The 69,907-nt window shown below is 41.4% G+C and overlaps 6 protein-coding genes across 9 annotated transcripts; 2 read left to right on the top strand and 4 right to left on the bottom strand.

Annotated features, from left to right (window-relative positions):
- Positions 1–16,516: 16,516 nt before the first annotated feature.
- Positions 16,517–22,760, bottom strand: emx2 (empty spiracles homeobox 2). Its single transcript, XM_034225584.1, has 3 exons — positions 20,303–22,760; positions 18,992–19,176; positions 16,517–17,711 (listed from the first exon to the last, which is right to left on the bottom strand). Exons 1-3 carry the CDS (start codon positions 20,691–20,693, stop codon positions 17,541–17,543), a joined length of 747 nt encoding a protein of 248 aa, XP_034081475.1. The 5' UTR covers positions 20,694–22,760; the 3' UTR covers positions 16,517–17,540.
- Positions 22,761–23,039: 279 nt separating this feature from the next.
- Positions 23,040–33,626, bottom strand: eif3s10 (eukaryotic translation initiation factor 3, subunit 10 (theta)). Of its 3 annotated transcripts, none has more exons than XM_034225495.1 (22): positions 33,452–33,626; positions 32,783–32,973; positions 32,559–32,695; positions 32,220–32,383; positions 30,184–30,383; positions 29,793–30,001; positions 29,541–29,712; positions 29,241–29,345; positions 28,986–29,084; positions 28,765–28,881; positions 28,455–28,640; positions 27,972–28,319; positions 27,781–27,885; positions 27,591–27,704; positions 27,371–27,493; positions 26,354–26,507; positions 25,881–26,062; positions 25,357–25,442; positions 24,857–25,248; positions 24,648–24,768; positions 24,076–24,545; positions 23,040–23,831 (listed from the first exon to the last, which is right to left on the bottom strand). In XM_034225495.1, the coding sequence occupies exons 1-22, from the start codon at positions 33,498–33,500 to the stop codon at positions 23,695–23,697; spliced, it is 3,861 nt and encodes a 1,286-aa protein (XP_034081386.1). In that variant the 5' UTR covers positions 33,501–33,626; the 3' UTR covers positions 23,040–23,694. The 3 variants fall into 3 exon arrangements, with proteins under 3 accessions (XP_034081386.1, XP_034081396.1, XP_034081405.1); XM_034225505.1 differs by having other exon boundaries at positions 23,040–23,828; XM_034225514.1 differs by having other exon boundaries at positions 24,881–25,248.
- A 1,380-nt stretch (positions 33,627–35,006) lies between these two features.
- Positions 35,007–42,051, top strand: dennd10 (DENN domain containing 10). Its single transcript, XM_034225541.1, has 10 exons — positions 35,007–35,161; positions 35,246–35,300; positions 36,292–36,488; positions 36,597–36,676; positions 36,767–36,915; positions 38,441–38,552; positions 40,109–40,209; positions 40,329–40,436; positions 40,544–40,638; positions 40,715–42,051. Exons 2-10 carry the CDS (start codon positions 35,255–35,257, stop codon positions 40,880–40,882), a joined length of 1,056 nt encoding a protein of 351 aa, XP_034081432.1. The 5' UTR covers positions 35,007–35,161; positions 35,246–35,254; the 3' UTR covers positions 40,883–42,051.
- A 4-nt stretch (positions 42,052–42,055) lies between these two features.
- On the bottom strand, positions 42,056–47,314 carry sfxn4 (sideroflexin 4). 2 transcript variants are annotated; one of them, XM_034225553.1, is made up of 14 exons: positions 47,143–47,314; positions 46,824–46,889; positions 46,683–46,739; positions 46,574–46,600; positions 46,357–46,411; positions 46,196–46,221; positions 46,050–46,103; positions 45,888–45,950; positions 43,205–43,273; positions 43,010–43,100; positions 42,736–42,851; positions 42,570–42,655; positions 42,376–42,493; positions 42,056–42,301 (listed from the first exon to the last, which is right to left on the bottom strand). In XM_034225553.1, the coding sequence occupies exons 1-14, from the start codon at positions 47,179–47,181 to the stop codon at positions 42,224–42,226; spliced, it is 945 nt and encodes a 314-aa protein (XP_034081444.1). In that variant the 5' UTR covers positions 47,182–47,314; the 3' UTR covers positions 42,056–42,223. The 2 variants fall into 2 exon arrangements, with proteins under 2 accessions (XP_034081444.1, XP_034081452.1); XM_034225561.1 differs by having other exon boundaries at positions 45,888–45,961; positions 46,361–46,411; positions 47,143–47,283.
- A 504-nt stretch (positions 47,315–47,818) lies between these two features.
- prdx3 (peroxiredoxin 3) lies at positions 47,819–55,063 on the top strand. Its single transcript, XM_034225572.1, has 7 exons — positions 47,819–47,952; positions 49,338–49,449; positions 50,069–50,210; positions 51,012–51,147; positions 51,335–51,438; positions 54,576–54,741; positions 54,926–55,063. Exons 1-7 carry the CDS (start codon positions 47,917–47,919, stop codon positions 54,974–54,976), a joined length of 747 nt encoding a protein of 248 aa, XP_034081463.1. The 5' UTR covers positions 47,819–47,916; the 3' UTR covers positions 54,977–55,063.
- A 134-nt stretch (positions 55,064–55,197) lies between these two features.
- On the bottom strand, positions 55,198–69,682 carry tm9sf3 (transmembrane 9 superfamily member 3). Its single transcript, XM_034225528.1, has 15 exons — positions 69,590–69,682; positions 68,402–68,597; positions 68,138–68,260; positions 66,545–66,705; positions 66,303–66,380; positions 65,654–65,785; positions 65,267–65,433; positions 64,709–64,803; positions 64,471–64,601; positions 61,612–61,751; positions 60,298–60,366; positions 60,059–60,205; positions 58,015–58,098; positions 57,837–57,913; positions 55,198–56,778 (listed from the first exon to the last, which is right to left on the bottom strand). The coding sequence occupies exons 1-15, from the start codon at positions 69,680–69,682 to the stop codon at positions 56,711–56,713; spliced, it is 1,761 nt and encodes a 586-aa protein (XP_034081419.1). The 3' UTR covers positions 55,198–56,710.
- Positions 69,683–69,907: the final 225 nt, after the last annotated feature.

Genomic DNA, 69,907 nt, shown 5'->3' with positions numbered 1-69,907 from the left:
GTTTTGGAGGAAGACATGTGGAGCTAGTCATTAATGTCTGTCCCACTTACCAGGCCTGAGGCAGGGCATTCTGGGAGGTGTTTGAACACACCTCTTCTCCTCTGTTCAAAAGCCGTTTAGATCCCAGGAATATTTATGGATCCCTTTTGATATCTTTGCATATACCGTTGTGTGGCGCACACACATGCAGTAGCACACGCTCTTCTTTTACATCCACACTTAAAAGAGAAATCGATGGATTCATTGTGTGTAATGGATCAAAGAGCTATGAGCTGTGTCTGTAAGAGAAAAGGCTGTTCTTGGAAACATTTGCCGTTTCGCTGTGATGATCTTTGTCTTGTCGTTGCGTGAACAGAACAAATCGATCCTAGTCTCCATGTTCACACACATCGCCTGCTGAGTGGTTCGACGCCATCCAGACAGGTGACATCCCAGAATAAGTGAATTATTTGTAACAGAAAAAATTGAAAATAAAAAAATTGCAGATGTTTTCTACAATTATATTAATAGAATATATTGTAAGTGAAGACAATAGTTTAACCATTCCCATCCTAGTTTCCTTAGTTAAGGCTAAATGTGTATTGCACAATGTAGTGGATATGTAATAATGAAACTATCTGTGTTAAGGCTCGTTTGCTATAAGTCTTGCTTTCACTTCTGCCTGCAACCGGGTCTGATCTGCTGGGGAAATAAAGGCTTGGTTTATGCAACAAAGCCATAGAAAACATACTCACTCTTTTCTAACAAAAGTAGCCAGACCTAGCTACCAAAGTCACAAAAATGCATACTTGCATATTGGTGACATCATGGCACATTCATTACAACAGTGTGTTGTTTGAAATAAGTAAGAGACAACCCTGTCCACGGCGCAACATCATTTGTTTGAGCACCATTACAAATAAATAATAGTTCAATATATATATCTTGCCTTTTCTCTGATGGTGTGAATAAGTCGCTCAAAATGTCGCTAGACAAAAACGGACTGCAATCCAGATGCCGTTGCAACCATGGCACCCCCACAAATATTTCTTCCTGCTTCTACAACACCCTGCAACTCACACATAAAACGATCTGATAAACAGCGCTACAGGTAAAAGGAAAAATATGTATATTTGATTTTGGGGGGAACTGTCTCTTTAATAAATACACCACACATCATCAGTGGAAAACCATGAGACAAAAACAGTGTGTCTCACAATAGCCTGCAATTAAACTTTCTTAAAGCTACCAAAGGAAATTTCATGAAGGTCAAAGGTCCTAGACTGGCACCATGGGTGCTGAGGGGCTGCTGGTGGTACAGTATGATGGTGGAGCAGAGCTGTGATAAAGGGCAGCTGCCGGCAATTTAATGAGGGAGCAGGGGATGTGGCCCCCCACCGCAACTCATCGCCACTTAATGGCACCACTAATCCCTACAGAGACGGTGCTGTACACACAATTGGTCTGCCCTCCATGTGGCGAAATACCCCAGCAACACTTTCTCACACCCAGCATCACCAGTTAGCTGTTCACAATGAAACGGTGCCTCTCTCAAAAACATTGACAAAGGAAATGATGAGCTGGCTCTTACAGGTGATTCAGTCTGGAATGTTGTTTCTTGCTAGGATCACTACTTCCTCCAGTTTATAACTAAAGACATTGCAAGCAGGTGTGAAGGACTAGAGGGTGTAAAGATGTGCCCATTATTTTTCACTGCAAGACTCTTGGTGTATGACTGCTGTGGCCACATGCTGCTAAACTGCATGGCAATGAGTGTTCATACTTCCATGGTCTTAGTGTTAAGGGTTCAGACGGATCCATCTCTAACCTTTGGTCGTGTTCAGGGGCTCTTGACGTTCTTTAAAGCAAGCTTAATTGGCCCAGAGCGTGAAATGTGATCTATGAGCTGCTGCTTCACTTGCTTTTCACAACACTATGCCATTATAAGGTGGATAGTCCCTGACCTGTTAGCTTTGCAGGAATTCTGTCCTACATTCACTCTCGCATATATTCAACAAGCGCCTGAGGCCGCTGCTAGCACCTGCGATGAGCATATACAAGCCTCCTTTAGCTCACTTGTCAAACACAATGATTTTGCTTTGTTTATATATGGCACGAGCAATTCTCCTGTCTATATTTGAACAGAGTCTCATTAGAATAGCTGAGAGAAAAAAAATAGAATTTCTGGTACTGCTCACGGCACAGGCACACACACCCTCGAGTTGTTCGTCCATGCAGTTACAAAGCACAGACGGACATGTGGAAATTGATTTGCAAGGGAAATTTGACGGCATGATAATCCAGACCACAGTCCACAAAATATTCCACATATGAGTTTGGTGGTGTCAAGGAGAGGGAGCACTTTGCAGTGTCACAGATCCTAAAAGCTAATGGGTCTAGCAGGAATGTCAAAGCTCACAGGCATGCTTCACTTGTGAAACATCTCAATATGTTAGCATGAGTGCACGTTAACGCTACCCGTTTCAAATCTACGCATGCAGAATGCAATCAGGTTCATTCCCAGCTGGGAGCTCGCCTTGTTTTCAGGAAGAGACGTACTTATTCCCCCTTGTCTGGATAATAATTTACACATTTGCTGTCTCGCAGAATACACTCATTCTTTGAGTTGATGCTTGAGCCTCACAGGGACTCTGGGGCAACGGAAACTACACTTTTATGATTCTTTGCTGCACCATATGTTTTTGTTTATGAGCAGCTATACCTCTCCCTGGGAATTCACCCCGTCATGTCGGGACACAGAGGGCATTTTCCTCATAGTTCAGAGAATATGCCCGTACATGTAGTGCTGCCCACCTGCCCAACACACACACTCACAAGCTCTCCGTCAAACACACACTCTCACAAACACTATCCCTCCCTCGGCCTCAGATCCAGATGTGCTGCGCTCCCGGCGCAGTCTGAGCTGCCAGCTGAGGGGAGAGCATTACCCTGGCAACGAGTAAAAAAGGCCAGATGAAACCGACAGGGGGGGGGGGGGGGGTTAATGCTCTCCTCCCCTCTTTATTGGGAGGCTGCATTTGCAAACACTCACCACAAACAGAGTCCGACCCTTAATGCATTTAGAAACTTGCTAGTTTCTGTCTTAAATAACTGCACCACAACAAAATGTGTCTTGCACATGTCCGCAGAAATGATTGTTTCTAACTTTGAAATGGTTATTGATACAGACAGTGTGTTCATCCTCATTTCAAAGCTCATGACATTCTGCGTTAAATCCTCGCAGCAGTGAATCATTCTTCCTGATATCATAGTTTACGGAGAGACAGAACTGACTTCTCAGTGTTTTATGGTGCAAAAAGCAAGGAGCTTGAATCACCCTGGCTCTTTAAGTTCAACCAAAGCTCTTGATGGCAGAGATGAATCTCACAGTGCATGAGAGGAAGACGCAGGGCCAACGGGTGCAAACCTCTCGGGATGGTTCTTCATATTTCCCTCCAAGAGGATTATGGGGGATTTCGTACACAGACACCTCTCGAAACCAAAAAGGGGCCACGGTGAATCACAAATGGAGCGATGGAGAAATACATTTGCTTAGTTTTTGAGTCTGGTCTGTTGCATTCATTCTGTTGTGATAATTAAACAGTTAAAGGATGGAGTGTGCAGACCTCAATACGACCTCTTTAACAGCTGCTTTACAGACTGACAAAAATATGCAATATATTTGCATTTGGAAAAGATTTAGTGGTAAAAAGACAAATCAATGTAATGGTTATCCCGTGGCTGTGAGTGCGTATGATGAGCCACCAGTGAAAAGAGGAATGGAGTGAAGCCCCCTGCTATTGCCCCCATCACCCCTTGACAAATGGAGCAGCAGTAGAAAGGCCTCTTTGAGTGAGTTGTAACTTTCGGCAGCCCCTCGCAGGTGTGGGTGATCTTTCATCCTCCCTGCCCTCCTCCTCCTCCGCCTCTGCGTCCTATCTCTGGCCTCCATCAAAAGTGAACGTGCTGCCCCAGGTTCAGATTAACTCCACTCTGACAGACCAAAGCCCCCCCCCCCTCCTCCTGCCCCTTTCCACCTCAACTCACACATCTCCTACAACAGGGGAAATTAGGGCTAGTTTAGCAGATCTTACAGGACCACTAAACACCGCCCCAGATCGCTCACTGATTGCCTGGCTCAATCCATTGTGTCCCCCCCCAGCACCACCACCACCACCTCCTCCACTCCCCTACGCTTATCTTTGCCTTTGGCCAAAAGCAGCTTCTCTACTCACCTCCCCTTACTCACTCACTAAGCGACACACATACAATCCTCCCTCCAGAGAAAATATGTAACTAACTTATTGTGTCAGTCTCTCAGCAGAGTCAATAGATAATATCAGTCCAGACTGATTCCATGTCACAATGTTTGCTTTGTGATTTAGCAGAAAAACACACTCAAAAGTTAATGATTCTTTAATTGTGGATTAAAACGGATGGTTTGCTGTTTTGATGTCAAAGCTTTTTCATAGATTCATTTTTCCAGGGTTATCCCAGAGTGGCTGCAGTGGTAACATATTTACCTGAAAAAATTGGTTCCCAACACTCGGTGACAAACAGTGGAAATATACAGAGCTGTGGTAATTACTGAAGGAAAACCGCTCCCATTCTCAAACTAAATATCATGATGATCATTTAAAGACTTTAAGTATTACTCTCGCAGCAATTATGGATGATCAACCTTTGTGGCAATTGGGTGAGACCTATCATTTGTCTCTGTTGTCAGTTTCCTGTTTTCCTGAGCAACTCCCTTGACCTGGCTTACTGGCCCTCCTGCCCTGAAGAGCACTTTCCCTTTCCTCATTCTGCACTGGGCCGGCAGGGAGGGAGGGAGGGAGATGAGAGAGGGGGGGGGGGGGGGCTCACTTAATCTGACCCATTGCTCAGGTCAGTGAGCTGCTTACCGGGTCTATCCAAACATAGGGGCTTGTTTTGCTAAAGCTGTGGAAAGGAGAAGTACCCTCTTAAATCAATGCTTTACTCAGAGCTGTGCACATGCAAGGTTGTTATGCGTGAAACCACAGGAGGCAGAGCTGGCACACAACCAGCTGCCTGCTCCTCTCCTGCGTACTCCCCTCACCATGAAAGAGAAGAGAGCTGTCCTCCGCACACGGCCAAAACACTACACCACAAGCTGTAGTGCTGCATTTTGAAAGTCTGTGCAATAATTTTCCTCCAATTGCCATGGTGCACTCAAACGCAACAGCATTTTCATTTAGGCCTTCCACAGCGTGTGCTCTTCATATGACAAAAGGGAATTGCACTCCAAAATGCATCCAGCTGTGTGTACTTATCTTTTTCTCTTGACATATTTCCCCCAAAACGTCGAGCCCTGATCTAATCGTGACGCTGCAGAGAGCAGGCTGTCCACATGTATGTTTGTTGTGCACAGACTAGAGGAGTTGTACAAGTATCATATGATCTCAAGAGGAATGTAGAAATCAGCCAGATGTATTGTTCCTGTTTGACTGAGTGTTTCCAAAGGCAAAGAGAGAAATGTTTCTTCTAGCTTGAGGAGGCATTTAAGGCATCTTTGAAGTAGCTGTAAGACTTTGCAGGGCACTAAACTGCCTTGCTACAGAGAACAGCACACTACAGAGGTGAATTGTCATTTAGATTGATTTTTTATGAGCGCCCAAAGGCACTTCTCTCAAACTGACTTGAGGTTCTTTGTTTTCAGCGAGGTGGGACTGACTGTGGACAGAAAGGAATTCACATTATCGTGTTTCTCTTGTGAGGTTATACCTTTAACATCTGTGCAAGGTATGTTCCTGGTGACTAAATAAGGCGCATTTAACTTGAACCCAGGTTATACGGGACTTTTAACAAACATGGCCGCTGTTGTTGTGACTGTAAACAAAGCCTCTAATTCCCCATAATGGTTCTATGGGTTCAAAGCTCTGGGAGATGCAATGGCCAGTCTCAGTAGCTTAATTATCTTTCTAATTTGTATTAGCACTGGCTATCCTCTCAGGGATAATTATGTATCTAGTGTGTGAGCGAGCTTAATGAGGTTAACTTAAGTCTTTACATGGAATGAGGGTTCAGTCACCTTATAGAGGGAAAAAAGTCCCACCGCTGCTGATTGCCGTGTTTTTCTCCTACATAGATGATGACCAGGAAGCCTTGTAAATCCCAGTGGAGTGCAGAGGTACAGGGAACCTATTCTCAGTGGTAACACCGAGCAGAGGAAAGAAGTTAGTTATGGTTGAAGAAATGGTTTTAATCGTAGTGCTGTACAATAGCTAAATCCTGCCCATGTTGACCTGTTCTGGATCAAAATCAAAGAATGTTCCTATCAGATCAATATAACGATGCTATCACTCACCGCATTGCCTCAACTGGTGACATTTTCAAGACATTTCAGCACTTCTGGCAGCTGAAAGTCTCTGTGCACTGAAGTGAATCATGTTTAGCAGTTATTGATAAGGCTGATAAGAGTTCTAGCTCGCCTCCTTGATATCATCTGAATGCCCAAAGTCCTGTGATCATGCGCCGTTTCCCTCTCAGTACATGCATGCACGCCACCAGCACAAAAGACTACATATTTTCTCTTATGACTGAGTGTAATCCACAGCTAAAGAGCCCTCATTTATTTGTTGCACCCCTCCCATTTGTGCTTGCTCAATACTTAGCTGTTTTTACTACAGGTTAGGCAGGGAAACCATCTTATCTGTGACTGGAGGGATTTATTAGTGAGAAAAAGATAATTGCTATTCATAGGCCACTGGGGGCTGATTTACAACCACTAATATTTAGGATTCCTTGAGCCGTTCTTCGGCTTTTTTATCTCCAGCCCCGCCTGCAGCGAGGAGGGGAGAGAGGTCAGCTTGGACGATGAGGGATGGGCCGGGCAAAGCCTACACTAGCAATTTGGCTGAAGACTAATGTGTGAGGAAGTAGCCAACATAAAAAGGCCTCATCCACGTAGGTCTGCCTGGAGCTGACAAACACCTGTTCTACTTAACCTGTAATGAGTCTGCAACTCAGATCTGTCTTGTGTCTGTGGGAGCAATGCTAAGAAAACAAGAAATGGCAATAAAAGGGAAACATTACTGCAATCCCCCCCATGTTCTTTATTTTTCTTCCACTCCAATTTACAGTGAAAACATGACTTGTCCTCACAAAGGTCGTGCCGTGGTTATGTTGTTACCTGAAACACAGGTAGCATTTTTTTTATTTTTGTAGTATGGGAAGGGTTGGTTGCAGGCGAAACAGGAAATGAAGAGTTTTGGGCCTGTCTGTCCACGCTGATCCTCCAGCTGACCGGGAGGCAGCAGGGGCTTCAGCGAGAGTACTCAGATGTGAGGTCGCGGGTTCAAAGCCCAGGTGTTGTGCCTCGCAGCAGGACACTTCCCAGTCTAAACAGTGTAAATGATTTCAGAGAATGTAGAGGTTAACCAGAGATCAAAGAGCTCCACCTCTGAAGTGGCTCTTTCTACTGTATCTGTCAAAGACATCAGTTTGGAAACACGCTAATCTGCTCCTTTGTATTATGTGTGTGGTTAGTTAGCTTACCTACCTTAGGGGTGATACTGTTCTGTATTTTAGGCCTATAGTCCATCTGTAAACAGGTATTTAGTCAAATAGTTTTTGTTTACGTCCAATCTGCCGACATAGGCGTGGGTCTGTGTTGCTGTAGTGTTAGATAATGTTGCAGTGATTGCCTAGTCCATTCTGGTAATGGAACATGTAAAAAGCCCTTTAACAAGGACAGCACTATTTTGGCCACATCAACGGCGCACACGTTTACAAGCCAAAAATATTCCTTGTCTACATGTCAACAATGAACATTAAAGAATGAATGAAAATCGTCCTGGATGGACTAAATAAACCCCAAAAAACATGTATTTACCTTAAACGTTCTGCGGACAAAAGGTCCTAACACACTGAAAAATACAAGTTTTTGAAAATACATGTGCAGCTGTGGACTATAGGCCTTAGTGTCTGATCACTCTCAGTGTTTCTCAAACTTTTTCATACCAAGGACCACTTAACCAATAAAAAAACACTCGCGGACCACCTAACTCCACAAATATCCAAAAACACATCGTTTTTTACAAATCGCCTGAAAATTGTACAAACAAGTGGCAACATGTGTGATGAAGGTGCTTATCTGGGCTATATCATGCAATCGAAAGTGAAACTTAAGCTGGTTCCATTGCGGAGATATTCCCGCGAGAGTGCGAACAACTTAAATAAATTTATTTATTTCAAATGTGAAATTGTACCAATATACTCATGGACCACTAGGGGGCGCTCACGGACCACCAGTGGTCCGCGGACCACACTTTGAGAAGCACTGCGTCTAGATGTAAATGTGCATACGCATCGCCGATTGAAGTACAGCTCACTACTGTTCTACCATGTCTTAGTGAACACATGTAATCCTAGATAACTTTAGATAGAGTTAAACAATTACCAAATTGAATTTTTCAATTTGTTGTCCAAATGAAAAGAGCATATCAGTGGATGTAAACTGTGATTTTACAGCAGACTCAAAAAAAGCCCGCTGCTGGAGAATCCCAAGAACACGCAGCTACTTCCTTTTGATTCCCATTTCATTGATTTAATTTCTCATCCTTAAGAGATGTCACTTTGTCTGAAAATGTATTCATCCTGCATGTGCGACTCTTAATAACGCTAATCTTTTTGCCAGAGCAGAAATCTCATAGAGGGATAATCTGAGATAAATATAGTTAATTGAGGCCAGGTGAACTTTCTTTATCAGCAGCACAGTCAACCAATCTGAAGTAAATGTGATAATTAGAACGGAGATGTCTTCACCGAGAACAGAGCCCGCAGCCATTTCCCTCAAATGATATCTGATTTCAGAACACATCAGAAACACAGCGCAAATTAACGGGCTAACATATACAGTAATGTTTCCTATAGACATATGTAAACATAAGCTAGAAATAAATCCTCTACGGATCTACTTGCATGTGTTTCTGATCTTTAATGACACCTAATTACCATACATGTTATAATATAGCTAGAGCATTAACAACAATATGTTCCCTCTGAAAGGAAACAGAGCCTTCCTCTTTCGTTTCCTAGTGAAAGGGTGCTCTCATGCAGCCTGACCACCATTAACACCTCTGAGAGACCACGTCCTAATTACTCATTCAGCCTGACAGAATCTCCTTAATTACAAACTTCATTAGCCTGCAGGACTTTGTTTTTCTCCAGGAAAGGATGGAGCAGGGGACGGCTCGGGCCAAGGTGCAGAGGAGGCGAGGGTAGGGGCTTTAGCACCTTATTCCTCCATGCATTTATTTTTATTTTTTCTTTCAAAGGAGATGTTAAGACCTCAGTCAGAGATCTAATTAGATTCATGGCGAGAATCAGACACCTTTTAACTAGCCTCTGGAGTCCCCCTAAAAGGACAGCGAGATCCAGGGTAAGAGAGAGACAGAGAATTAAATGGACCTACTACTGCCTTTCATGTGTGAAGTGCTCTGATTTGCCATCTCCTCACCTCCAAATACAAAATAACCTGCAGCACTTACACACTCTGCTACCATTATACCTCGCTTATAAACACATAGGACTGCCCGCGGGGGGAGGGGAGGACAAAAGCTACAGCCAGAGCCATGTGCCGTGGCTCTGGCTCTTGCAGTAATTGGACATGAAAAGACAGATATTACCATTACCTCGGCGTCCATACATGCTACACCCTGCGTTGCACCTGTTTCTTCTCACTGATGTTTTATATTCCTGGATCTTTAATCTGAGAAAGTGATGCAGATGATCACACATTATCAAAGTCACCTGCCAGTCATTTCTGTGTGTTACATGCATTTAGAGTTCACACTGCATCCAATTATATGGTAGACAGCACTTGAGCCAGTGAGCATTACCACCAGTTAGAGTCAGGTGTGGCACAGAACACATTTGCTCACTTGCTGCTAATGCATAATGGAGTGCTGCACAAACGGTGATGTTGGAGAGTTCCCAACCATCGGCCCGACTTCAAAGTCCCCTGGTGTACGAGGAGCGCTGCTGCTGCTGCTGCTGCTGCTGCTGGAGGAGGAGTAATTATTTCACCTTAAGCTTACATAAACCCTCCGCAAGAAGTTATGTTTGTTATTAATTAGAAGGTGGCTCTCGGAAACTGCTCTTGAGATGGTTAGACAACGTTAGCATCCCTCTCCTTCAATGGCTAAGCTCTGCAGTGTGGAGGAAGAACATTATGAGTGAATGATTAGCAAGTATAATTTGGGTTAGTTTCTCTGTGGAGGTGTTAAGGTGTTCACTGGCCCATAATAGATGTCACAACCTGAATTACTACGACCAATCATTTACACCGCCTGTCAAGCAATGCTCCAGCTCTCTGAGCAGCCATGTTGCAACCCTGTGTTTACGCTCAGGACAAATAACCCAACCACTTCGCTTCTCTTTCTACATGGCTGTTTAGATGTCAGACACATCAGCACACTGTAGCACATTTTGAACACATGGATGCACAAGCGAAGAAGCAACAAACTTTGTCTCTTTTTCCAACATCATGTTCTGAATATCACTTCCATGCTCTGCTGGAGCCTTCAGTTCTGAGGCTAATGAGACAAAACCACTTTGTGAGAGGTGTTTGTTCTGAACGTACAATCAAAATGTTTGTCCCTACAACCCAGGATGTCCAAATCCCCTGAAACAAACCCACAGAGCGTTTTGTCGAGCAGCATTTTTACGCTAGCAAGAACGGAGAATGCAGAGAAACCCACATGCCTGTCCACAAATGCACAAACACAAGAGATGCCCACACAGCTCCCACAAAAATATTGTTTGTGAATATTAGTCATGTTTAAACCAACTTCCAGCGCCTGTTTATGACATCACCGACCAGAGGATTGGCACTGCTTTGCATCGATGCCACAAATAACTTGAGTGTATTTTGAAAAGCTAATAAGAGTTTGCACAAGAGCCGGGCATTTATAATTACATTACATTACATTACATTTAGCTGACGCTTTTGTCCAAAGCGACTTACAATAAGTACATTCGACCAGGAAGACACAACCTTGAAGAAAACAGAATCATATAAGTACATCAGGTTTCATAGAGCCAAACATTTCAAGTGCTACTCAACTGGCTTTAGATAAGCCAGTCCTTTATTAGTATATAAGTGCTTCGTTAATAGTTCTAACGCTCAAAGTGGAGTCGAAAGAGATGAGTTTTCAGTTTGCGCCGGGAGATGTGCAAGCTATCTGCTGTCCTGATGTCAATGGGGAGCTCATTCCACCATCTTGGAGCCAGGACAGCAAACCCACGTGTTTTTGCCGATGGGAACTTGGGTCCCCCTCGCAGCGAGGGCGCAGCGAGTCGTTTGGCTGATGCAGAGCGTAGTGCACGCGCTGGGGTGTACGGTTTAACCATGTCCTGGATGTACGAAGGGCCAGATCCATTCGCAGCATGGTAAGCAAGTACCAGTGTCTTGAAGTGGATTCTAGCAGTTACCGTTTATATAAAGGCGCTGCATGAAGCAAGAAGAAGCTGAAACTTCATGCCATACCTCTGACTGCTGTCTTTAGAACAGTTCAGGTGTTCTGATCAGTGTAACAGAGAAAACAACAGCACTTTGTTTGTGCAAGTCCTTAATTATGTTTTGAAATAGCTAAATATATAGCCTTAAACATTTATGCAGTAAACTACTTTTTCTTCTGAATTTTATAATGTTTTAGGAATTTGTTTACAGTTTGTTTTTGGTTGATTGTTGTCATTGTTCCGCATTCAGAAAAAAAGTGTTTAATGAGCAAAAGAGGCAAAAATGTGTGTCTGTGCAATAGTTGTGTATTATTTAGTTTGTTGAATTTCTGCCTTTTTTATTTCATTTTAGAATCATCAATTAAGGAGCATTGCAAACTAATTCAAGCTATTACTGCTGCATCGGTCCATAATTGTCTCTATTATAAATATACAGTAAAAATAAACATATATATGCCATGTTAGTGTTTCGCACGAGGTAAATGTTGCTTTAAATGTGTCTAATTGTAATATGGAACACTGCACACTGATGTCGTAGTAATGTTAATAAGTTATACAAAACATTTGTATGATTATCACATTGCATTACTTACACCAAATTGTAGCCATATAACTTTAAAAAACAACGTACGGTAATGCTATAAAAATGAATAGTATTTCCAAGTGAGGGGTTTATTTAAGTTTTACGTTTCACTTAGTCAACACCTGTCTATTATAAAGCACTTCATGAGAAATCCATAGTTCTAATATTACATTTTAAATATGTGTGATAGGCTCAGTTGACTCGTGTTGAAAGCGATGCACCATCCTCTCTCCAAGACGCTGTCCAAGAAGTCCACCACCATGCTGCCTCACTTTCCAGACACTGAGCACTCAACTGCCATCAGACCCAGCCAACAGAAACTTGATATTTCATGTTTTTTGGGGGTAGCTTTTTCTCCCTCCCAGCTACCAAGAGGGGGAGACACAGCGAAGTTCAGAGGGTGAAAGCAGGGACAGAGGAACAGGTGCCCACAGTTTCACCTGTCTGGTCAGTAACACACACACTCACAGCTATATTACATTTCAGCTGTAATTGCAGCCACATTTGCAGCACTTTCTCAGATATGAAACAGCAGTCCACTTTTGGATGTGAGCTGATTTCATTGGACGTGATCATATCCTGACCAAAAACCATGGACAGAAGAACAAGCGTGAAACAATTCAGCTCCAACAAGCCCTTCACCTCCACCATATTTAGCCTGCAGCAGGTACAAACAGGAGCTTCTCAAATCTGCGGTATTATTTTCCAAAGTACCTGCTGGTTGTGCCATGGTATCAGTGCTGATGATGTGGGAGGGGACTCGCAGGTCAAGAGACACAAAATAGCTCAGCAAGCACATGTGATATATTTAGTGAGGCCATTGTTTGTTTTATTTAGGGAGCGAATTGAGGATTTTCCAAACTGCAGGGCCCCTGAGGTATTTTATCAGGTGTACAGTCCGCCATGTGTTACACATTAGGGCGCTGAGGGGAATGTTGCAGATACAACCTATAAAATGTTTGGAGTTCGGACCTTCAGAGGACAGGGGGTCGACAATTGCTCTCTTCAGAGCTGGTGCAGGGAAACACTTATATGCAAATGAAACTGCATCACATTACAGCCCAAATTCCTCCTGTCATTAAAGAAAATAAACCTTAGGAATCCACGGGCTAGCAGCAGGTCATAAGAATATTAATGCTTTGGGAATAAATGTTTACTGTTGCAGCCAATGAAAGTAATAAAGAGGAAAACACAGTTTATGAGACCTTAGACTTTACGAGGCTTCCCAAACTGAGGTGTTGTGGGAGTGAGGCCGAGAAGAAGCCTGACAGACGGAGAGAGAGGCGTCTGTGCAGGTGGAAACAGTTTACAGTTTCAGAATCGCAGCTCAGTATGAATATTTCATAGTAAAAAGGCCATTTGTGACTTGTAGGTCTGCGACATCTCTTGGTCATGTGTTGTCTGTGGTGACCTCAGTGAACAGAGCAGAGCTGGGTCTGTCAGAGAGCTGGTAATGTGGCTCTAGGCTTCATTCATCTATTAACAATTGCATTTTGATGCCAGCCTCTTAGTGTGTGTCTGTAACCCTGCTCTGAATTCATTAATTGTGATGGAGGATAAAAAAGAAAAGGGAAATTTAGCAGGCTAAACAGAGTAGTGAAAGAAAAAATTAATGGGTATTCAAATGTACATATTATATAATTGACATATCACTGCCCAACACCACATTCAATGTATAATTTAAGCAAATTAAATCGAGTTTAGGCATTAACGATGAACGAATGATGTCATTGAACGCAGCAGGCCGGTTTATGCTGCGTTTTAAGATCACCCTGTGAGAAGTAAATTCAAAATCATACCAATGAAAAAACAACATGTTACTAAAATGATTTTCCCGCACTTATGTCGATGCCAGTAAAAAGCCCGTGGACTCAGTCCGAGTCAATAAGTGCTGACTGTGTTCCCGATGGCGAATTGGAAAATTGCTGCACTCGGAATACATAATCATCCGAACACATCATGGCAGCAAACGCCCCTCCCTCGTTATTAATAATAAAGTCAGAAACTGAATCCTAGGCTCCGATGTTTAATTTATTATTATGTAAGCTATTTGAAGGGTGATTGTATAGTAATTGCTCATTAGTCTTGTATATTTATTGCTGCACCTTATGTCAAGGCCAAGGGAATTGTGTGGGCTTCATTCTCTCGTTTCAAGGATCAATTTCAGAAGCAATTTGTGAAACAGGACAGATCAAGTTAGTCCTGACGTCGCGTTGAGACAGCACGGCCTACAGGTGCCACCCCAGGAACGTTTTACCGATGAAATAAATCTTACACATTATGTTGATAAACTAATCCATCCTTTTCAAAAAGCACTTCTCCATTTTAGCTCGATCAATTATTGACTTTCAGCTCTAATACCAAGTCCTGTCTCGCGCCTATCGCCTCCCCGCGCCACTATCCACATTAGTGGTGTCAGCGGACGTAATTATAGCTACTAATTGCAGATTAGAGGTTTTGGGTCAGTGGGGTCACTTGATAGGACCGACTACTCTTTTCAATGGCGGATAATCATTTCACGTTCAGCCTAAATGTTTCATGCGGCGGGGGCTCAGGTCCAAAATGCCCAGCCTGGCTCGGTGGTGAATATTTAAGGAATAATCCAGCAGTTCAGTAGCTGTGATGATGATTTATGGAGAGTTTGGCCCCTGGACGGAGCGGAGCAGCTTAAGTTTAGATAAACGGGTCACCAAAGGTCCCCACAGCTGGCCCTTTACGCACAGCACGAGCGTCTGGAAGAGGGATCTGATATGTGAGGGCCCACTTCAAGTCTTAACATACACTGTTTGAATTATGTCCGAACCGATTACATTTATCTGACCGTACTCTCAATTTGGCTAGATCTTAAGAGAATGGCGCTTTGAATTTTTTTCAACGCAATAAAATATATGTAATTATTAGCCAAGCTTTGTGGTTTGCAAATTATATGCGCAATTTATTTATTATTCGATCATTTTGGAATGTTTGGACCGAGAATAATCTATAGAAAAGTGCACTATAATTTCTAAAATTCTAAATTACAATGTTTTTATAATTTAAATATTGTAATGGGTATTTTAGATTTGTTTGCAATTTAGAATTTAAAGCCAGTCGCTTTTTCCATTTGGCAACATTTTGTTTTACATTTTTAAAACCATATCAGCAGAACACATATTTCCAATAGAATAACTGCTGCTACATTTACATTTTTGTGTAGATAATTCCAGGTTAAAAACAAACGCGTTTACATGAATCAAACTGTGCCAGCTCTAATGAGAAGCTGTCCTGTCTCCTGTGTGTCCATACAGGCGCACAGAGGGGGGGAGAGTGCGCCAAATTTGTTTGCGGCGGATCAAGGCTCACCGCCTCCACTGCACTTTCTTTATCTTAATTCCAACTTGAAAAGATATAATTATCTAGTTTGAACAGGACTGCTATCAAATCCTTCTTTAGAGGCAGGGTAGGGAAAAGCTCGAGTGGATTGTGAAGCTCTGAGCCGCTCGGTGTTGCCCGAGATAGGAGTAATGAAGTTGTGGAGTCCGGAGATACAAAGGGCATTAACCTCATTAGCATGAAACCTTTTCTTCTAACTATTGTGGGACCCTTTCAGTCCTCTAATCCCCCCTATTTCAAAGCTGGGTTTGTAATAAAGCTTTTAGGTTTTTTTTCCAAAGCTAATGGTATTCTCTAAAGATTTTTATTGCTGTTATAATCTATGGGCCGATTAAGAATTCCCTATATGCCCCCCCTCCAAACCCCAACCAAAATCACAAAAACAGCCCCTTTTAGTTAAGGAAACAATTAAACAAACCTCGCAGCAGACAACACTGGAGTTGATATGATTTCACCATAAAGAAAAAAAATCATAATCCAATGTAAATGTGATTTTTTTTTAACGGTGCATTGTTTCCTGGGGGTTTTGTGTGTAAACAGAAAATAATTTCCTGATGTAAATATATATTTTGTTTAGTTAAAGAAATCCTGTTATTTTCCCTTTCAGTCCAAAAACACTAGCAGCTTGCAGCAGGATGGAGCCTACAGGACAAGATGTTAAACAAAGATCCCATTTTGCGGCACATTGCAACCTTCCTTATCGCGTCGTGAGGGGTAGTCAGATTGTACTAAATTATGTCCAACCAAGGCCCCTTGGATCCGTGGATTAAGAGATTAAAGTGGACCACTGGGCAATGCATCCCCTTTCCCCCTCATATTACCCGCATGATAATTGCCCAAACTGATTTGCACTTTCACAAAAGCTTGTGGGGACTCTTTGTAGCTGCAGTGGAGCAGCCCACAAAAAAATCAGACTGAGAAACAAACGCAGAGCATTAAAGGCTGCAGTATTTAGTTTAAAAACCTCACTGTACACTAAATCCAAAACGATTCCGTTTGATGCCACAAAATAAAATAAAGATAATTGCCCTTAAAGCGCCAGAGGCCATATTTCAGCTATAATCAAAAGTCTTTACTTTTACTGCGCGCAACATATTGATAAAACTTTATTGACAAAATATTGACAATTACATACTTCTTGGAAGTATACTTTGTGTTAAAATTGTAGCAAACTTAACACAAACACAAACATTATTTACATTCTGTAAAAGAGGGTTTAACAGAAACATTAACTTTTAGCATTTCTGTACATGGAATACGCTCAGTGCTTGTTTTTTTTAACTCTCAATTCTTGCATTTAGTCCTTCGCGGCAACTTTTCACTGGAGGGACGTCCTGACAGAAGGCTGCGTGGGGCCACAGCGACACATTGGTAAAGCTTTAGGTTAAAGGAAAGCCCTGACACCTTCCATTTAAGTACTTTATCTGTAGTCTGATTCACTCTATTAAAAGTATTTTTTGTTTTAAATCGAAATTCAAATGTTTTGTTCTATTTTCTTTTTTCAAAAAAACACTATAACGCAGCACCGCTACTTCATATGTTTTCACAATCACTTTTACACGAGAATCATTAATTAAAGACTGCACACTTTGTAAAAAGGAAGAAGCACGACATCTCTGTTTGAAAATAGAGTTAAAAACAATATTGATTTTTTTTTCTTGGTTTGAGAAAAAACGTGTCAAATAAAAATAAAAACTACCAGGAGAAGAAAAAAAACTATACCATGCAATTCAAGTTTTACAAAAGCTGTTTGGTGTTTTGGTATCTTGGAGTGGAAATGTTTTTTTGTTTTTTCACAAAAAAAAACCTTCTGAAGTGCAAACGTCCAATATGAATTGGAGAAAAAATGAGGTGGCGGTAGATGGGAGATTGTAGTGGTGGGGGTCGGTGCGTGGAAGTGTTCAGGTGGGGGGACTGAGACACTGTCAGCCACATTTCCTAGGTCACTTGGATTGACAGACCCACGCGGTGACACAGTGCCACATGTCGGGTTTCTCTCACCCTCAGCTGCCGATCCGGAGATCTGAAATGTGACATTGGCTGTGTACCCCCCCACTGTCTCTACACGGCATCCTTTATCCATGTCCTCCATCACTCAGAAGCTAATAAAGTCTCTTTTTTTTTAATCGTCCGAAGTGACATCAATTTCCTCTGGGCTGCTCCCCTGTTTAGTCGCCATTCTCCACCGGTTTATGTGATGCGATCCTTTCTTCTTCTGCTGAGACTCCGAGCCCTCCTCCTCCAACTTCTGTCGCTTAAACTTCGTCCTCCGGTTCTGAAACCACACTTTTACCTGAAGAGGAGAAAAAAACAGAGAGAAAAGAAAAGAAACTTGATCAGTGTCACTAGATAAACCGCGATTGGCCAGTGCGCAAAACCACGCGTAAAAGGGACACATTGTTATTGTAGCAGGGCTTAATGTAAGCAGGCAGCTGTGGAATGAGAATACAAAATAAGGTAAACTGTGATCTGCAGTGGTGATCAGAGAGGACACAACCTCCAGAATAAACATGGGTTAATTATATTGTCAACCATGCATTTAAATCCTCAAATTAAAGCTGATATAATATTACTTTTACGCACAAATACTGCACTTAATATGCCCTTAAAAACAAATGATGTCTGGGAAAAGTTAGGTAAAGTAGGTCAACATTTGTTTCGAAAAAATCGTATTTCTGCCAGCATGTGAACGTTTATAAGAAATAAAGGAGTGACATTTTTAACACACAGTTTCACACAGTCCTCTAAATCGACTGAGCTCTGTTAAACGGTACCTCGGGGAATTAACAACATCTAAATCGATAAATTGTCTGTTCCTGCTTTGTCACTCGGCAGCCCCCTTTTTATCTCTTAAATGGCAACCGAGGTGCATTTAATAAGCCTTCCGTGGGCCAATTAAAGTAGGTGATGGTTCATTTCTCCCTTCAGTCCCTCCAAAGGCCCCGCCGCCCAGAGCAGCCGCGGCGGACAAAAGACAGCGGCTGATGGGCTCAAACAGCATCTTAAATATGGCAGGGGGAATTCACTGAACCCGCCTCGCTCTTTGTATCGCCTATCCCATAAAATGGTTAACTGGTTAATTTGCCCTCCATTTTGAAAGGCAACATTCTCCCCCCAAAACAAAGTAATTCAACCCCTCCTAAAATGAGGTTAGGCCTATACAATGACAGTGGATCGGATCCAACAGAAAGCCTCTGTCTGCCATTGACAACATGCATTTATGGACTCTGGTCTGTAGAAACAATATGCTGATTATTTAAAATTATTGTTTTGCTTGCTAAATGTCTATTCTTTGTTGTCATTAAGATACATATACCAGCTTGATTCAAAATGCATCACGACCCACGTTTAAGACCACAAGTAAAACATATCACATCTAGTCCACCAGCCATAATGTGAGGGATATATATTTTAAATGACTAAATAATAAAGTGCAAATAGGCCAATTCTAATGGCAATAATATGACACAACACACCAAAAAGCAATATATCAATTTCAAAATAAAATGAGCGCACTGCCCAGGTCAAAGAAAACAGCAACATGTTTAATGTTAATAAAATAAAAATTCTTACCTGAGTTTCTGTGAGGCTAAGGGTGTGGGCGAGCTGTTTTCTTTCTGCTCCCACCACGTAATGGTTTTTCTCAAACGCGTGTTCGAGCCGCAGGAGTTGCGAAGGTGAAAAAGCTGTCCGGATTCTTTTGGGCTTTCTTGCCAGCGCGTTGTGCAAAAGGAAGCTCTCTGGACTCGTTTCATTACCTGGAAACGAGCACAAAACGAGGATCAGTCATGACCTTTCTTTTATTCTCTAAGATATTAACATGTCCATAACAAGCAGGCCTGCGCACAGCTAGGAAACAATAGTGTACCTCAGAGGGCAGACTGGAAATACGGCATGATAACAATACATGAGAAGGAGCTGGATATAAGTATTAACTTGAGATCATTTATCCAACACATGCTATTTTAAATTATTTACTATTGTTGACCTTTTTCATTTAAAATGTGTGAGACACAGCATGAAGTAAAGGGATAAAGAAACACAAATCAGGGGTGTAATCCTGGACCTATAATTAAATTATCTCAAAAATAGCATATGTAAACACTATAACAGGTAAAATGGAAACAGCATGAACATTTTCAAATAAACAGCAGGTAAAAACACTTTATAGGCCTACATTAATTTAGAATGCATTTCTTTAAATTGTGTTAATTTTACTTTTATTTGTCAGGAAAAAAAAAATACTTTCGAATATAAATACCATAAAATGAGCGAACAAAATCATTAAATAATAAACACATTTTCCTAGTCTACAAACGCAAGGGGCCAAGTCAACTCAGTTAATAAAATCCAAATTACCCAAAGATCTGACTCATGTCAGCCTGAAATAATTAGCATAGATTAAATAAATAACAACCCTAGTTGTTGCATTTTGTATTTTTATTTAAAATGTGAGTTAAGTCTTTGCATAAACTGCCGAGCATTAGTTTCGTTTTTACGCATGGATAAGATCATATATCCAATGCTAAAAATAACCTCCACTACAGTACAACAAGTCACCATTTCTAGTAATCTTTTTTTAGACTTGAATAGTCTCTCTAAACAGCTTAAGAAGCCACGGCCACATTTCTTTTTACATTTTCCTCGAGATTTCCCTTTATTTAAATGAAGAAATCCACTACACGGTCGTGTTCTTAGCGAAATAATCAGGTAAATACGTGTCATATTTTGGCCTGAAATTTGGACATGACATGCTGAAAAACTGCTCTCTATAGCTTTACATATTTGGATTCCTTATATGCTGTCTGTATTCGATGGAGAGAAGGAAATCAAACCCCTGCCGATCGTGCGTAAAAAGCCAAACGAAGCATTTGGATAACTTACCTTGAAATCTGTGACCCAAGTATCTATATCTGTGTAATAACCAGGGGTAGAAAGTTGAAGGGTCCCTTTGCTGGCTGGCAAAAAGAGGGTGCGGACTGTGTGCGGAGGAAAGCGGGTGAGCGGACATAGCGTGCGGCGGGGCCACCGAATGCATCTGGGCGCCAGAGTTCTGCTGATGAGAGACCGCCTCCGCAAACACCAAGTCCGGGTTCGAGTAGACGCCCCTGCCGCCGGAGTGGAAGCCGTTGAGGAAGGGGTTCATCTGGCCGGAGTTTGCATAGCTGAGTGCCGCTGGCCGGATGGGCTCCTCGGTGCGGGACAGCGGTAGAGGATTATCCTTCGCCACTAAAGACTCTATCGTAAAACACCTCTTGGGTGTAGGCTGAAACATTGTCTGATAGTCCAGGTTCCCCAGTTTAAGGTGAAGCTGTGGTAGGCGCTCTCGCTTTAAAAAATACTCCACACCCAAGGAAGGAAGAAAGTTTTCTGCGCAGTAAATAAGTTTGCAGTGTCGAGAAAGCCACAAAATAAAAAGTGCTCGGCTACTCCCAGACTAATCCATGGATTCTGATCGTTTTCCTCGCCGGGTTCGTGCAGGCAGATTTGTTAGTTCATGAGCCTAATTAGCGCTGCAGTCCCATAAACAGCTTCCTCTGAAGGCTGTAATGGCATGGTGATTGGTCGCTGCCACTGCTGCTCGCCTTAAGGTGGAGAAGGGGAAGACGCTTAAAAAGTGCGTCAATGGGAAGCAGGGGCGCGGAGAGGCGGACTCGAACGCGCAACACGGAACGGATTCGTCCAGAGGAGCCCCCCACACGCGCGCACACACTTACTCACGCGCAGATATCTCCAGGACATTTAACACACTCATCTGGACCAGTAAAGCTCAAGGTAGCCTGCTTATTTGCATTTAATGGCTATGACAGCTTCAAACAGATTTTTTTAAGGGTGGGTGTGCGTGTAGTGTTAGTATTAGCAAGTGATTACTTTTAATTATGCACAACAATGTTGCGCAAACATCAAATCAACTCTATTAAAGTCTATTATAGTCGATGCTGCTGGCTCGGATAATACTCAACAGCAGCTGTTTAATTGGCCTTCATTTATTTCTCCATTTTTAACAATTTCTGTATTTAATTCTTGTTTGGTCCTAGCTCCTTTTAATTTTCTTCAGATACTATTAGTACGATTCAAATTAAAGAATGCACTTAATTTCTGCTGGGTGGGATCACTGGTAGACTTTATATTTCGAGCTTTTGTCAATAAAACAGGATAGTGTCAGTCTTCAAATGTCAGTTACACCTTCCCACTCATGAGTCGCTGGTTGCCATTCAGTGTTTTTGAATGAAAACGCTCAGGTGTTTTTTGGAGGGGCTACCTGTGACTGCAGCTGTCCCCCTGAGAGCAGCACGAGGCTGCAGCCATGGCCGCGCGCCGAGGGCCTCACAAAGACATGAAAAACATTAATAACACGCACAGTTAAGGCTGCTCATATAAAACCAAAAAACACTAATTAAAAGATGCAGCCATAACAATGAAAAAAAAAACGTATTGTGATTAACATTGTATTAATTTATTTTTGAATACATATTCTTTCAGTTTGTATAGCTTGGTTGCATGTTTCTTGAGTGTTGGTGGGGATCTTGAAATGCATTTAGAACGACTTCAGATGCAAGAAAATTGAAGTCGCAGTCAAAGTAAACATGTTATTTAAGTATGGCATTATTATTGTTGTTATGACTAGAATATAGGACACAATTGTTCATACAGCTTATGGAGCAGTCGGTTTATTTGTGCGGCCAGGTTAAAGGTCTGTGTAGAATACAATAGGCTGTGAACTAAAGCCTCAACAGTTGTAGGCCTGCATCACATAATACAACTGAATGGACATTGTTAAAATGTGTCATATTCAATTGTAATGATCAGGAATCGTTAGCAGTTTGGATGTTTTATTTTCTTTAGTGAATTTATAAAGGTGCCTTTTTTTATATATAAAAATCGTACCAAATAAATGTCAATGTCTTACACATGAAACGCATTTTTATCCTGATGATTATAGTAACATTATTCTATACAACGCTTTAAAATGGGGCAGGTCCACATTCAAAGCCATTTGTTGTGACGGAATATTTAGTTTTAGTTCAGTATGGTTGAAGTTTTTTTTAAACAACTCTTACATGATGTTATTGGTTTTCTAAGTGGCTGACTGACCGCTGCATGCATGTTCATATTGAGTTTTCCTGAGTTAGCTGCTGATCGTGGACATGAACCAGAGCAGCTCTGACAGGGAGACGCGTGTCCTCTGCACGGAGCTTTACCGACCTCTAGTGGTCAGTTACATAATGGTGTATACGATGGAACCAAAACTGGGCTTGAAGAGCTTTAGGGTAACTTAAAATGATGAAGAGCCAGCAAGTCCACAACATGATGACGAATAGTTTAGTTTTACTGGTGTTGCACTAGGAAGAAGTTAGGTCAGGTGGATCCAATACTTCAGCTGCTGGGATCCAAGATGTTGAAGTGGACACCTATTTCCAAGTCAAGTCGTACTTTCACAATTTAGTTTTTACAGAGGTACTTAAAATGAATAATAGCATTAATACTCCTACTACTTTATAAGGTTAGGTTAATCCTCCTACCCCACGTAGGGAACTGTGACATTTGTGTACACTAAACAAATAAGTGTGATGCTATCATTATAGGTGATATGTCATTTAAGATTAAATGAACAATTAGGTGGTGAGCAAACATCTTTATTAATAAAGGCTTTAACTGTTGACATGCAACCTGGTTGGGTACCGTTGATTGCAGAGATAAAACCACACACTGGATATCAGGCGAGATCAATTGAATGCATGCACATCAAATGTAAATGTATCTAGTTCTTGAACAGGTTCACTGACGCATTTGACCAACTCATGTCATTGCCTTTACAGGGAGATGTGGATCTGTGGCATATCATAACATCTATGCAATGGGAATTATTTAAAAAGAGGCAGTTGGTGATGCTCTGAATTTTCATAGAAAGTTGTTGCAGGTAATTATGTTATCAGTATAGTTAGGTTTACTTCTTCATGTAAGGTAATAATACTCCTAACCACTGGGGGCAGCTTTGCTTACTCTGATGGTTTGCATGAGGCCAAAGTGCACACACAAGTTCATTGGTTGATGGTGATCTGGCTGGTGGGAGCCTCTGGTCCAAACAACTGTAAAGAAATGGAGATAAAAGAAAAAAAATCCCCAGGAAAACTATTGTCTATAATTATTCAATTCAAAGTAATAACGCACATGAGTATTAGAAGCGTGTGGCCATTAATTTATAACTGGCTGATGGGAATCCAAATTTATTTTTCAGAACCAATTTCATTGAACCAATTGGATGCAGATGTGGCTCAGCGGCGGACAGTGGTCCAGCCGTCATCATCCGTCTCGTTCTTGATGCGGCGAGCGTTGGCTTTTTCTTCCTCGGTCTCACCCTCTTTGGGACGCTCCTCTCGCTTCTCCTCGCCTCCACGACGCCAAGAAGCTCCTTACGGAAACAAGGACGCTCATTAGGAGAGGTTTCAACAGAAACATTTTGACATTACAAGCAAGACTCTTCCTCAAACACAGGCTCTAGCAGAAATTAGGGTAAAAGCGACCTCTGTTGGTTGAACTCAACACTGCCACATAGGTCAACAAGACTTCACATCTTTTAAGGAAAACAAATGATGCAGCAAAGCTGTATCCCTGATGTTCATGCAGCGGTTACATTTTGAAATCTAACTGCTTACCATCCTCTGTTTCTCTGGGTGGGGCTCTGACTTCACGCTCATCCCGGCTCTCTCTGATCGGACGCTCAATCTGACGCTCGGCTGGACGCTCGATCTGACGCTCGGCTGGACGCTCGATCTGACGCTCGGCAGGACGCTCGATCTGACGCTCGGCAGGACGCTCGATCTGACGCTCGGCCGGACGCTCTGCCGGACGCTCTGCCGGACGCTCTGCCGGACGCTCTGCCGGACGCTCGATCTGACGCTCGGCCGGACGCTCGATCTGACGCTCGGCCGGACGCTCCACACGCGGACGCTCGATCTGACGCTCCTCACGCGGACGCTCGATCTGACGCTCCTCACGCGGACGCTCGATCTGACGCTCCTCACGCCCTCCTCGACGATCATCACTGTCAGCGATCTCTTTTCGAGAGTCTCTCCAGCTGCTTCCTCCTTCCTCTGTGCCGGGTCTCCTCCAGACACTCTCCTCTCTGTGAATAGATTGTGAAACTAATTAACACAACTCCTTGCAGAAAACGTAGTCATGATGTCCTCCGCATTATTACAAAAAGGAATAAGTCTGTGAGGCTCACTTGACTGGACGCCGCTCGCTTGGTTTGGGCTCTTCTTCAGTATCATCGTCTTTCTCCCTGGACTTGTCCCTGGGAGGACCCCAGCTGTCCTCGCGAGCCTTCTCTCGCTCACGCCAACCACCTGCAACACATGCATTTTCTCATCATCCTGCTACAGTTAACTAAGACAGCTCTTTCAGTTATTACCAGCTGAAAGGCCACAGGCTTACCAGGCCGTGCTTTGTTATCCTCACCACGACGTGGAGCCTCTTCAACGCCTCTCTTTCCACCCTTCTCTTCATCATCTCCCCCTTTCCTGGGACCCCAGGTGTCATCCGTGCCTCTGCGAGAACTTCTGTCGTCATCAAAGCCACGCCTCGGGGCACGGTCGTCATCGAAAGCACGCCTCGGGGCACGGTCCTCCTCGAAACCTCTACGTGTACCGCGGTCATCGTCGAAGCCTCTGCGTATGGGGCGGTCCTCATTTTCGCCACGCCGGGGGGCTCTGTCGTCATCGAAGCCCCCCCGACGGGGTCCTCTGTCTTCTCCATCCCTGCGGAAACCTTCCGCTCGCCTGACAGGAGCTTCTCTTTCCTCGTTGTCATCCTCCTGTCTCTTTTCCCTGGAGAGAGCAAAGGTATTGTTAGGGGAGCCTGCCCTTTTTTTCTTTTCTAATGGTGTTAAAACAAACAGACATTTTTTTATGGAAAATAGAGGCACCAACACCTACTTGTCAGGCAAAGCTGTGCGCTTCCTCCACCCTCCTCCTCCTTCCTCCTTCTCAGTGTCCTTTGCAACCTCCTTTTCGCTCCAATCCTGTATAAGCAAAACATATCGATCAACACACATTGTGTTATTACAGCACCATCACTTTTTTTGGCCTGTCCATTATTTAGCACTCAGTTATTCACTCTGACATGATAGATTTGTGCTCCTTTCCATCATCTAAACTATAATGATAAATTAAAGGTGGATCTCATTAACTAGCAACATGTATACACAGGTGTGACCTTACCTCATTTTATATATTTGACTGATTGAAAGCCATTCATAATGCAGTAAAATAAAGTTAAATGTAGTTTTTCAAAAAACTCTTTATTTGAATTGTAGGGTTAGGGCAGTATGGTCCAGATTTACCTTGGTAACATAGCATGATAAACGTATATAGAGAAATAACCTAGAATTCCCACTGCTCTTGTCAGTAACTGTAGGCTCTGACCATGAGCCAAGAAATAAGTACTAATCTAGTTGTACCTTGGGTTTCTCCTCGGCTGGGACCCGTTTCTCTTCGTCACGACGGCGTTCCCGCTCCTCGATCTCCTGTTGACGAGCGCGCTGCTTTCGTTCCTGCTCCTCGAGTTTGCGCAGACGCTCCTGGTACTCCCGATCCTCCTCCTCTCGCTGCTCATGTTCAATGCGTTCAGCCTCCTCACGCTCTGCAAGAGAAGCAGAAAACTATGTGTTCAAACCTTGACAAAATGACAGCATTAAGCCTGGATAAAAAACATATATAACAGGGTGCGATATACTTGGAGTGGCCTCGCTGATTGGAAGAAAAACATTCTTTCTTGACTGATCATTTGTGATGTCCAATTCCAATACCCATGCGAAAGTCATCAGGCCAATGAAACAACCCCAAAAACAACTTTATCTACAACTGCTAAAAGAACACCCAAATGTCCTCCTTCGCTTCCTAGCATGAAAGTTTGAAAACAGAAATGAAATACCTTTCTTGAGTGACTCCTCGTGGATACGCTGAGCATCTTCCTCTTTCTGACGGTAGAAGTTGTTACGCCTGTCCTCTTTGCGCTGCTTCTTCCTTTCTTCCATGCGCTTTTTCCTCTCCTCCACCAAGCGATCCTCAAAGGTTTTCAGTTTTTCCTTCAAAGACAGAACAGTGAATTTGTTACCACTGCACCCTAGAAAAAAAAAACTATTTCTCTGCCCCAGCAAAGTTGCAAAAAGCAAATGACTGCTGTAATGCGCATTTCCACTGCAGGGCCTCGCACGGCTTAGTTAGGCCTCGGTAGGCCAGGCTCACTTTATGCTGCGTTTCCATTACAGTTTAGTAGCTGGGGCAGTAACTATAGTAACGCAGTGTAGGCGGAGCAGTGACTTCATCTTCAATGCAAACCACAAAACCAACATCAGCTGTTAGCACTCAGAGCTCACAGCTCCTCATATCCGTTCAGAAACTTGACAAAAGTTAAACAAGTACAAACCACAGACTGCCTGTGTCATGGTGAATACAGTCGCTGGTTTATTTATGTCTGTATAGGCCGTTGTTGTGAGTGTGGACGGTCGGAGCATATACTGCGTTAGCTTAGCCAAGCTCCATTCAGAAAACACGCATTTTAAAAAGGTGTTTCGCCTGCCGTCTGTCTGCAGACTTGTCAAAGCATGAATTCATGGTTTTTACTAACCGGTATCAGTATGTTGTTACTTCGGCATCATTTTGAAACGTGTATTACAATTAAATCACGGTCAAATATGTTCATCTTGTTACAGTTGTAGCCCCCTTGCCAGCGATTCTCTCACTAGTTTAGCATACTCAGCCCGGTTGTTGGCCCGGAAAGAACCGCGATTTTGGAGGGCCCGAAAAACTGTAAAAAAGTAGCCGTTAGCCGGAACCACCCCTAATGGAAACGCAACCAAAAACGGGCCCGCTTAAACCATGCTACGTGCTGCAGTGGAAATGCGCCACAAGTAACTCAACATGAGCTGATGAAAGGACTAAGTCTTACCTCATAGACACAGCTACGAGCAGCAGTTATTTTGCCCAAGAAGCTTTCTTTGTCCTCCATCATCCTGGACATGCGCTTCTTGTGCTCCAGAGCCTTCTCCCGCTCGACTTCCATGTTACTGATCTACAATAAGAAAAGATACAAATCTTATATTCTAGAAATTCACCTGGGTTCATTTCATTTATGAGATCTATGCACGTGTTTATTTGTATGTACATACCCTATCCTCCTCCTGGAGCTCCCATAGTTCCATGTCCTTGATTCGCTGCTCCTCATAAGCCTGTTTGATGAGAGGAATCTCCTCCAGACGTTTGGCCCTCTCAAAGTAGTCAATCTGGAGAGAAAGATAGATTAGTGTCCAGTTCTCACCTAAGTGACTGATGTTTTCACTGATGCCTCACTCAAGTTACCTTTTTCTCCTGGTTCTTCAGGCGTTCCTGGAGTTCCCTCTTCTCCTTCTCCAGCTGCTCCACCTGTTTGGCCATGATGAAGTCAGGGTCCAGCTCCTCGAGGTCCTGTACAGAACATATTTGTTAGTCTTAACTTTAAACCTAATATGACAGTGAACATGCATTGCAACATGGAGTTACATCTATATTACCTCAATATCAATATCCTTGAAGGCCTTGGCTCCAAGCTCGGTCTTCTTGATCTGCTCCAGCCGCTCACGGACTGTCTTCTTCTTGATCAGCTCGTGCTCCTGCATGATGCGCTCCTTCTCCCTCTCTTTGGCTTCCTGGCGCAGTCGCTCCTCCTCGGCCTTGCGAACCTTCTGCATCTCAGCTTCACGCAGCTCCAGCTCCTCCTTCTCACGCGCAATGTTCAGGCTCTCCAGGCGTTCCTTACGCTCTTCGATGGTCTGTCTACGAGCCAGTATGCGCTGGTGATCCTTGCGTGCGTTTTTCAGATAGGCAGCCATAGCCAGCTGGCTCTGCTCCTCGCGCTCTTGCTGAGAAGGAGACATATTTAAATGCTGTTTAGTATAGAATTATTATCACAGATACCTGTATTTGCAGGTAGGTAAAAAGCTAATATTGCTGTTTCTGCGTGCCTGTATATGAGAGTTCATTGGAAGGGAACTCACCAGGATGGAGGCAGGCTTGATGACCTGAACGGCCTTAGCCAGAGAAGAAGACATAGCAGTCAGCTGGTTCCTTATCTGCGCTGATGGCATGTTCTGCAGGAATGGACCGACAGGGGCGTCTTCTTTGGTCGAGTAGTTCAGGTCGGAGCCAAAGCTCAGATTTCGAGAGGTGTGGTCTATACGGACCTACAGGGAACAGCACATTTTGATGAATTGTACAAAACAGTAAAAATTAAAAACACACTCAACTGTTATACAATTTGTATCGGTTGATCAGTAGTTTATGGATCTCTCCTTGGGTTGACCTTACCTGCAGATCACAGTGGCGGGCAGCATCCACAATGGAGCGCTCCAGCTGGAAGGCGTCCACAAAGGGAACCAGGGAGGCCAGGCGGGTGAACTCGATGCTTTGATAGATCTGTGCAACCTAATAAAACCAATGGAGAACACATTTGAGGGATTCAGCTATTATATTTTAAGAATGGATTAAGGAGAGCATTCCAGTGGAAGGAAAAGAGTGAAGTCAATTACCTGTTGCAGGAGCCTCAGGATGGTATTACCCTGCAGGTGAGGGACATAGTGCTGCAGATCAGACTCCTTCTCAGACTGGTCTCTCACCCAGTTCAGCACCTGGTGGGAGAATACGTGTGTTAACATGTGCTTTAATGAAACATGACCAACTACAATCAATTCATCCAAAAGTTTTGTAAATGAACTGCAACTAAAATGACAAAAATGGATTCTATAATGTCCGTATTATAAAGCTGGTTGTTGCAAGGTGTTTACCTTGGTCATTCGTCCGCTCAGCTTCAGAGGGTGAAAGTCTACCTCGAGCCAGTTGTACAGTTCCTTCACTTCGGGTACAACATACTGCAGCAAGTTAAATCTCACCTAGAATAAAAACATTAGAATAAAAACGTATTAGCAATATGTACCAACAGCCTTACAAGAGTAGGTTAAAGACACTTTTCAAACCATTTTACTCATCACAAAAGCAAACAATTAAGAGTTTTGTTTGTACCTACTAAAAAAGGTTTGAGGAACACTGTTGAAACCTAGAATACATAACATATGCAGATGCTGTACCATGTCATTGATGAGACTCTGCCGGGTTGGTGGAGACTGCAGGCCCAGGAGGGTGGCCAGCCGGCGTTGTTTTTCAACAATGATGCCATCCATGTCCAGCAGCCGAGCAATGTCTGTGCGCTCGGGGGTGATGGGGATAGACAGCGTGGCCAGGAGGACTCTGGTGGACATCCTGAAGATCCAAAATAAGCATCATTAACCATTTGCTCACTACCAAAAGCAAAAGATGTACACGGATAGTAAATAAAATACCTCTGCATCTCATCTTGGGTCAGATTCTTACGCATCTCCCTGGAGAGGTGATAGAGCCGGTGGAGGGTGCAGGCGTGGAAAAGAGCGTTTCCAGATTTCCAGAACACAGTCGACACCTTGTTGTAGTAGTTGGCCATCAACTGGGGCTTGGGAGGCTTTTTGGAAAGGGCAAACAGGCCATGGATGTCTTCAACAGCCTTGAATGCTTCCTGGAAAAAGACAAACAGTACTACATTGTTATAATGCTTCACTTTGAGTATGTCACATTTTCAATACACTGGAAGACATGTATTTATTACTATACTGCCTTTTGGTTTTCATACAGAGCATACACTTTATATTATAAGTTGTATTAATCCCTTGAGATAAAATCAGTGTATGGTGTACAGACCTGCCAGAGCTCCATGCTGATGGCGCTGTCCAGCTGCACCAGGCGAGTCTCCAGGTGCATGGACTGACTCTCCGGGTTGTTCAGGTTGATGGCCGTGCTCTGGTTGTGGTGGCGCTGGATCTGACCCAGATGCATACGCAGATTGTCACACAACTTGCGAAATTCTGCTTTACGGGTGTACTGCAGGCAGAACTTGAATGCTGCAAAAAAGATTACCAGTCATTATCAGAATTTAGTTTGTAACATTCAACATTTAATGTATGGCTTAATTTCTATTTGATCATTTTCTTTTTGAGTACATTTGAATATATTCATAACTTGGAATAATCTTATTAAAACCATATAGATAAAAGCAGTTTTCACATGAAATATTAAAATGTTTATTACATAATGAAACCTATTGAATTAGTCGGTTTGATTTTAATTATTTTACTCGATGTATGAGAAACAGTTTTTTATTTAAAAATAGGTGCTGATGCCATTTTTTGTACATAGGCAGGGGTGCACATAACTTTTTTGCCCTGGTTCTCAAAGGAGCACCTGGAGATGTTGCTTGGTGCTCATCCTTAAGATGAAATAAATAAACCGGTCTTTATTTGCCAGACACACGGCACAGAACACACAGAGGTGAACACAAGACAACATTAGCACGAGCAGTAATCCTACAAGCTGTCATCACTACCCTCCTGACTGTTCTCCTCACTGTCTTCCTCTCTGTCAGACATGGTAGCTGATGATGTAGGCCTACTTCTTCCTCTCTGGTTGAGTCTGTGATTAGCTGCTTGCATCCACAAGTCAACAGCTGGGTTTGGGTCGAAAGTCCAGTTTTAAAGGATATTTTTGGTTACTGTCCTATAGTATATACATTGAAATGATTTAAAACCTGTTTATCCCAATAATTATAAAGGAGTGCCTTGGAAATATGTGTTTACATAAATTGTGACCAAACCTTTTGAACTTAGACTAAAGTGAACTATCTAAACACTCAGAGTCCTTTACCTCACTGAGCTGTAGTTATCAGCCTCTCAGTCTGACTGGAGAGGACTCTCCCTCCACATTATTCTAGAAACATCTTCTTCTTATATCCGCAGCTAGCACCAGATTATAATAACAACAGCGCCGGTACCGGGCGGTGCACCCTCCCTCTCTCCCTCGCACTTTGGCTGTGAGCTGCGGGCGCCAGATAAGCCAACATCCCCCATTTTCATCACGTACAGTGCCCATCGTACAGGTCAAATGAAACGTGTAACCGGGATGAAAAGGGTGTTACATTTACTTAATTATGAATATTGTTACATCAAGGCCGAAAATTAGGAAGAGCCCCAACGGTCAAAAATGTTTTTTTCCCCTCCCAGAACTACCAGTGCAGCGCCTCCACAGATCTGGCGCCCTAGGCGAAAATCAACGCCAGTGCTACGGGCCGGCCCCGAGTTCATATGCAACTCGCAAATATCTTTCTCTCTCTCTCCCTCTCTCTCAATGTTGGTACGCAAATGCGCCTTTTTTCAAATGACCCGGTGCTCTTTTTTTGGCCGAGGTGCGCACCTGCGCACCAGTTATGTGCAGCCCTGTACATAGGTTATCATTTGGACATATGGTAGCAATTTAGACAATAGAAAATGTAATACAAACAAAACATCTTTAAAGGTGGGATAGGTAATTTTGGAGAAACCGGCTCGAGTGCGCTAGAATTTAAAAATACACAGCCGGAAAAAATCTGCTACTTCCTTACAGAGCCCCTCCTCCAACATACACGAACGCGCACATGACCAATGAGGGCACGAGATAAATTTGTGCACAGATGGAAGGCTGACAGGCAGGTAGGCCGGCTAAAATGATTGGTCGTACTTTTTACAGCGCTACGGCTTCCACAGATGACATCTTTTTATGGATTTTTTGTCAAAGCACTCAAGATATTCATTGCTATCGGGATGTTAAGAGCATTACATGGAATATAACAAAAAGTGTATCTCGAGCCGGTTTCTCAAACTTACCTACCCCACCTTTAATAAAAAGTATTCCATGTGTGTCAATACCTTGCTGGGCGATGTCATGGTACAGGCGCTCCACCTTGGAGTTGTTCCTCAGCAGGTCCAAGCACTGGCGGTAGGACTCCCACAAGAACTTCACCCAAGGAGTGAGCAGCAGGCGATCGGTACGATCCTGAGTGTCCTCTCCACTGACAGCACTCAGGAGAACACTAAAGTGACAACAAGCTTAGTGTTAAAAGTGAAACCAGTAAACTGGATAACACAGGACAAAACGATACGTTTAGATTCAGTTTTTTCTATCTGTAAATTAAACGATGTCCAACTATTGATATTAAAGCCCCTTTATGCTTCACCGAAACATATTCTGCATTTGATCATCCTCACCTTTCAGGAGTCTGGATGTTGTCCAGATCCTCAATATCCAGGACCATCTGCTGGGACTCCCCCTTAGCGGTCTCAGTCTTCTCCTCCGCCAGCTTCAGGTAAGCCCTAACCACATCCTCCAGAGATTTGATGTTCACCTGAAAGCAAGATGTTCCACTTTAATTTCCAAAAAGTCTGACAAAAGCAACTACCCCATCTGTGCAAACATAACACATTTCACACACCTGCTGGCAGATGTTCTTGTACTGGTAGAGACCCTCCTTGGCCAGGTGGCTCTTGCGAAGATCCACGCAGAGCTCCAGGTATTTGAGCATGATGGGCTCGTGGATCTTCTGCCATGTTCGATGTTTCTTGCTCTTGATGACATCGTACAAAACATCCAAAGCTGGCTGCTTCTTGTCAACCTCAAGAAACTCTGTGTAAACACATCCAGAAATAGACCAACATTAGCTTCATAACCATTCAAAACATAGCATAACCACTAAACCACAGGATTTTCGCATTAGCTCTATTACCGTGGTTAGCTAAATCAGCCTGACATTGTTAGGCCCGTGGTGCTTGGTGAACGTGACATTAGCATCAAAGCTACAAGAACAAAAAGCACCAACAGCTGAGGCAATGTCAAAACAGTGATAAAGCTGACACGAGTGTTAACTGTCATCTGATGACCACCTAAATACTGATGTGTATTGTGTCACTGCCGCAATCAATTGTCAGTACAACAAACATCGCAGAGCCGGTTAGCTTAATGAAGCCGTGAACACATATGGCTTACCCGCCTTACTAGCATGCTAGGCTAACTAGCGGAGCATCAGTGACGAAGGCTAGCTACCGTTAGCTTGTTAGCATGAATGTCTGACATTTGAACAACATGATGTTGTCTTTCCACTTACCGTTCGCTCGTTTCAGAGCATTCTCCGGCCTTTGAAAATACGCCGGCATGTTTGCGGCGTTCTAGTGAGACTCAAATTGGCTGAGTAGAGTGAATTTTGACAAATTTCACCAGTCCATCCACGCCACGCACTCACCCGCTGATACGGTGCTGGCTGAGAAAGGAAGAGCCTCGTGAGCGGCCTTGCTAGGGTTGCCAGAGCAGTCATGCACTATCCCTCTTACACGTGAAGGGACTGAGTGCGAAACATTATTAAATATTAAGGTTTAATCCATCCGTATTCTCAGGGTGTTTACATCTTAATATTCATATATGTAAACTTTGTAAACTAATCACAGTCTGTTTGTAAAAAAAAACATCTCTTAAACTTATTTTGTGCAGATGTAATCATTAGGCACATCTTTTATAGACTTCATGGTTAAAAACTGTTATTAACAGCCACTGACTTTCTGTGGCATTTGTGTTTAAGTTAAAATGTTGTGGTTTCAGCATTTATTGTCCTGATTATGTGTTTTTGTCTGTATTTTGACCAAATATTATTAATTGTGTTGCCACACTGGTAGTGTCCATGGGTTATTTAGTTGATACTTTAAAAACAAGTATCAGCTAAATAAAGTGTTTGAAATAAGATATAACGAAATACCATGAAGTGTACGGAATTGCCTAATCCTAAATAATCTATTTTTAATAGCCTTAATTTTAACCAAAACCAATACAAGAGCGGTTTCAACAAACCTGGCAACCCTGGGTGTATATAAAGTTCCCCTTTGCGCTCGCCCGGTGGTGTGTTCAGGTAACCCTGGTTACATGTCGATTATATCCAATTATGTAGCCTTCACTGCAAACTAGACTCAGTATCAACCGATAGAGATTAAGGATATCCTGTGTCATTCATATGATGAGTTCTTAAAACAATATCAACATCAACATTTATATTTTATGACAATCAGGTTATATTACAGAGCTGATGTACAAAGTTTGACTGATCCAGGTCAGAAGTTTAGACGATAATCATGTATTTTCATACACAAGGATTTTGATACATAGGTTATAGTTGTTTCATTTTAGAATATTTAAATATTTGTATTACAAGGACTGGATGCCAAAAGGTATTTGGTTGGTGACTCACTTAGTTGTTAGTAGTAGCTGTATTATGTGTCTGCAGTGAATTGTTACTGCAATTATTTTTTGATTTAAAACCAATAATTGTGCAGTTGGTGATGATACTGATGCTGATCAATTAACAATGTATGTATTCTGAAGCATTATGGCTTAATGACTTGCTTCAAATTCAAAACATCTATCAAAAGGTCATTGTTCATGGACTTGCTATGGACAGTCAATTAAAACTGAGTTTAGTGTATTTCAGAATGATTTAAAGTGTTATGTTATGGATTTGATTATATTGCTGTTATGTAGAGATCTTTATACCATGAGAAATTGCTCAATTGAGAAAAAGTCGAATAATTTCAGCAACCTTGAACACACCAGTACAGCGGAAGTCTCGGCAGCTATGATTGGCTGTCAGCACCGTGTCTCCTCCTCCTGCACAATCCTCCTTTTCCCGGAAGTAGGAAGACCAGAAGTCGCACAGAGAGGAAAGTCTGTTGGCAGCATAAATCACACCCAGGCCACTGACAACACTTTTACTGTCCTAATACATCTGTCCTGCATCGCATTGTGATTTTCGGAAGTAGCAGGAGTTCTCAAGGTACTTCACAGTGACACTAGTTCGTGCCTAAGGGGATTGTTGTTGTTTTCTCTTCATTTAACTTGTGCTTTTCAACTCCTTCAGGTATGGAATATGGCAGCAACTGAAACACAGCTTATGTTAAGCGTTGGATTAATCGGTAAGTCTCGTTTCAATAATCGTCTCTTGTTAGGATTTCTAGTGTAGCTCGCGCCTCATTACATGCAGGAGAATCACATGACATCAGTGTGACCCAAAACTGTCTCATCAGCAGGCCTGCATGTCCCTCATTGGTTAATTGATCCTGCATGTCAGGGTCAATGAGTTCCTAAACGCATCCCATAACACGGAGCCCCATGTGATAACGATTTGCTCCCAGGGAGCTCTGCCTGTCATGACAGTATGTTAAAGGTTTGTTCGGATTGTGTGAGTGACTTATCAGTGTATTGCTGCAGTAGATGGAGCTCCATGCCCCCCAGTTTGGTAGGCAGGAGCACCAGCATAGAAGGAACGCCGTGTACTGCTTTAGAAATTGGCAACAGCTAAATATATTTTAGCAAACTAAAAGGAAGGCCACCTAAAACATCAGTTTTAATGTGCACTATATTAAGAAACATTTCTTTAGTCTTTTAATCTTTAGGTCAGACACAACTTTCGACAGGGATCTGAAGTAGTTATCTGTCTTCTTTAAAGCCACCAAACACATATATTAAAAAAAACATTGGTTGTACGTTGTTAACTAACGTTGTTGGTCCACCGAACTGTTTGGTCAATGGTGGCTGTGAAGAGAGCATAAGTGGATTTTAACGGCATAAGGTCTCAGTCAGAAAGGGCTCACTGATGAAAAGGTAAACAGTGAATACATTCTTAATATGGCATACACTGAATGGATTTTAACTTTTTAAGGTGGCCCTTTTTGTAGGTGGCTTAAATATGTTGCTGCCCTCATTCACAGCAGGATATTGCTTAGCTTCAATGCTAGTACTCCTGTGTGTGCATGCCAACAGTCATCGACTGTAGGTATACACTGACTATGGACTTATTCATACAATCCTATTTTTAAAAAATGGTAACTTTCCCTTTACTGGCTATCTATTTTTTATGACATTTAGCATATGATGTTTTATTTGGTTTTCTTTCCCTCTGCCCAGAGAAAGATGTGAACAGAGACACTCTGTGGGTGTGGTGCTATCCCTCTGTGAGCTCAGACCTGAGGCAAGTCCTGCTCAGCAAGTGCTGTCTGACTCAGGACAGCCGGGAGTTCCACACCTTTGTGTTCGGGCAGTTCTGTCGCACCTGGTTCTACATCAGCACTGTGGAGGTGCAGGAACCCACAGCGCTAAACAAGGTGCTGTCCAGAGAGTCAGCTGCTACTAGAATCTCCATCAAGGAACATGAGTTACTTTTCTATCTTTCTATAGAGTTTATTGTTTGTCTCTTTTTTTCTCCCTTCAAGGTCACTCATTTTTCAATAGTTGTTACGGCAAAAGACTTCAACCCTGAGAAGTATGCTGCTCTCAGCAGAATCCTCTGCAGGTACAGTGTTCAGCTCAGATAACACTGTTGTTACACTTTTATTTCAAGAGGGTTTTTTATTTGAAGGATGTGTTACTGTGTATTCTCCAGGATGTACATCAAACATGGCAGCCCAGTGAAGATGATGGAGGCTTACGTCACCGTCCTCACCAAAGGAATTTGCCAGAGTGATGAAAACGGCTCGTTTCTAATAAAGGACTACGATATTCGGAAAGCCTTCTTAGCTGGTTCAGTCAAAGGTAAGACACCTCAGTCTCTCAAGAGGAACACTAACCAGTATGTTGGGATCCTTTTGTGATTGTTAAACTTTCATGCAGAAATAAAAATAAACAAGTCCTACTAATACGTTGTTCATGTCACTGTAGTACATTCCCCTGCAAAATAATTCACATTATTTTCACTATTTTGCTCCAATACAACCTGGAATATAAATGTTTTTTATCTGCTTTTTATGCAATGTATCCAACCAAAACAGTCAAAAATTGGTGACGTGAAAGGAAAAAGGTAGCTTTAAAAAAACTCTAGTAAAACAACTGAAAAGTGGTGTGTGCATATGCAGCAGATTTGCTAAGAAGCCACCAAAATATTATGTAAAGCTATCAATTATCTTCAGAAGTAATCTACAAAAAAGATGAAAAAAGCAATTTACTGTAAGTGTCACATGATCTGTCATCTGATCTTACAGACAGCTGTTTTAAAACATTGGGTGCTTTCACTTCTCTTATTTTTCATTTCCTCGCTCCTCGGTCTCGGTCTCACCGGAAGTTGATTTGTCTGCGCCATCTTGAGTAGTGTCCCAGTGGCCTTATTTGTACCGAGGATCGAGGAGCGATAATAATAATTAACAGACTGTATGTGGTTTGTCTTGTGTGTCATGTTTTGCATTTTGTCTTTTTGTTTATGTATGTCTGTAAGTTGTTGCTATTGTCGGGACCCCCTTGAAAACGAGATGGTGCATCTCAAGGGGTTTATCCCAATGAATACAATTTCTATATATAACCGAGGAACCACCAGACCATCCTCCGGTGAAATCCTCAGCCACTCGCCCCGCCCCCTTACTGTGTATCGCTCACTGATTGGACGATGCAGTGCATGCACTGATCTGATGCTTCTTGACATGAGAGCAGTTTCCCAGCGGAGTGAAGAAAACACATGAAACTCACGAGAGTCACTCCTCAGTTTATACCGTGTTTTGTTTCAATTAATGTATCATTTAGTTACAAATATGTGATATATCTGAACAACAAAGTGGTCAAAAATTATTTTATTCATTTATTGGAAACATTTTCATGATCGCTTTTTTCGTTTTTCCATTTTAAGAATGGCGTTTATCTTTTTTGAGAATGAGTACTTATTTAATGTATTTGGGTCTACAACAGATGATACAAATGTATATGTCAGTAAATGTGTACTAACAGAGGTGGGGGTCTGTGTGGAAATAACGGGGACAAAGCTGCTGTCAGACAATCAGCTGTGCAGCGTCATCACAAACGGACCTCGCTTCACGTGACGCTCCGGAGGAAAGGACGTCCCATTGCTCTTAAAACTCATTTCCCTGCTTCTCGTGGTTTCCTTGCGTCCCTCCATGCTTCCCTGGTGGGAGGGACTAGTCGCAGGGAAACGACGCAAGTGAGGGACGCAAGGAATCAATTTAACCGATGTGAAACCATTGTCACCCATTGTCAGTGTCCATTTTCGGATTCCTAAGGAGTAAAAGCAGGTCATCCAGTGCACTTCATGTCTGCGTTCTCTCTTTGTCTCTAGACGTGGTGTCTCAGTTTGGCCTGGAGACAATCATCCTGTACACGGCTCTCATGCTGAAGAAGAGGATCGTTGTCCATCACCCTCGGATTGAAGCCTTGCTGGAGTTTACAAGGTGCGATTTAGACTCAAATTAAGGATGGCAATATAAATCGAGCAGATGAATTACAGAATCAAATATGTATAATTCTAAAATTAAAAGTCTTGCAGATAATAGAAAGCCCAGTTGATTGCAATTATTTAACAAGTGCTGCATCTAAGAACTCCGATAGAGAAAGACAACCCAAATGAGTCATAACTATTACTGTGATAACAGTTTGATCAGTTAGATTTGGTTAGAAAAAGAGCTATGGAAAATTTAATTATCCATCTTTGCTCAAAACAATAAGTCTTATTATCCTCAGGTGCGCATAGACTGTATGTCTATATAAATAAACATTGATTGATTGATGTCATGAACTCTTTCAAAATCCAAAGATGTAAAATGTGTTATCTCAGTGATATTGGCATCCCTTTTCCAATTATTTAGCTAGACATTTGTATTTGTTGAGGTGAGTATTTTCCTCCGTGTGTAACTCTTTTGCCCCTTTCACACCAGCGCTTTTTCAGCTCCGGCTCGGAGCTGGAGCCTGAAAAGCGCCGGTTTTTCCTGTTCACACCGCAGCGGCGCCGGCTCTTAGCTCCGGAATCGGATTCACTTCCAGCTCCAAAAAATTGTCGGTCTAGAGGCAAGAGCTTCGGAGCTAAGAGGTGGCGTCGCTTACGTCTCTCTTACGTCGAGGCGTGCAGGAAACTAAACCCTCCTCCCCTGAACATGGGTCGACTGTCATGCCTGCCTACAAGCTGTAGTGCTTATAAACACACTTTATAAAGTCAGGCAACACTAACCAGGCTTCGTGTGATTCTGTTTATTTGTACCTTACTTTGACCATCCGTTCACTGTTATTGATCATTGTGGAGAGAGGCAGACGTTTTTGTTTTGTATTATAGCAGCTATCGGATGGAATCAATACATGGGCTGCACAGGTTGTCGTGTCCGACTATCACAAGTAGAATCATAATAAAAATACGCCGGTAAAATGTGCCTGTAGAAAACGGTTTATGCCACAATAGGATAGCAATAGCAAGTAGTCAGTTTAGCTTCGGTTGCTATGCTAACATCACCCATTTTATACCAGAGAAACTTTCATAACAGCGTTGTGATACCAAACAGCGTCAATTCAGACTGACACACATTCACTTAGGCTAAGGGGAACTGGGGATATGTATCAGCTGCTTGTGTGAGTCGGACAGTGAATACTTTAGAGCAGTGTGAGCTAACCGAGGAGAATAAACTCGGTCGGTAAATGCTGCAGAAACACATTAATAAACAATGAACCACGGCACTCTGGAGCAAAGTATAAGGTTGGAGAAGTCGTTATTAAATTTAATCTGGCTTCGTGTGATTAAAAGCAACACGATCATCGACCCGACGCAGTTGTTGTTGTTGTTGTGAGCGCCGTAATGCCGTTGGGGAGCAAATCAGCGATGTAAACGGTGACGTCATGACGCAGCAGCGGCAGCACCAGTCGGGTGCTGGGCGGTGTGAACAGAGCGGGAGCAGAAAAGGGAAACCGGAGCTGAAAGGGAAAAGCGCTGGTGTGAAAGCCGCATTTGTGTGTGTCCCCTCAGAGTCCTGCCCACTCTGACCTGGCACAGGAAGGACTGGTCCATCCTCCACCCGTACGTTCACCTGACTGATACTGAACTAGAGGATCTGAAGAAATGCCCCGGTGAGGATTCTTTATTTACTCTCAGTTCTCCTCCTCTCTGTTGATGATAAACCACCATCTGCTCTGAGATCTCAAGCTGGGGAAATGAATTATTCACCCACCAATATGTTTCTCCGCAGGATATGTAGCGGGGTTTGTAGATCCAGAAGTGAGCAACAGATCGGACTTGTTTGATGTTTATGTGAACCTCCCGGACAGCGTCATCACAGTATCCCAGAGTGCCAAAGGTATGTTCAGAGAGAAAGCAGTATGTTTTTAAGAGCCCTTTGATTCTACAGAGAGCAGGACAGCATTTCCTGAGACTGATGTGAAGTCTCCCCCCCCCCCCCCACAGAGGCCATGGCTATGGGGAAGTTGCACAAAGACGTGGGACTTCTCATTGTGCAGTCTGCGGAGGATGCTGAGAGGTCAGACAGTCAGGTCATCAAGGTGAGATTCCCTCAGAACACACGTCTGAAATCAAGAATTAACGTCCTGAATCTGACACCCACTCATTACTTCACAGGATATTTCTGTGAAGACTAAAGAGATCCTGGCTAACTTGGCGGCCCTGGCTGATCAGTGTGAAGACTCTAAAATCACGTTGGAAAGTTTAAAGCTGCATCATTTCCCCCCGGCCACAGAGAACTTCCTCTTTCATTTGGCAGCTGCCGAGCAGCTCTTACGGATATAGTTTTTTATTTTTCAGACTCCTTGCTGCAGGATGATGTTACCGTCTCTTACAGCATGGACTCTGGCTCTGCTGTTCTCAATATGTCGGGACATCTCCTGTGGTCGTACTCGTACCAATAAATAAATGTTTATATATTTTTGATTGTCAACAAATCCCTTGAAAAGACCAAAACAACGATGACTTGAATCCTAAATGTTGCATTTTACTACCATGAATATGGGCACTGTCAATGCTTTTGAGTCACTGCTGCTGACTATAATACTCACTACTGCACCAAATGTGTATTCATCCACAGCTAAAAAATAGTCCCAAAAAGTGCACAATTGATCCTATTTGAGGTAGCTGTTAACATTTACACTGCCCAGCTGTTTAAGGAAATAGCCTTTTATTTGATAAATTCAACAATACATTAGTTTTGCTGCATGTATCAGTGGGCTTGGAACCAAGTGCCAAAAAAAGTAAGATGGACACTGACTGCTGATTTTGGTGTGTTCATGGGATTTGATGACATAAAAATATTTCATAACTTTAGCCTTGTTTTTTAAATCAGTAGTTAAGGATCTACAGTGTTTTTCTCTAACTGTGAAACGGAGGAAAATAAACTGGTACTTTTCAGCTGGTACATCTAATAATCCTCCCAGATTTGAGCTCCCACAGTGCAAAGCGGCACGTACATACATCACCTTTATGGGAATATTGTGCAAACGCTGTAAAGAGATATAAATATAAATACGCAGGAGCTGAAATGCAGTTAATATTAAAGAGCTTATTGATAGAAACTACATTTGTGGTTATCGGATCATAATGTGTGTGTTTATATCATTTTTTTAAACTCACATTTTGTATTTTACTAATGACTTAAAAACAAGCATATCGTGATGGACAAGGCTTTTTAAAAAACATTATCGAAAGGTGTTCATCAAAATGCAGCTGATCAAATATTAGTGTTTCCATGTCCATATTGATTTATACTGAATCATGTGTCTTAATGTCCAGGTTTTCTTTTTATCCACGTTGAGTTAGCGCTGTTGTTTTACAGGCGAGTGTTTTTTTCAGCACATTGCCAAAAAGATGGTTTGGAAAATAAATATATTTTAATGAATTCATGTAATATGTCCTATGTATAATACAATTTAATATTCCAGATAAATACATTTAAAATAAAAAAAGAAGCGTTTTGACTGTTTTAATGTCTCAAACTGTATTTTTTCAATTGGGCATCTTTGAGTGTGTTACATGCGTTGTACATTTTCAGCTGCATGATGCTAAAGAAGACATTTATTATAATACTACCGAGTAATAGCAACCTGTGTTTTGGTAGATTTGTGTATTTATAGGTCCTCAGAGTCCTCTATGGTAGTATAACAGTCCGTCGCAAGCTGCCTTCTGCAGGTTCTTCTCCACGTTTTCCTTTTTTATCTGTAAAACAAGGCTAACGTCAGCTGAGTTCATCACAAGGAAACCATTTCAGTACAGGAGGATCTGAATCTCACCGTGCCCAGCTGTGGAAAGAGACTGAACGAGACAGGGATCATCAAGCCAAAACCAATCGCAACACTCATGTAACGGAGAGGAGCGATCAGCACAGAGCTCTTCTGGATCACTCTTGTTCTAAAAAAGGACAAGTTATTTGGTTAAATCTGACCGTCCGACCAGGTAAATGTAACTTATTGTAAACGTGACTGACCTCCATAAGAGTGTTATCAGGAGGGAAGGGACAGCAGCGGTTGTACCGAACAGCGCCGCTCTTGACAGTGCAGTCTCCTTCACAGCCTGGACATAAAGAACAATTTAACTATGTTTCAAAAAGAAAGGAATGTGTATTTCTGTCCTTTTGCTCTTCTTTCGTTAACCTTTTGTCCCGCTGCTTTAGAAAGGCCGACCAGATTTCCATTGGAATCAAACACTTTGATCCCAGTTTGTGACTCTTCACTTCTGACAGTGTACACACTGATGAAGGCCACAGCAGCTGGAGAGAGGTACACATACATGTTAGTTGCCTGCTAATACTGGATCCACAATTAAATGGTACGTTTTTGTCTACTTTGGCGGGAATTTACACATATACTACCTGACATGCAAAATAAAGTATTTATGGAACAGTATTTATATTTCCTAGATACTTACCTGAGAGAGGGATTGGTAGCATGGTCCTTAAGACAGCCTTGATTACTTCACTACTTACACCAAGATTATAAATCATAATTTGAGGAAGGGACTGAAAAAAAAAAAGGTTTTAAAAAGCAGCATTTTCTAAAGTTTACTCGACACATCATAATAAACATGGCACAGATGCCATTGTTACAATCAGGTTATACACACCCCTGCACATGTTGCATAGCAAACGGTTCCAGCGCTCAACAGAAGCTGCCTCGAAGACAGCTTCTTACTCTGGTGGGGAGAGATGAAGAGGAGCAGGAACAGAGAAGGACTGAAAGCTTCATATGCACTCATGCCAGAAAAATTTCATTAAAAGTCAAAGTATATTAAGGCATTCAAAGAATATTAAAATCCTAGTATGTCATAGCAAAAGGTATAGTACACTGTCAAAAACATAATAAAAAAGTAATAGTATAGTATGCCAAACATCTAATTAATTTAGTTACAGATGTTATAATATAGTATGGCATAACAAAATAATAAAAAAGTCATAATATGGTAAGTCATAAAAATGTGATAGTATAGTATGCCATACAGAACATTTCCTATATATGGCACATAATCCAAATGTTTAAGATGTCAAAGTATAATAGGTCATAAAAATGTGATATCGTAGTACATTGTAACAAATTCAGAGCATGGTATATCATAAAATTATCTTGCAAGACGTATTTACCCGGAAATAAGCTGCGCATGGGTTCCCTCGACAAAAAAGCAATGGGATTTCTCCATAGGATTTAGGAAAATAGCTCGAAATAAGGTCTGTGGAAAACGAACCTGTTTGATAAATGCACGTTTTGTTCAGCCGGATAATATCCACATGTCTACCGTACTTTTATAATTTTATAATCATAAATCTAATGGCCAGAAGCAAAATGCTAACGCTATAAAGGGGTCGCACGACTTCAACGTCACGCCAATTTAAAGGTGGGGTAGGTACATTTGAGAAACCGGCTCGAGATACACTTTGTTATATTTCATAGAATGCTCTTAACATCCCGATAGTACGGAGCCCCCTAGGGGACATGGAGAAGAAAAAGGAAATAATTTGAAAAAAAATTGCGAGATCTCGCAAAGGTTTTGCAAAACCCCGTTGCCGTTTGTAGACGGTCCCTGCACCCCTCTCCCTCATCAAGCTGCAGATTGTGACCAATTCTTGATGTTTAGCTCGGATGACGGCGAACTGTTCTGATAAAAACGAATCTGTAGCTCGTCGTCTACCTTGCTATGATTGTAAAGTCATGTTGTTTGTATTTTTACGTTATGTTCATGAGTTATTGATCCGCGAAATTCGAATCTGTCAATAACTCAGCTCAGAGGGACGTGCATGTCCCCTCGCTCTGAGTGTTCTCTTGAGGTGTCTTTCACTTATGTGAAAGACACGTGCCTATTGCACATAACTTTTTTGCCCTGGTTCTCAAAGGAGCACCTGGAGATGTTGCTTGGTGCTCAAAATGAAATAAACCGTAACTTTTGAGGGGGACCTTGACTTTATTTGCCAGACACACGGCACTCACACATGCAGAGGTGAACACAGAACATGCAGAGGTGAACACAAGACAACATTAGCACGACCAGTAATCCTACAAGCTGTCATCACTACTCTCCTCACTGTTCTCCTCACTGTCTTCCTCTCTGTCAGACATGGTAGCTGATGATGTACGCCTACTTCTTCCTCTCTGGTTGGGTCTGCGATTAGCTGCTTGCATCCACAAGTCAACAGCTGGGTTTGGGTCGAAAGTCTCTGATGTCATCTTAGACAAGAGGATGTAATCAAATAAGCATGTGAACATAACCAATAACCTACCATAGCCAATAACAAATGAATGTAAATTATTTTATTTGTGTTCATTCATATCTTATTTTACCTTAACATTTATTTATTTATGCATCCGGGGTGAAAAGGGTGTACGATACGTACGATACGATAGCAATCCGTACGATAGCAATGAATATCTTAAGTGCTTTGACAAAAAAACAATGTCATCTGTGGAAGCCGTAGTACTGTAAAAAGCACGACCAATCATTTTAACCGGCCCGGCTAAAATAACTGGATGGCCTACCTGCCTGTCAGCCTTCCATCTGTGCACAAACTTATCTCGTGCTCTCATTGGTCATGTGCGCGTTTGTGTGTGTGTGTTGGAGGAGGGGCTCTGTCCGGCTGTGTATTTTCAAATTCTAGCACACTTCTCCAAAATTACCTACCCAACTTTAAGATCGATATTCAAAAATACAGATTCAAAATTGTACAAGTTAAAACGTTTGTTTAAACAGTTTGCAAAAAGCGCAGGTACTTGCTTTCAAGCAGAACAGGGCAAACAAACTTAACAGGAGTGTTTACGTGTTCGGTGTAATGACGTACAACGTCCCCACAACTTCTGTAGTCCTATTCAGCCACTTGTTAACAACCATCGTTTTTCAGACACGTCAACTCTTCAAAAATCATCAGTGGGGTCACTGCTGATGTATTTAATGTCGTAGAACAAAACGTGATCCGTCTCTTAAATTTGTGTCAAACACAGACCTTATTTCGAGCTATTTTCCAAAATCCTATGGAGAAATCCCATTGGCTCTGAGACGAGGGAACCGGTAGTGGTAAAATCATAGGGTAAAATCAGGGTAAAATGCTAACTCACTTCCGGGTTTCAAAATATTTCAAAATATTTTTAAAGTGTAATAGTAAAGATGCATTAAAAAAAAACAATACAAAATGTAAAGTATAGTTTTTCATACAAAACATGAACAATGTCATGATATAGTATGACAAAAATAATTATTCAAAATGTCAAAGTACAGTTTGTCATAAAAACACGTACAAAATGTGGTAGGACAGAATGTACGTTACCTTTTCTGATGACGAATTTCTGTTTGCAAGGGTGAACCTAGTTTGGTAACTCTGCAGGAAAAACTGAAAGAATGCTTTTTTTTTTAAAACATGAATGAACTGTGTTATAATACCCACATGTAATATACTGCACTTTTATTAATATGATGAATATGCTTTTACCTGCCAGAGCAGAGCATATTTCACATTGGTGTGAGGCAAAAAGCTGGCGATCACCTGAAAAAGAGATTTGTTTGTATAACAACCTTTATCTCAAAAAACAATTTAAGTTGTCATTAATTTTATATATATTTACTAGACCAACATACCAATGGTGCTGATGTGGACAAAAATGCTATAAAAAAATAACAGAAGTAAGGGCATCAGTATCTATTTTAGTGATACAGTTGTTATACTTGTTACATGATAAAAATGTGAACATATTTAATAATGGATGCAAACTATGTGTCAAAGCTTAGATTTACCACACCTACAGGGCGGAGCATAAGTGGAAGAACATCACCAGAGTCAGCATGGACAGATGACTGTAAACACAGAGCGCTCATTAAAAAGCAGCACATACAAAATAAATTTGTAATTAAGTAAAGGTTCTGTTTGAAGAAATATAAAGTTGAACTGGAGGTTTATTGTGGAAAACATGACTGAATTCTAATTCATTCAGAGACATTTTTTCTTTCAAAACTTACAAGTGATAGGGTGACTGTTTTTTCATCCTACAGGGAGAAACAAACAGATTTTAATAAATACATACATCTGACCATAGCTAATTCAAGTAATAAAAAAAAAGAATCTGACCCAATCATCTAGTTTCTGTCCACCTCCAAGCAGACCATGAGCCCTCTTTATTGTGGCCTGCAGAGAGAAGCGTCACTTGTTAAGCATTATATTCTTCAACACATCTCACAGTATATGAACACTGTAGTGACAGCTACTTACATCAGAGGAAAGAAGGGAAGTGGGATCAAGGATATTAACCCAGATCTTGAACCGACTAAAGAACGACTGAAAAAAGGAAAGGAACATTTATTTAAAAACGTGTTCGGATGAAATTACTACATTTCATTTGGCAGACGCTTTTGTCCAAAGCGACTTACAATGTGTATTCAACCAGGAGGGTACAGAGTAACAAGAATCATGTAGGTACATTAGCTTCAACTAAGCCAAACCATTTAAAGTGCTAGTACATTGATTTAAATGATATGTAAACACCGGTTTCAGTTCTAGCTGAATATAAAAAACGTGTGTGTACAGTTACCTGTCCTTCGCTTTTCCAAAACAACAGATTAGGATCCATTGGGACAACGACCACATTAACTTCTCAATAAGTCACAATATCCCTTCTGCAGCACACATTTAACCAGCATATAGTGTTGTGCTTGTTAAGGTCAAATTCAAGTCCTGAGCAAATACTTCCGCCTTCAACCCCGTGTTCTGTGTGTTGCATTCGTGGACATCGGAAAAATCTGATGTATCCAAGTTATGTTAATTTTAAGAGTGCAGTTTATGCTAAAAGTATGAAACGCAAAACTTCACAGACGTTATTTATTGATTTAAAGAAAAGCCATACAAAAAAAATGTAAGGGACATTTGGGGTATAATTGAATATTTAAGTAAAATATGTTCAACCTTTTCAAATAAATAATTGTTTTATAGACTGCTATTTCAGTTTACTAGGTCAGTGACTTTAGCCTTCATTTTTTAAGCATGTTTTGGTTCAAGTTGTAATGCAAAGTGCTATTAGGTTGAGTACATGTATCATTTTCTCAACACCTGAGGTTCTTAATGTCCATGGTACATACGAGCACCTGAAAGCAGCATGATTTATTTAAAGTGTTTACAGCATACTGTTTACCAGTGACTGGGTCCAGGTATCTTCGGATAATCAACTTTTTTTGGTGCAGAATATTATATAAGTGAATAATGTTATGTTCATATTTTTTCAGAGCACAGGTTTACGTCGAGCACGTGCATACATGACGCAACGACCTGCTTAACAAACCGGCCGCCCTCCTCTGACAGACAATCCAAAATGGCAGCCTCTATCGGGAGACTTCTGAGGACATCTGTGAGTGAAACTTCTCCAACATAGCGTCACATGTTTATATTTAAAGTATTTATGCTTAGTATGCTATTTATTATTAACTAATAACTGTGTCAATAGCAGGAAACGATGTATTTGTGTACTCGCACGTGTGTCGCACATTTAAATGAACCCGAGCACCAACTGACACAGTACTGACAAACCTCTGGTCCGCGGCCGCTATTGTGTACTAAAATGGGTTACAAAATATATCCAGTTAATCTTCTTAAATCTTTTTAGCAGTGCATGTAAGGATCATAAGTAAGGATTCATTCTAAAGTTGTAGCAACAGAAGTAGCTTCGCTTGGTAGGTTACTCAATTATGTTAGATTAACCATGCAAATAAATATATGAATGTGATTTAATAACGTCTTTATGTTGCTGCATGACTTGGGTCTGTGAAAGCTAAAAGTGCGGAGCCACCGACTCTGTATGTTTGTTTCTCAATCTGCTGAGTATATCTGCATATTGTGTTACATTATAAATCATTCCACACAATGGACCCTTTCCCCCCCAATTAGAATAGCATTACATCATACACAAGTATGTTAAATTCAATGTTACACTGTGCCAGCTAACGAGCACACATACATGTAATATTTTCCTGGTCTTGATGTTTTTAGGTATTGTTTAATATTTGCATATAATCAGAGTAGCAGTAACCTGTTTGAACTTGAACAATATCCTTAAAAAGACAAAGTTAGTTAAATGATCAACTTTAAATACAAAGAAAATCATCCTTTATTTATTACAGAACACTCCCTTACTAATACTAGTTAACTAATCTGTCAGAGAATGCAATATAAATATATAATTTTTGGTATTTTCTTCACGGAGACATTATTTTCTAATTCCACAACATTGACTTCACATCAGACCTGCAGTTATTTTTAACATGCTTGTCCTCACTCGTTATTAACACCAATTAGAACTTTCTCAGCAGGTGTTCTGCTCTTGGCCGCTGATGGAGATTCCTGCTGTGATATCACTGTTCAGAGTGTGATCACAACAAACTCCATGGCTGAGTGCAGCGTCGTCTTTTTCATATTATGACAAATCCGGGAATTATCCTAAACTAAGCATTTTATATCACACGTGGTGGTCCATGTTGGCATAACAGAACTGCAGATATATATATATATATATATATATATATATATAAAAAAACATGCACTTTGATAATAATGACATATGGGGCTTCATATCTACAAATAATCAAATAGAACTAATATGTCTCAATACAATTGAAACAGACATGGATGGTTCATCCTTTAGACATAAGTGTTGTGAAGTTACTCACAAAATATCTTGAGATTTTCTTTCCAGTGTATTTCTGGATTGTTCATGTTGAATTTATAAACATTTTTAAGGCTAAGGTTGCAGCAGGAGGGTTGAAAGTCACAGCCTCCTGTCAGCGTGGAGCGTCTGGAGCTAGGAGGATCCTCAGCGCGCCGTCACTGCAGAGAGCCGGTTTCTCTACCAGTATGTACTGAAGTCACACGATATACAGTCGAATGCTGATTAAACTCTACAGCACACACCATTTATTGTCCATCTAAAAATGTATCTGCAACTATTTGAATGACTTAATATGTAAACTTAATCTCTTTGACTTGAGGGCAAAACACGGGAGATTGGTTTGGCCAATTGTGTTTATTGTTTGAAGTTTTTCACAAAATAATCACCAAATCTACAGTATATTGTTCTCTCAAAGATGTTTCAGTGTCAAGAAGCGGTTATCTTCATGTGCAGGATAATATACATCATGTATTGTTCTCTGGAGTTGTTATAAAAGCAAGTCCTCAGGTTATAGCAGAGCAATAATATCAGAATATTAAACATTTTGTTTTTGTTATTTAAATGTATTTCAATAATACATGTTACGCCTTATCTTACACATGTAAAATATTCAAAAAAATTGTTGGTTAACTTACTGATCAGTTTATGGTGTACACTGTCAGGTTCTTTACAGTTGCACAGACATGTTCCATCAATGTTATAAATAAGATTTCACACAGAGTTCTCTGTACTATACACTGTATGTTCCCTTGGTTTTACTAAGAAAATAGTTGGAAAGAATAAATGGTCTTTTCTATATCAGGCGCTTCCAGATGGGCCCCTGCTGTCACCCAGGCGGCTCCTGATTTCAAGGGCACAGCTGTCAGCAATGGCGAGTTCAAGGAGATGAGCCTCGCTGACTTCAAGGGCAAATACCTGGTCCTCTTCTTCTACCCACTGGACTTGTGAGTGTTTGTGACATGCAAAAAAGAAGAAGGGCTCTTAATACCCTTTGATTGAAATGCACATTGAGTGATATTATACTTTTATGTAGCTCAGTAGACTGTTGAATGAAAGTAATCTCGTTTGAAAAAAGAAAAAAATTATTAATTTGTTTCCAAACATAAAACGGTAACATGAGAAAAAATAGCAGTTAATGTAAAAGGAAAATAAAAAATAAACTTTTACAAAAAAAACCTGAGCGCAGTCCCAGCCAATCCTTACAGTAAAGCAAAAATGTAAGAAAGAGAAATTCAGTTCCACATGTCCATGCAAATGCACGGTTACTTATCAAACATAACATTTCATCCAACCACAACAGGCTGTAAAACCAGACTTGTATAATAAAAGTCCTCAAAATTAAGAGGTCATATTATGTGCATTTGTATTGTGTGCCTCTACTGTGACATGTTTACATGCTTCAATGTTTAAAAAAGTCTTTATTTTTCTCATACTGCTTTGCTGCAGCACCTGGCTGGCACCTTAGCCTATCATGTATAATGTGTTGGATCAAGTGATGTCACAATGTTACCAAAATAAACAATGGAGTCAAATGGAAGTGTTTCAGGCAGGGTGGAGTGTGTAGGAGAGAAACTCCCTCTGGAGGGAACTTTGGGATTTAAGCCTTTGCAGAACATTTACATGCACAAAAACCTATACAGGGAAAGGAACACCCCAAAAAGCATAATAGATTTCCTCTCAATCTCGCTTAAATTTGGTCAGATAATATTTCCTCACTGAATCTTTTTTTTCTCTCTTTGTTTCAGCACCTTTGTATGTCCGACAGAGATCATCTCATTCAGCGACAAGGCCAACGAGTTCCACGATGTTAACTGTGAGGTGGTGGGCGTGTCTGTGGACTCTCACTTCACCCACCTGGCATGGATCAACACGCCACGCAAGGTGCTGCCCCTCTGATCATTATTCAGAAACTGACACGTGCAGAGTTCAACTCGCTGACTTTTTCCATTCATTCTTTGATGTGGGTCACAAAGGAGCGTTGGCAAATGACTAACTGTATGTCTGATGTGTTTACTGCAGTAGTAGTGTCAGTTATTCTAACAGGTGTTGTTTCCTGGTGTTCTGTCAGACTGGAGGCCTGGGTCACATCCACATCCCCTTACTGTCCGACCTCAACAAGCAGATCTCTAAAGACTACGGGGTGCTGCTGGAGGGTCCAGGCATCGCACTGAGGTACGTCTATTATGTCATTTATACACGTCTGACAACAGGGAAATATCACTAATTTATCTTTTTACAACAAAGGGTAGAAAACGGAATAGTTAGGAAGCTTCAAGTATAATTGGCAATTAAAGATAGGGTATGTAAGTTTGAGAAACCAGCTCGAGATCGCTAGAATTTGAAAATACACGACCGGAGAAAATCTGCCACTTCCTTACAGAGCCCCTCCTCCAACACACACGAACGCGCACATGACCAATGAGGGCACGAGATAAGTTTGTGCACAGATTAGGGATGTGCATCTCCATCACTGAGGCCGATGCGATGCGCATCTCGATACGTTGCCCCGATATATTAACGATACATTTGAAACACCAGGCGATGCGATACGATTCACCCCTGTTGCGATACAGTTCGATACGATTTGATTCAACATTATGCGATATGGGGCAATACGATGCGTTTCAACACGATGCAAAATAATGATACTTCAATATCGTACGACAGAGGATTTTTGTTTTATTCCTCATATGCAGCAGGGCTCGACATTAAGGACTGCCCGATGGCCCGGGGCCATCTAGTATTTAGCTTGGGCAATAGAGCCTCACCTGCTGGTTGCCCGACCGGGCAATCTATCATGCAGCTCGCGGATCCAGTAATGAGTGACCCGACAGTAAAACTAAACATATCTATAACTAGTTTAGGTAGTTTGAGAGGTAATTAAAATAGCTACGTGTGATATTCTAACCTGAAGTGTGTGTTTTGTTCCGCTCACCGCTGCAGGTGATTATGCAGAGCTGCGTATCAACTCGTCAGCAGCAGCTGATCTCTCTCTCCCGTCAGATTAGACTTCACTCGCGTTTATGTCCATATCGATCAGATCCAGCTAGTTCTAGATGATATGACTACCTGCTTATTAAAAGACACCTAAACAATAAGTGTCGCTATGCAACCGGGTGAGGCCGCAAAGTATAGCGCAGCATTATGCATTTGTTTACATGCCCACCGGAACCCTGAGGCATTACCAACAGATCAACGCACAATCAACCCACACAGGACATCTCTTTCTCCACATTAAGTGTTAGACATTAGAGTTGACTATTCTTGTCTGTCACATACTCTTCTTGTCTGTCACATAAGTGGCGCAACTGAAGCGGTATTGCGCTAAAGGGAAATAATTTTGACCGAAGAGATTTAGATTTGCCGGCTAACGGGAACTCTGACGTCCCATTTTGTGTGCTTCGCGGATGCGCTCGGCTCCTCTCGACTGCTGCTCGGGTCTGCTCGGTCAGCTTCCGGATGAGGAGGCATTCGTTCGACCAACTTACAGTAAATAACATTCCAAACATTTGTAATAGTGTAAATAATGTTTGATTTGGCAGTTATAACTGAATGTAATGTTTTCTACTTGTTTACATCTGGGAAGGCATTTGTCTTGATCAACAACTTAAGTATTTCTTATAGCTATGCAGGGCATGCAAGCGAGCAAACGCAAACAAGAACAAACAAACAAGTGAAATGAAGAATACAATTGAACAATATAATATTGTGGTGGTTCATCTTATAATTCAGTCTAGAGAATGCACCAGACAGCATCTAAGACCTGCAAAAATCTAAATGTTCTAGGGGGAGGCCCCCCAAACTCTTCGTGCGTCATTTCGTCTGCGAGCATTTTTCAGGGCAATCTCTATTGGGCTCAGGGCCATCTGTAAATTAGCTTAGACGGCCCACAGGGCCATCTCCCAAAATCCTTAATGTCATGCACTGTGCAGCAAATCATAAATTAACAAAAAAGTGCTTTACATATTTGGTTCTCTCTACTAGTACTGAACATCCCATCATGCTGTTTCTTTTTTTACCTTAAACTCTCCAGAGTACAATTGTATAACACCTCACAGTTAAACAATTTAAGGATGCATTGCCTATGATTAACAATGTGCAAATAACAACTACCATAGTGCCCATACAGCTGCCAGCCTGATGTGCTTAACACTCCTGCATAGGCTAAATCACCAGTGAGCAGAAAGCAGTGGTTTCTATATGAACAATAACAAATACAAATAACCTTTCACAAACAGGTATTTCATAACTGCTTACAGTAAGGAAGATATTTAAACTATTATTGGCCGTCACAGTCTGCTGTAAACTAAACACCACTCTCTCTGACAGAACACCTCACTGAGTGATTTAACTTATGTCTAACTTTCAGGATTCTCTTTTCAGCCGCAGACCCCATGTCGCCTCTTTATGTGCGTCGCTAGGTTCCACGTACTACTTGTGTACTTTAAAGCGGCACGGCATCGTTTACAATTTGCGAGCGATTTTTCAAGTTGACCGTCTTTCTTGAAAAATCCGGAGTTTTGCCAAACGTTTGATTTGTAGGTATTTTTCGGTGCGCTGTGTTTCTCTTTGTCCTCGACTTCCATGTGTGTTGACAACTGAGACTCTCGGCCTCCGTAGTGGGAAGCAAAGATCAAAGATCGTCTCTGCGGAGTGCTGACAGGATATTATATGAATGAATCGTTTTTTTACCGATGCAAAGACGCTACAATCGATGCATCGCGAGTTCAACCCAAACTGTAGCCGATGTGCACTCTTTCAACCGGTGCACTCGCATCTTGAACGTTTATGCCGGTGCACCAATGTGAATCGGTGAATTTGAACATCCCTAGCACAGATGGAAGGCTGACAGGCAGGTAGGCCATCCAGTTATTTTAGCCGAGCCGGGACTTTTTACAGTGCTACGGCTTTCACAGATGAAATGTCTTTATGGATTTTTTGTCAAAGCACTTAAGATATTCATTGCTATCGGGATGTTAAGAGCATTCCATGGAATATAACAAAGTGTATCTCGAGCCGGTTTCTCAAACTTACCTACCCCACCTTTAAATGACATACCAGCATTCAAATGCACATATATTCATCCTGTTTAAAGCCAGTGTTACTGCACGGTTGCAGATAAAGTATACGCCACATTATAATTGTTAGAATTATACAATTATTTTCTTGCGGTCGCTGTGTACGATTGTGTAATCCAAACATTTCTAATTACTGTTTTCATTTTCTTAATGCGAGTGTACATTTTGTCATCGTTTTTTTTTTGTTGAGAAGTACAGAAGTGTTTTTGATTAATTGTTTTGGTCCTTCAGAGGCCTGTTTCTCATCGATCCAAACGGCGTGGTGAGACACATGAGTGTGAACGACCTCCCAGTGGGCCGCTGTGTAGAAGAGACGCTGCGCCTGGTGAAGGCCTTCCAGTTTGTGGAGACCCACGGTGAGGTGTGTCCAGCCAGCTGGACCCCCGAGTCCCCGACGGTGAGTCCCTCAACCTCTGATGCCATGAGACTCCAACACCATCAACCCATGCACTGACACTGCAGTGTTAAGATCTGTTGCAAACGGTCTTTTCTTTGATCATGTTGTTAGAAGTGTGTAGAAACTGTTGTGCTTCAAGTAAATCAGTTTAACGCTCATTCAGTTTACATTTTTTACTTTTCAGATCAAACCAACACCAGAAGGATCCAAGGAGTACTTTGAGAAAGTCAACTAAAGACGGAGTTCATAACTAACAATAAATGTACACTTAGTTTAAATATCAATTTGAGTATGCTAATAAATATATTCTTTATAAATGTCAGCCCTTTGTTTTGAAACTGAATGTGCTATTCCTCCTGATGATTGAACCGAATGTAATTTACATTGGCATATAAGAGTAAAACACATCTCTAGTAACTCCAAAATATGTAGCCTCAGTGAAAACCACACTTAATAACCCCTGTACATAAACATGTTTATTTTCTCTTTTTACAGCAAGTTAATATGCAGGTTCAGAATGTCTAATCAGACATTGGTACACAACATGAGGTGCCAAAATCAACTTCAGTGGGGAGAACTGGAAATTAGAAAAAAAAAAAGGCATTGCCACTTCTCATACAAGTAGGGTACATACTGTATTTACACAAAATGGGGGGGAAAGCGTTTGAAACACTCCGCAGCCAGCACTGTGTGTGGTTATGAAAACATCTAGTTTTTAAGTGTACATAAACTTCACCTTGTACGTTTGTGGAAACAAAGCCATCGCCTCATTGCTTCTGACATTCACAAATTATGTTTGGGGTTGGGGTTAGAACAGAAGGGGAAATGGCTTACCAGAGGATGCAGAGGCTTTTAAAGCTTTAAATAATATAAGAAATCAAAAATAAAGAGTCCACAAGCACGCTGTCAAAATGTACCTTTTGAGAAGATGCTCACAATCAGAGAGGGGAAAACAAATCTCGACAGCACTGACTGAAGAAGTGGAATTTGATGAGCAGATGGTTTGGTGAAAACTTCATGCAATATCAGGCAAGATGTAACGGCGCCACCAGCCCCATCCCAAACGAGGAAAAGAAAAACCTTTTTTTGTTTAGATTTTAAAAAAAAGAAAACACCCTGTAGTAAATCTGTACAACGAAAATACATTTGGGATCTACGTCTAAAGGTACATTATTAAGGTTATATACACTCCCACCCATCCATATATTATCTTTACAAGTAGACTTCATTCAAACCCAAACATTAAGAAAACCCCGGGTGAACGGGGAAATGGGATCACATCAAACATCCATTTAAAAATTGGTTTTCTTACTGTACCTCAACCGTTGATAAGTCCCTCTGTTCTCGTCTGTACAGTGAACTACAGCAGGACTAAAATCTCCCTCAACAACTGGATGGATTGCTACTGTAACGGAATTAAGAATCGTCAAAACGGGGGAATGACTCGAGTTGTTTATCTTTTTTTGCAGTGGACATTAACCAAAACAAACCTTTACTGCGTGTTAACGATATTTCAAGGGACTTCAAGAATACAAAATAGAAATGAGTCAGAACACGGGCGCAAAAGCCAACTCCAATATTCTGACTGAACAGAACGTAGGCTCTCAATACACTTAGGCCTCTTCACTGAAGAGAGCTACACTATCCCAGCGATAAACGTGAATGTTCTCTGGTCTCAGGTGGGACTGGGTTGGAAAAGATGTCAGCCTTAAACATTTGCCCAACGTTTGTTTGAAACAACTCATAAAAACAGAACCTTGTGTTTGAAATCTCTTTCCGCAGATTCTGAGTTGCGGCGTTGAAATTCATTCAGAAAAACGAAGAAAAAATAAACGACATTGTACAAAGTGAGATTCTCACATTCTCTTTGCAAGGAAAAAAAAGAGGAATAAAGAATGACTTGTGCCCGCCGTCTTTCAGGATACACGAGGCAAATGCATTTATATCCCTGTGATGCTGCTTCGCTTCTTTAGTCAATTTTTACATTTGTGTAGATCTTCCTCACGAAGGCACTTGTTCCCATGTATCCAACGGCACCTGGAAAACAACAGAGTTCAGTGAGTTTCTTTAAGGTGGCCTGGCAACTGCAAGCACTTTGTTGGTTAATCCATCACAGGAGGAGGGAAATGATTACTGGTGAAGGTATCCAATAAAGGTGACATCCCAGCAACCCTGAAGGAGGTGGTGCACACAGAGAAAGGTGTACAGTACCAGCTGTGGCTGGGGAAGTGTGTTTGCAGACCATTAACATGCACAAAATCATATATTACTGTACAGACAGGGAAACGCCCTAAAACCTAATAGGGCCCCTTTAACCAAGCACTAGTTGGCTGCACAGTGAAGATGTTTGCTTCCCACAATCAAACCGACATGATCACTAGCAATATTGACGTTAAAAAAAACAGGCACGGCTCAGAAACAAATCAAGCACTTTAACTAACTAACCAGCTGGCTTCACCTTTGGGGAGTCGTCACTGTGTGCACCCAGCAGCTGTTAAACACTTTCCTGATTGATGCGGCTGCAATCCATAGTAGAATAATTATGAACTGTTTATTTCTTGTTTGACCATCTGCTCTCTGTTGTTTAAATGCCTAAAGCAGAAATCAGACGGGTGCTCCTGCCCGAGGGATTCAGCTCGGCGTGTCAGAGACGGGCGCCTGCCGTCGGGCCAATTTTGTGCTTCGGGATCATTGTGCTAACGATTCAATTTCAGGAACGTGCACCTCCTCATGAACAGGCAGCATTCATCAAGTTGAAACAAGACGTTTACAACAGGTTTGTGCAGCTAAGAGGTTTGCTGAGTCTGACCTGGAACACTTATACAAGCAAACGTCACAGAAAAGTAAGAGGGTTCTTTGGGAAGCTGCAGAAACACATTACGGAGCTCTGCATATTCGCTAATAATTCACATCACTGTTTTGCCAAAACATCTTTCACATTCATGAAAAAGGCAGTATTTTCCAAGTAAAGCAATATATTTTGCAATTACTTTTTGAAGTAAATGGAATTTTGTGAGTATTATGAGTCGAGAAGTGATGTATTTCTTTACTCTGGAAGGTCCTAGAGTATTAAAGCAACTATATTTGAGACTCACCACACATGATTCCTAGAGAGGTGCTGAACACAGCCATGTAGCCAAAGTAGAAGGACGTCTGGAAGAGCCCGTACATCCTGAAATACACCAAAGAGAAACATTTAACAAATGCATTTCATTGCTTTTGTACTCTCTTGATTGTATATGACCTGTGTGGTTGATACAGTGTTACACTTACTTAGTTTTGAAGAAGTAGTAGTAAAAGGAGTACATGTAAACATAAACAGCAGTGGATGCAGCAGAGAGGAAGCTTGTCCATTGCCTAGAAAAGAGAGAAAACCAAAGTTAGTTAGGTAGGTCATTGTTTGGGGCATTAATCATTCTCTCAGCTCTGTATAAGACACCAATGCAGGTGAACCAGAGGCTGACTGCAAGGGAAATCAATTATTTCCCAACACTAAACTCTAGGACAGTGGTTCTCAAATGGGGGTACGCGGACCCCTAGGGGTACGTTGAGTACTGCAGGGGGTACGTGAGATTTATTTTATGTTAATGAAAAAAAACAACATAATTAATGCATTTAAACAAACTGCTAATAGTAGATGAACTACTTTATTCAAAGGTTTACAGTAATTCTGGATAATAAAATGGGGAAAATAAACAGGGTGCTCTCTTTTCCTCTCCCTCTCCTGACAGCCCGTCAGTCTCGTGCAGCTCGCTGAACCTGTAACAAGTGACCCGACAGTAAAGAATAAATATATTTATAACTAGTTTAGCTAGTTCCAGAGTATATAAACTAGCGAAGTGTGTTAGGTCTAACTGTATTTTGCTCCACTCAACGGTCCGTCACAGCAGCGGAGCTGTGATAATGCAGAGCTGCGTGTTCTCCGTCAGCAGCAGCTGATCTGCTCTCTGATCTCTCTCTCGCGTCTGGTTAGACTTAACTCGCGTTTATGTCCAAATCTATCAGATCTAACTAGTTCTAGTTAATTATATGACTGCCTGCTTATCAAAGGACCTAATCAATAAGCGTTGCTTGGCAACGGCGTGTGGCCACAAAGTATAGCGCAGCATTAGGCATATGTTTATATGAGGGGTCAAAATCCCATGCTCATAAAATGCTCATATTTTTTTCTCTTCGTTCCCCACGCCCCAAAATAAATAAATATACTAATTTTAGGAAAAGTAATGAAGTTTGAGCAGTGTGGGTATTATATGAACAGAGTTACACATATTTCAAAACTCGAAGTGTAATAACTGCAGTTTGCCTCCCTGTCAGCATGACAAAGATCCTCAGTGAAGCACAAGCCCATGTTTCTCACTACATTGTAAGTACAACTTATTAAAAAGATCAGTTCAATGCAGCTAATGTCGTCTTAGTGTTATTGCATGATGTTAAAATTGGTTTGCCATGAATTTAGTGATGGATTGTCAACATTTGAAATGTAGCATTTAAGTGTTTCTCAGTTACAAGGTTGTTGTTTTAATAAATCAGACACCGATGGTGCAGCGCTGTACTGTACCTCTTTATATAGGCTTTTTTTCCTTAACAAATAGTTTTTGCCCTGATCAGGGGGTACGTGGCTGCATTTTTTTCTCAAAGGGGGTACATTATTGAAAAAAGTTTGAGAACCACTGCTCTAGGACATTTACTTTCTCACTACTATGGGTCTTTCATTCAATGGGTTTGGGGGACAATTTGAAGCGTGGGATGATAGGAGTTGTTGGGAGCATTGCCGTAACTACCCTTAGTTTCTTTCTTTTAGGATTCCTTTATTGTTCATCGCTTAGAAGGGTTTTTAATAGAAGACAAATGATCTGCAGGTCTTTTCTCCCAAACAGGGCCATGGAAATAAAACCCATTCAAAGACTAAATAAACCAGTGTTAGTTCAAATTCAGTGTTTCTGTGAAGGTGTTTGGCTGATGCTAAAGTGTGTTCAGCTTGTTTCTCTGATAACTTAAGACCCCATGACTAAATTCCTTTATCTGGTTAAAATATGCTGTAATGGACTATCTTCAAAGTGTATCCAATAAAAACCCGTAGCTTCAAACTAGATGGAAAGTCATATATCGATGCCGACTCCTGCCTAGAGTGGAAATGACAGCACTATAGGCCATTCAAATTATGGATTTCGCTAGGTTTGTAAATAGTTGGAATAATAGTGTATTAAAATACACAACTCAAAAACCGCATTTGATGACATTATATGCAGGAAAGTGACATATTGTATCTTTCACTGTGCGGGGAAAGTTGGTGTCAACACTGGTGCCAAACTCTCACCATCTGTAGTCCTCGGCGTTGAGCAGGAAGTACGTGCACACGATGGTGACGCACACGGTCACGATGCACAGGATGACCAGGACCAGCATCATGAAGCCGTACACGTAGTAGATTTTGTAGGCCCAAAAGGACGTGAAGATGAAGTACCTGAAGAAGAGAGGACAGGAAACATGTCACCTGCCGCAAAGATAAACTTGCTACATAAAAGAAAAACGTTCAGTTCTACAGCAATGACTTACATTTCAATGAAAATAGAGCCGAACGGAAGGATCCCTCCGAGGCAGACGATGACAGCCGGCTCCATGAACCTGACACAAGGTAACAAAGGGTGTGTGACTTAAAGTGTTATGAGAAGGAAAATGGAGACAGATTGGAAACTCAAGATAAGTCTGACAGCGGCCTCAAGTCACAGCTGCCCACACAGCCTCTGAAGGCTGTAAATGTTCATGCACTCGGTTTATTGCTTGATACTTTTCATTACCCTGAGAGGATGTGTAGACATGCCATTTCCTACTTGTCTAACACTTGAACACCAACCCTACAACGCTTAGGATTCATTTCATGCGTCAAGTACAACTTCCTCACTGTCTATTGATCACCCTTCTCTCTACAGCGATGTAAACACGGCATGCCCATTCTATTGACGTTTCCATTCCATTTTTCCATAACGGCTATTTAAACTTCAAATGTGTTATTTACATTTTAATAGTGAATGCTCTAAAAGAAGGAGAAAATAATGACTCAAACTTTCATTCAGTTGATTTCCCCACTGTTGCATGACAGAGAAAACACTGCAGGAACCATCTTTTTAATACCCCTTCGATTTTTTATTTGTTTTCAGTCGACAATAGTTTAAGAGCCCCTTCATTATTATTGAACCATAGCAATTCAATTGGGCTTGAAATATTTCAGGAAGCTGTTTCCTTAAGTCCTCTGCAGCCTACTCAGTGGTTAGACTGAAGAGTGTGTTCAGCTGGTATTCCAATAGTGCTAACTCAAGACTAACCTGTTATTATCTTAATCTGCACACATTTCGTTGCTACGCTTCCACATTTTCAACCATTGATTGGTTGTTTTCTTTTATTCTTATTGAACTGTTGTTCAGGGGTATCTTTGTCTCTTTCTGCTCTTTTGATCGTCAGTCTGGTTGAACCATTGTACAGCGTTTTCTTCTCCAAGTACAAAACAAACCCTTACTACAAAATAACATCTAGTAAAAAGCCTGTACTTCAAACTGAAGCACATAATACCACTCAAATGAGCTGCTGCCATACAGCTTGCTGGAGACCAATATAACAGGCCTGGAACTAGGACTAATGTTTAAAGAAAATGGAGCAGTCCTTTTAGCTATCTGACTGTACCTATTCAAGCTCTTGTGGCAGTGTGTCTTATGTCTCCATTTAATATACCCAACTTTTGCAACTGTTCATTATAATTGTAAATTAAACATATTTGTTTTCCTCGAAAAAAACAAATAAACAATTCTTAAGATGTTATATTAGGCTCTGTACAACATACAACAAACGTATGTATATGTGAGAGGCCACACTCACCACTTCTTCTCAGGGATGGGTCTCGGCACGGCGTTCACTCGGCAGGGGAAGTTCGGCTGGCCGGACAGATTCCTCCCCAGAATAGTTCCCACGAGGTTAAGAGGCAGGATGACAAAGAAGCAGATAGAGCAGACAGCAACCTGCAGGAAACACACACGTTTAATATACAGGGTGTTCTCAGATACACCATCTCAACTGTCCTTTTGACTGTGTCCAAGAAATTCAATTGGTTTAAAGGGGCCCTATATTGCCCATTTTCAAGTTCATATTTGTATTGTGTGTCTCTACTGGGACATGTCTCCATGCTTTAATGTTCAAAAAGCTCTTTATTTTTCTCACACTGTCTGTGCTGCAGCATCTCTTTTCACCCTCGGTCTGAAACCAGAGCCCAGTCTGCTCTGATTTGTTTGGTCAACTAGTTATACATGTCCCGCCCCTAAGCCTATTACATACAATGTGTTAGAGGGCTAGCCAATAGAGGCGCAAGTGTTAACTTCCATACTATAAGCATCGCTATTTCACAAAGGACTACAATCGACAGTTACAATTGTTACTAAAGACCGTGGTACCGTTAAGCTCCGACGTTAGCGGTCTTTTTATCGGTACTGGAGACATGTAAAAAATATATGTCATGTGTATTATTGCTACACAAACATTATATTGCAGTTTTAGTGTCACCAACTCCGTTTCTAATACGCAAAAGGACTGCAAAATGCGTCTATGATTATTTTTTGTATTTTCGATCTCTCTCCCCCGCCTGCTTGCGAGGGGGCGGGGGAGTTTACACACAGCAGCTGCTACATGCAGCAACACACACACACACACACACGGAGGAGATGGCGGAGAGAACGCGCACCGAGGTGTGGTTAAACTTTACCCATCTCGATGCTCGTTGCCAATAGTGCAATAAGAGTTTAGCATGTAAGGGCGGTAACACGAGCAATTTGTCTAAACATCTTGCAAAAGTGCCCCACATTCAGACGGAGGAATGCACCGGGTTCGACTGTCTTTCTAGTAGCTCTGTAGCCCCATCCACGAGTAACGTTTCCACGTCAGGTGTTATGTGCTAGCAGCAACACACGAGTTAACTCAATTATACAAACATGGGTTAATGATTAGAGGTAACTGAGTTATTTATTTTGTTAAAGTTTCAGCTATTCTGTTTACAGTTCTGTCATCACATTATTTAATACGATTTGTTAAAACGTTGTTGTTTCTTTTGATGTGAAATATTATTTATTTAATTTAAATAAAAAGCAATGTTAATTTTTTTCACAATTTGTTTAGTTAGTTTACCTTATTTCTTTCTCCAAAAGAACCGATAAGAGTCCCGGACCGATAAGCGGTATCGATAAAAGTAGTAGTACCGTTAAAACCTTAACGATAGGGGTGTAACGGTTCACAAACATTTCGGTTCGGTACGTACCTCGGTTTTTTGGTCACGGTTCGGTTCGGTACAGCAGAATTTTTTTTCACAAAACAAAACATATATATATATTTTTTTATTATTATTATTAAACTGTGAATAATGTATTCACTCAAATAAATACTAAATATAATAAAATAAACATTAAGGTGCAGCATTTCGATGAACTGAAATAATCTGTATTTGAACTTTACTGTATAGTACTCACAAAACATAAACTATTAGTTTGGGGTTTTTAATTATTATTAAACTGTGAATATTCACTCAAATAAATACAAAATATAATGAAATGAACATTAAGGTGCAGCTTTTCGATGAACTGAAATAATCTGTATTTGAACTGTACTGTACTAGTACCTAAGCAGCCAGTTTGACATTAGGACTTGCTTGTCATTGTATTTTCATGTTTTTTTAAAGAAAAATGAACTTGTCCACATTGCTTGCTGAAAGGGCAGATCTGCTGGCACTAACAATGTCTCCTGCTGTGGAGAACACCCTCTCGCTAGGGACAGAGGTAGCAGATACAGCCAGGTAGCGCTTTGCTAACATGGCAACATAAGGATATTTGGTGTTTGTAATAGCTTTGGCTCGGTCTGAACTTTTTGCGAGTGGTGGAGGCTTAAATGCTAGTGGGAGTTGGGTTTGCACTTCAGTCTTTTGGTACCGGTGATATTCACGTTCGGGTGATGCCTTTTCAAGAGTGTGCAAGTTTGATGTATTGCCAGCCGCGTAACCAATTTTAGTTGAACAATGCCGACAAACAGCTTTGGTTCGGTCCACCTGTCTTTGTCCGTCATCCTTGTACGTAACTGCGAAACCAAAATGTTCCCAAACCGGAGACTTCAATGATGCTGGAGGATTTTCCAGCTCAACTTTATCTGCGTTCGCCATTAATTTTTGACAGTTCCTCAAATTACTGACTACATTTGAACGCATCCCTCTGACCAGCTCTCATAGTATGCCTCTCATCCAATGAAATGACTTGCTCGCTCTATGACGCGTTGAACCCAATGTGAGCAAATTACTCTGAATGCTGCGACGCAGCACCTGAGATTACTTCCAAAAAGTTATTCACGTTCTCAATTTTTTACGTTTAACGTTATATTCGTTCGGTACACTTCGGTACACACCTGTACCGAACCGAAGGGCCCGTACCGAATAATTTCGGTACGGGTACGTGTACCGTTACACCCCTACTTAACGATATCCATCCCTATCTACGACTGCCCCAATTGTTTTCGGATGAAATAACGCTGCAGTTGGATATTTGGTGGTTTGATTTTAAGATCGTTACTTGACACTTGATGGATCTCATGTTGCGCTGATAGACACTTAACAACTCTGGCGTGTTGTGTGGAGCCGACAAACAGCTGTTTGTCTACATCACATCACACAGCCACACAAACTGAAGCTGTTGACCGGTCCAAACCCACCATGGTGCCAAATGGGATGGCTCTGGAGGCGTGGTAGTAGATAGCGATGAAGTTGATGAAGAAAGCCGTCCCGCACACCATGGCTGGGATCAGGAACGCTCCGATGAACATTTGCTTTATCCATCTTCTGCCTGGATTGTTCAGACAAATCAAACAGAATCACGTGAGACATGTGTGACAGGAAATAAAGACAATAAAGAGAGGAGTGAATGTGAGGCATTGAAATGTTTTGTATTACCTCCTTGTTTTGCGTACAAGCTTCCCCCAAAGTAGCCATTGACAGGGGAGGTGGCGGCGTACACGAAGATGGCTGTGCTCAGCATGGATCCTCTCCTGCAGAGAGAACCGAGGTATGAGTGGAGCTCTGAGAGGTCACTACTCTCTCAGCGTCTGAGATTCCCCTTAAAGCTGGTACTTCATATCAATTGTGTTTTCTCACACTGACGTCTAAACACACACATCTCTTTCTCTAAGCTACATTTTAACAGAGCGCTTAAAAAAGGGACCGTTTTTCCAAAATCAATAATAAATATTTTAAACTAAGCTTGTCAATAAATATGAGTTTAGTGTCCTTTTAAATTACACTCGACATAACGTTAAAGAAAAAACACATGCAGAGTAACTTTCCTTTATTAACGCAATACAATTTTTTGTTTTCCTCTAATATCCCGTTATTCGTACAGAAAACAATTCTACCTATTTCATAGGGATTATCAAACAGGATCCTCTTATCTTACCCCAAACACACAATGAGAACAATAAGGTACTACCAGGCAGTTAGCGGTTAGCTACTCACTCGGTGTACAGATCCTCCACCATGGCGACGATGATGACGATGAAGGAGACGGAGAAGATCTGGCAGCCGGAGCCGATGAGCGAGGAGAACATCATGGGATGGCTGGACGGCCGAAACACGTCACCGTGAACCTGCTTCCACCCGTATTCATCTCCCAGGTCTCGGTCCTGATGGAGAACAGGGACAATGCAAAATCAGAAGGAGTTCATAAAAACATTTTACACAGCATGGAATCACACCTTCCATCACTTATAGTAAAGTACAAAGATTAGGAATAGGAAAAACAGAAAGAGAAAAGAAATTGAAATCACAAAAATAAACGCTTTAATTCAAATTTAACATCAACAAATAACAATGTGCTAATTTCTAAAGCTCATTATAACTTACCATGTCATCCATTTCCTCCTCTTTGCTATATCTGGCGTAATCCTTTCTTAGTGTTCTCATCAGAATCATGGACACCAGACCCACCAAGAAAATCACCATCATGAAGGAGTTGAAGATGGAGAACCAGTGAATCTAAAAGTAAAGGCAATTATTATTATTTTAAAAAGTAACCATTTTCTAAAGATTTTTTTATCAAAACCAGAATGTACCAAATATCAAAAAGGCTCAATAACAAACCATGGACTATTGATTTGTGTGAAAAAAGTAATCAAAAAACTGAATCCATTACTCTTATCTAAAAATACTGCTTTTTAATTGAACGCTTGTTCTCAGTTGGCTCAGCTTCTCTCTACAAAGTCAGGGCAGGAAACAAAGTTATCTTCCACTAGCTGGTGGATACAAAAATATATAGATTACATGAAAATCAGTCTAACTTCCTTTTTTATAGAGAGCCCAGCTGATGGCCTGCTACAAAAGCAGTTTGAGTCAAAGGGTCAGCCAGAGGTTAACAGACCTGCAGATTACACCAAACTTTTCGTAGTACGAGGCTCAACTTGTGCTTTGTGATAGGTCATAAGCGCCCTGTTGAAACAAGCCACCGGCGCTCTCGGCTTACACGATGCAGCGCAAACAATGATATATAACTCACCCTGTGCTGAAAGAAGGATGGATCCAGGTACTTGTCGAATCTGTCTTCAAACTTCACATCCGACTTCTTCCATTTCACCTGTGACAGGAAGGGTTTACATTCATATTTTGACTATAAACACTTCATTTATACGACTACCCGAGGCAACACTACTTTATATGACATGAGATTAAAAGACAAACACTAGAGTCATGAAATATAGTACAATATAAAAAGAACCACTGTGTGGATCATGTACTCACAGAGTAGGACATGGCTATTCTTGTGTTTGGCACAAGTCGGACTTTGCCTTCACTGGTCAGATTCACATCAACAATTCTGTTGCCATTGAAGCCGATCTCCAGCTTCTTGTACGTCCACAGGTAATGATCTTCTCCATTTTCATCCGCCTCACCAACAATACCTTTAATAACATTTACATGCATTGAATTATTATTCTGGTTCTATCAGAAGAGGTCAAACGGACAGGGCAAACAAAGCGGGCCCCTACTGGCCTCCCATAAACAATCTGATGCAAAATCTCTGAGCATATCAGTTTCATTCAAAAACATTTGCTCTGAAGCGACTCAACAGGATGCTCATGTTATCATGTATAAAGAACACACTCATACAATGTTGCCATTTATACATTTTAATCCCAATGTTGCTATTACTCTTTTATATTTAAGTAGGGGAACTTTATTATTGATCATGACCTTATTTAAGATGGTTTGATTTTCACAATCTGTGATGCAATAAACATATGATTCTCTGTGAACACTGGAGGTAACCAATAGATGTTGATGGGCACTGTTTTTAGTCAAGTTAACCATCCTTAGGAGGCTAACTAACACAAGACACTGGAAGTGTTGCTGCAAGTGTGTTGTGCGAAAGAAGTGATTAACTACAGATGCTGCTGCATAACCTACGTCAAGCATCAACGTCTGAGACGTGATAAGAGCAATTGTTTGATTACCACGCTGGCGAACCGGACATGAGGTTAAAGTCTATATTTGTTTATTGTGAGTAAGGCCTGTGTGTGCAACTTACAATACGGTCTTAGTAATTGCCAGAGTCCCACCCACTACCAACAACTTCAGCCTGAACGGTTCTGTTTGAGTAGGAGTGACGCCTCTGTACAAACTATAACCACGTACTGCATAATAATTTCGCAGTGATCGCTTGTCACAGTTGCAGCATTAAGAAAAGTTTGACAGTGAAGCTCTTTTTAACACATTCTAATGATGTATTTCATTATTTTTGGTATGCCAAATTGGTTTCATATACCAATACATTTTCCATAAAGCATTCCAGTGAATACAATGATTATAATATAATTAAATAGGAGTTGTATCTGATGTTTTTGAGTCGGTTTTTTTGGCAGCATTTATCACAAATACAATCCGTCAAAATGTAACTGAAGACAGCAGCTAATCCACCACTGCATTGTTCAAGAGATTCTTGACAAAAAACCAAGCAAGAATTGCTTAGAGCCACCACAAGTATTGAGCTGAATGCTTTTCAGTAAGCTATTTCAAACACAATACAAGTGTAGAGTAACTCCTCTAGTGAGTAGGTCAGTGATCAATGACTGGATAGTCCCGCCCATGAATAAGAACTGGTTTAACTTCTCCAATAACAAGATAAACACACTGATACACAAGAAGCCGGGTCACTGCCAACCTTTGTAAAATGAACTCAGAATGGAAGATACCATTTAAAAAATAAGTACTTTATAAATAGAGTAATAATAAAAGGAAAGCTAAAAAGCATGTGTATTTAGTATCCGCCAATTTATTAGAGCTATATCAAGCCTAGAAGGACATTTAGAAAAATTAAAGAAATGGATCACTTACCCCAGATAGGGAGGTCATCTATGTACATTTGGTACCAGTAATGATTCTTTATGGCGTAGACAAATGCATCCCGTTTGGCTTTGTCCAGGTCAATCTCACAGTATGTTGTCTGCATGACTTCATCTACGAGAATCATAGATAACAAGTGAGAATTATGTTTGGGAAAGTCAGAGTACACCCACAAATGCAGAGACAAATGTCAAAGTAGTATTGCAATGCTCTCATCAGTTGTGTGCCCAATAAGTCATTGTAACAGCAGAATACCTTTGAATCTGATGTCGAGGCCGCTGAATTCCAGCTCCACTCCCTGCAGAGCCTCTCCGAGGGTTTCATGGTAATGACTGATGGTCTTCTTGGAGCCCGCGCAGAAGGGCAGAGAGAAATACTTGTAGGTCTCCTGCCGGTTGTGGTAAGGCCCCACTGTGTTCATCCACAAAACTACCTCCTCCTTCTCTATGTACTGCAGAGGAAACACAAGGACTCTTATTGTGAAGTCCAGGAATGCTAAACCAGTTCTTCTAGTCTCAGTGGTTTCATATTCTAGCTTTTCAACATAAACAGATAAAGTGTGACTTTTAAATAACTCTGAATGTATGTTTACCCTCATAATAATGACCAAACTTAAACAGGTGTATTTCATTTAAACACCGGGGTTAAAAGGACTTGTCTAATGAAACGTTATCATCACATTTCCATTTAATCTTTTGCATTCAAATTCATTCAAACATAAGAAAATGCAACACACTTATCACTGCGTTTGTGAGACACAACACAAAAAGTGGTGTACGTTAACGACGCTGCAGATAAGGAAGTAAACGTCAACGCGATATCCGTTTCCACTGAATTAATGCCTAAAACAGCCATGCCAAGTGACGAAGACACTTTAATACATCATTATGAATGTGTTTTTCAGTTTTAATTACGGCGTCTGTGTGTAATAAAACGAAGGGAACAGAATAAATAACGAGAGGCCATGACGTGTAGCTGTTGTTTCGGCAAATAACAGCCATCGCAGTCATCACTTCGGGAAAATCCTGTTCGTCTGGATTTCCTAAAAGCCTTTCACGTTTATAACGGCCGTAGTCTTGATTTTGTTGAACAACTCACTAACGCTAGCAAGCCTAACTTGTCGTTTCCTCCGGTGCTCAAGGGAAGCTTGTGAAGACCAGTGAGGAAGACGTGCTAACAAGCTAGCTGCAAACGTTAGCTTTAAGCACTTAGGCCGATAAGTGGAAACAAGTTAGCTCGCTAATTCAATGTCTATATATTTAATAGCTCGCCAAGTATCGATAAATAACCCAACAGGCCCAGGCGTGCACTCTGTCGTGTATGTAATTCTGTTTTCTTGTGTGCTAGCCGTCGCAGCTACAGTTAGCAGGTTACACAGAGCACAAACGTCCATTATTTTCAAGGCTCCCCCTTTTCAATCGGCCTCTCAAAACGGCGTCTTACCGTGTGTTCATGTTCATCTGCGTCGACAGGTAATAAAGCGCCCACTATAGCGAGAAAAGCTGCTGCTGCCACCTTCCACCTGGAAGACCCCATTATTTTTCGGAGAAAGTATGCAGAAAGATTGGGGATGTTAGCTTTGTAGGGCTATCCCACCTTCTTCCTGGTTGTATGACAGAGGCAATTTTAGGGATGCTCTCGTACGCATATGGCGTAAGCGCTTCACGAGCGCACACCGCATCCACATAGGATTGGCTGATTTGAGTCACGTGACTCGTAGCAACCAGTCACAGTGAAAAGCGATGGATCAAACGGTGAGTA

Source organism: Gymnodraco acuticeps, unplaced genomic scaffold (genome assembly GCF_902827175.1).
Source record: "Gymnodraco acuticeps unplaced genomic scaffold, fGymAcu1.1, whole genome shotgun sequence".
Taxonomy (NCBI): domain Eukaryota; kingdom Metazoa; phylum Chordata; class Actinopteri; order Perciformes; family Bathydraconidae; genus Gymnodraco; species Gymnodraco acuticeps.
Note: the sequence above shows the minus strand (reverse complement) of the source record. Positions and strands in the feature narration are given on the sequence as shown.

Excerpts from the sequence above, each read along its gene's own strand:
- eif3s10 (XM_034225495.1), bottom strand. The coding sequence starts at position 33,500 with ATGCCGGCGTATTTTCAAAGGCCGGAGAATGCTCTGAAACGAGCGAAC. Across the intron at positions 27,705-27,780 it reads TGAAGAACCAGGAGAAAAAG|ATTGACTACTTTGAGAGGGC; the intron begins GTAACTTGAGTG and ends CTTTCTCTCCAG. Across the intron at positions 26,508-27,370 it reads CTCGTAGCTGTGTCTATGAG|GAAAAACTGAAAACCTTTGA; the intron begins GTAAGACTTAGT and ends CTGTCTTTGAAG.
- tm9sf3 (XM_034225528.1), bottom strand. The coding sequence starts at position 69,682 with ATGGGGTCTTCCAGGTGGAAGGTGGCAGCAGCAGCTTTTCTCGCTATA. Across the intron at positions 60,206-60,297 it reads GGCTCTATTTTCATTGAAAT|GTACTTCATCTTCACGTCCT; the intron begins GTAAGTCATTGC and ends TCTCTTCTTCAG. Across the intron at positions 57,914-58,014 it reads TACTACTTCTTCAAAACTAA|GATGTACGGGCTCTTCCAGA; the intron begins GTAAGTGTAACA and ends GGTGTATTTCAG.
- emx2 (XM_034225584.1), bottom strand. The coding sequence starts at position 20,693 with ATGTTTCAGCCTACACCCAAGAGGTGTTTTACGATAGAGTCTTTAGTG. Across the intron at positions 19,177-20,302 it reads CTTGGGTCACAGATTTCAAG|GTAATGAAACGAGTCCAGAG; the intron begins GTAAGTTATCCA and ends GCTCGTTTCCAG. Across the intron at positions 17,712-18,991 it reads TTAGCCTCACAGAAACTCAG|GTAAAAGTGTGGTTTCAGAA; the intron begins GTAAGAATTTTT and ends TCTCCTCTTCAG.
- dennd10 (XM_034225541.1), top strand. The coding sequence starts at position 35,255 with ATGGCAGCAACTGAAACACAGCTTATGTTAAGCGTTGGATTAATCG. Across the intron at positions 36,677-36,766 it reads CTCAGCAGAATCCTCTGCAG|GATGTACATCAAACATGGCA; the intron begins GTACAGTGTTCA and ends TGTATTCTCCAG. Across the intron at positions 40,210-40,328 it reads GGATCTGAAGAAATGCCCCG|GATATGTAGCGGGGTTTGTA; the intron begins GTGAGGATTCTT and ends GTTTCTCCGCAG.
- prdx3 (XM_034225572.1), top strand. The coding sequence starts at position 47,917 with ATGGCAGCCTCTATCGGGAGACTTCTGAGGACATCT. Across the intron at positions 47,953-49,337 it reads GGAGACTTCTGAGGACATCT|GCTAAGGTTGCAGCAGGAGG; the intron begins GTGAGTGAAACT and ends AACATTTTTAAG. Across the intron at positions 51,148-51,334 it reads GGATCAACACGCCACGCAAG|ACTGGAGGCCTGGGTCACAT; the intron begins GTGCTGCCCCTC and ends GTGTTCTGTCAG.
- sfxn4 (XM_034225553.1), bottom strand. The coding sequence starts at position 47,181 with ATGGATCCTAATCTGTTGTTTTGGAAAAGCGAAGGACAG. Across the intron at positions 42,494-42,569 it reads CTGATAACACTCTTATGGAG|AACAAGAGTGATCCAGAAGA; the intron begins GTCAGTCACGTT and ends GTCCTTTTTTAG. Across the intron at positions 42,302-42,375 it reads TCTTTCCACAGCTGGGCACG|ATAAAAAAGGAAAACGTGGA; the intron begins GTGAGATTCAGA and ends CTTGTTTTACAG.